General features: G+C 36.1%; 1 protein-coding gene and 2 long non-coding RNA genes across 3 annotated transcripts; 2 read left to right on the forward strand and 1 right to left on the reverse strand.

Annotated features, from left to right (window-relative positions):
- Positions 1 to 4,053: 4,053 nt before the first annotated feature.
- Positions 4,054 to 5,378, forward strand: LOC147475588 (uncharacterized). The gene is made up of 4 exons (XR_015209548.1): positions 4,054 to 4,132; positions 4,236 to 4,395; positions 5,106 to 5,154; positions 5,240 to 5,378. It is a non-coding gene; the product is annotated as an uncharacterized LOC147475588 (long non-coding RNA).
- Positions 5,379 to 16,258: 10,880 nt separating this feature from the next.
- On the forward strand, positions 16,259 to 16,658 carry LOC147475589 (uncharacterized). The gene is made up of 2 exons (XR_015207727.1): positions 16,259 to 16,397; positions 16,490 to 16,658. It is a non-coding gene; the product is annotated as an uncharacterized LOC147475589 (long non-coding RNA).
- Positions 16,659 to 17,193: 535 nt separating this feature from the next.
- Positions 17,194 to 34,212, reverse strand: LOC147475590 (uncharacterized). The gene is made up of 7 exons (XM_086582707.1): positions 33,906 to 34,212; positions 33,774 to 33,840; positions 21,619 to 21,665; positions 20,435 to 20,522; positions 18,840 to 18,973; positions 18,647 to 18,745; positions 17,194 to 17,548 (listed from the first exon to the last, which is right to left on the reverse strand). Exons 1-7 carry the CDS (start codon positions 34,137 to 34,139, stop codon positions 17,468 to 17,470), a joined length of 750 nt encoding a protein of 249 aa, XP_086438833.1. The 5' UTR covers positions 34,140 to 34,212; the 3' UTR covers positions 17,194 to 17,467.
- Between the last annotated feature and the right edge of the window lie 37,877 nt (positions 34,213 to 72,089).

The following is a 72,089-nucleotide window of genomic DNA, read 5'->3' on the forward strand; positions in this document are numbered from 1 at the left end:
TCTGGCCCAAAACATGGCTCCAAGCCCATGCACGATTTTTGGATCTGAAAGTATAAAAACAAGATCTTGACTCTTTGTTAATGGTAGATAGTTAGGTTAGGAAGCTAATGTTAATGGAGTTTAGGGTTAGAAAAAGATAGATCTAGATCTAGTTTTGAGTTTTATCCCATTAATTAATTAGTTTTCATACCTTGTTTTAATATAGATTATTGAATCATTGCTACTTTTCATTAGATCAATAAAGTTAGTTGTTTTTTATAATCTAGCTTCATTTTCCATTAAACATCTATTGCAATTCATTGATGTCATTATTAGTTTAATTAAATTATTGCATGATTAGTTTTCATTGAGTTTAAATAAGCAAAGTTCAAATCTTGATATCATGTCTTGTTTGAATTCCATTGGGAATAATAGCGTAATGATTCTCGGCTAACCCTCCATTTGAGGGGGTTGAGAAGCCTTGATGAAAGCTTGATTCCGATTATCGTAGAGTCGTCGTAATTTCCTTTCCACTCTAGAAATGATTAGTTCACCATGAGAATGGGTGTAATCGTTCACATGCTAGTTATGAATTGGTAGAAATGCCATATGTAATTAGGGATTAGGAGTAACCATATTGTTCTGCGAAGCAGTTCAATTCGGATTACGACGATTCGTCGTTAGTAGGATTAAGTCGAGTTAAGGTGGAATCAATCCCCCTCTAACTCCTTATCATAGAATCAACGTAGCATTCCCATAGTTGTTCTAATAGTCGACTAGTTGCATCTTGTTGGTAGTTGCATCGTAGTCTAGTTTCCATTTCGTAAATCTCTCATTAGACTTTTTAGTTAAGATTACTTATACGTAGAGAACACAGCATGCAGAAGGACTAGGAGTGGAACGAATCATCTACTCCACTATATCTCATAGGATTGAGAGTAGAATCTTTGATAAAATATAGGCACATAAGAAAGTTTTAGTTTACTTACGTTTTGAGTTTTATCGTTCATTTCGTAGGTAAACTATCAATTTTATGTTTTATCACAAATCATAGTAGGAGTGTGACGCTTAACTAAACTAATTAAGGTCCCGACTACCTACCGTCCTACCCTAGTACTCTCGTGCATTGTCGTAAGGCTTCTTTCCAGCTAAGAATTTGCCATGAAGATCATGCAAGTACAAAAGATTAAAAGTTTTTGACATTTTAGTTTATGTTGGACGTCCCAAACTAGCAAGAGAGACGCCAAAATTCATTAATGTGTATCGCCGACACTGTACTTGCCTCAAACTCAAGACCACATGGCTGCATTTAACTTGCATCTATGCCATATGCTCGAATCCAACTTAATAACTGATAGCAATTTTTCTATAATGCCTCCTGCTATATATATATGTGCAAAGTAGATGCATTCGACTCTACAGTTTTCTCTGACTTCTTGATCTTGATGTGCTATGTATACAACTGTGACTTTAATAGCTTCTACACTCAGTTCATATTCATTAGTTTTTGAGTTAGAGACTTAAGATCGAGTATCGACAGTTGTTCCCCTTTGATGTTGGTATTTCTTCGTTCCTCCACTCGTGAGATTATGGCCCTTTCATTTTCCCCATCGAGCTTCAGCTCTTATATTGTCTTTCTCTTATGCCGCGTCGACTATTTTCGTTTTACAAATGTGCTTCTTTTTTCGATGTTCATTATCTCCATGGCGGCTTTAAAGTTTTACATGAGTCGTTCTCGCAAAGTTTTCCTAGTCGATTTCACATGCTTGAAATAGATTGGGTTTTTTTTGTTAGTGTGTGGAGGGGGGATTTAATAGAGGAGTATAGTTTGCCTAGATAGCATGCACACCTTATATATAGATTGGCATGCACACCGCCTTATTTCGTTCTTTGTTTTTTCACGTTGGTATTGCAACAATTTGAATTAGTTGAATGTCTTATTTTTAACTCCTATTTATTTTGTAGCAATGCCTCGAACAAAGAATGTGAATGTGAAGAATGCAGCAAAAAGTGTTTTCACGGGTGCTAAGAAGTTGTTAGGTGGGGGGAGTAGTAGTTCGGGTCGCGATGAGGAGCCTGAGAAAAAGAGAGGAAGGAAAACAACCACTTCGGCATCAGTTCGTAGAGGGGATCGGAAAGCGGATGATCCCAGTAATGTTGTGAGTGGTGCAGAGTTAGAAAATCAAAAGAGAAGAAAGGGGACAGTTCTGAGTGATGTAGATGTAGATGTAGATGTAGATGTAGATGTAGATTTAGATTTAGATTTAGATGTAGATGACGATGACGATGACGTAAATATGGATCGTGGGAAGAGTGTAGTTCTAAGTCATGCTGATAGTGAAGAAGAGGGTGTTGATGATGCAGAAAAGGAGACTGACGAGGAGGAAGAGGACGGAGGAGGAGGAGGATGACGAGGATGACGAGGAAGTCCATGTACCTGTACCTCCAGTGAATATTGTGAGAAAGTCTAACAATGACTTGGAGTTCAAGAGAGGTGTTTATGGAGGTGGCCCTTGTGTGTCACATCTGTTGTATGACTATGCAGTGCACGTGGCTCGCGATGTTTGGGAGGGGTAGGTAATATTATCATATAGTGTCTATTAGTATTTAAATTTTATATTACGAAACTTGTGCATACATTAATACTAAGTTTTTGTTGTTTTAGGCGGAGAGAGGGGTGTTGAAGTGCCATGGGCACCTAAACAAGTTGGTACAGTGGGATATCATCGGAGAGTGCTTAGACTGTTCTACTTTTCATGTGGAGCTTCAAAGGACCGGCTTATGTGCTCTGGTCTTAAGTGTATACAGGCATCAGGATCCTGTGTTGGTCTCTGCGTTTGTGGAGAGGTGGCATCCAGAGACCAACACGTTTCATATGCCGTGGGGCGAGATGACAATCACGTTGGACGATGTTTCCCAACTCTTAGGAGTTCGATCGAGGCAAAGCAGTTGATCGGGGACACCGATTTGACCTTTGGAACGCACAAAAAGACTCATCCACAAAGATTTTGGCATACCCATGGATAAGATAGATAGCGGAGATGAAATCCAATAAGTTAACTTCCAAAGTTAGGATGGATTTCTTGATGAAGCAGTTTCTTTGGGAAGGTAACAAATGAAGATTTTACGTGATGAAAATGGGTTTGTTGTGAAGAAGGCGTCAACCCAAAAAGAGGTCTTGATTTCTTTGTGAGAGCTTATCTGTTATTTTTCTTTGGATGTACCGCCTTCACCGACATCGCCCCGAACTGCAGTTCCCGTTTGTTATCTGAGACTGCTTTTGAAATTTGCCGAGATCAGAGACTACGCGTGGGGTGTAGCCTTACTGGCTTACTTGTACAGGGGTCTTGGGACTGCCACAAGTGCCAAGGTGAAGGGTGTTTCAGGCTATTTCACTCTCCTACAGGTATTAGTTTTTTTTGTTTTTCTTTTCAATGTCAATTTTATCTATCTATTACAATATTAACTGGGTGTCTATATTAATGTAGGATTGGATTTATGAGTACTTCCCAGTGTTCAGGCCATACCCAAATGAGGACTATCATTTGAGCATGTCCCGTGCTCATAAGTACTCAGCTACTCAGTCTTTTTATGCTAGCACAACAGCTGCATTGAAGCATACCCGAGCCACCATTGATAATATGACTTGTACCGATGTAAGCATTTTTGTATGTAAATAGTTTTATTTATTAATTGATATTATTAGTATGTGGTTAATGATTAATTTCCTCGATCATATGCTATTTGACAGGTTGAATGGTATCCCTATGTTGAAGTCCGAGCTACACGGCCGGTGGATGAAATAGCATTTTTCGAGGGATTTATATGCTTTCTTGATAATGTCGAGCAGTACAATGTTTCGGGTCAGTTGGGTCATATGCAGTTTGTACCCTCAGATCCCCCAAGACCAAAGACCTCGACGCGAACTACTTCCGGATGCGGGTATGATGTGAAATTTAATATTGCGTCTTCCTACTGGAGTAAATGGTAGAATCACTTGATTCAACTTGAACAACAAGGACCCATTCCGTCTTATCCATGGGAGTGTGTTAGTAGATACATGAGTTGGTATGAAAACAATAGTCATATTCGAATGATAAACCCTGATCATCTTAGTCACTACTCCCTATAGAGTCTTCCATATCATAATCTGGTTAGTTAATATCTTACAACGTTAATTTTTGTTTTGTTTTGTTTTGGTATTTTATAAATGTAAATGTATATACTAATGTAGTTTTTCGATTTAATTTTGACAGCACCCCGTCGTCGATGAAATTTCTCGCTTGCTCAATCAAGGCCTGCAATTGGGTGGGACTGCGATTCCAGACGATGCACAGAACGAGTTCATGGAGGCATACAATTTGACCCGGTGCAAGTTCATTAGCGGACGATATCGTGAAGGAGCATAGGATTTAGGTATGTTGAGTTTGGTTAGTTTAGGGTTTAGTGGTTAGTTTACCTCCTTTTATCTTGTGTTGGGACGAGTGTTGGAAATGGAAATGGTTTGTTTGTCAGTTCTCAATGGTTTATCAGTTCTCAGTAGTGTTTATCAGTTCCCAATAGTGTTTATCAGTTCTTGTATTATTTTTTTAGAGTTTTAAGTGGGGAAGTGGGAAGTGAGGGTGGTTTTGTTTTTTGTCTGGTAGATAAAAATGCTCATGCATTGTGCATAGTGCTACAGAGTTCTTTTGCGCACTGAAAATGAGGGGTATTGATTTCAAGATTCTTTCTTTCTTAACTCGATTCTTTAGCGGTGATCGAGAGTTGTAAGTGTGTCTTGTGTGTCTTGGAGCTAAAGAAAGAGTTAGGAGATCATTTTAGTTGGAATTTGTGTTTGTTTTTTGGTGGGTTTTGCTTTACTTTTCAGTTTATGTTAGTTGAGATGATGCGGGGAATGTTTATTGGCATTTGAGATGATGCAGGTTTTGCTTTACTTTTCAGTTTGTGTTAGTTGAGATGATGCGGGGAGTGTTTATTGGCATTTGTCTTTCTTTGTTCTTTTGAGAGTTGATCATGACTTAAGTTCAAGAGTTTTCCAATCAATGAGGTTTCTAGATTTGGTGTTGGATTTGACATATGTGGTAGTATTTATACTAATTCATGTGTTTTTATTGGGGGGTAATTAGGCAAATGGTGGTGGCGGAAGATGGTGAACATGAGGAAGCAAGTGGAGAGGTTAGTTTTTCTGTCAGACCTTAATAAAGCAGTTTGATTTAACTTTGCTTGACTGATCTGTTTATTCAATTTTTTTGTTTTGCAGGAAGGAGATAAAGAACAAAGAGTTAGATATACAACTAAAGTCAGAAAGTTAGATTGGAAATCTCTTTGTAGTCAAAAAATGTTATGTTAGGACTCTTTTGTAAGTGCAAGTTGTTGATATGTAGCAACTTAGCTTTATGTTCAGTAATTGGACAATGTATTTCACATGGTGTCACATTGTTGAAATATGAAATGATAGTGATCTTGCTTTAGACTTGTCATTCTTTTTCATGTTCACCTAAGATCCTAGGGTTTTTTGGTGCAAGATCTAGTAAAACGGCATGCCAAAGAATGGCCTTTGGTTATGTTTCTGCTATTAGCAGGCATTGATTTTAATAGGACGTCTGCTGTCAGTGGAGTAAACAGTTATACTACTTACCAGGGCTGCGCGTATGTGCTTTGCTTAGATCTCAGTTTATATCCATTCAATGGCTCTTCTTGTGCTCTCCGACAACTTGCGCATTTTAATTTGTCACAGCGAAGTATCTCTATTAATAATCTAATGCAGAACACAAAAATCCCAATGTTATTTGCCTAAACACAAAAATCTAATGCAGTACACAATGTTTTTGCCAAAACACAAAAGATCTGTTTTTTTTGTCTCTTGAACGGTGTGGTCACACCATTTGGGACTAAGTCCAAACAGACACGTCATTTTTTTTATGCAAGTTCAAATCCAAACGGCATGGCCACACCGTTTGCCCCTTGTTCCAAACGGTGTGGCCATATAGGTTGGATTTGAACTTGCAAAAAAAATGGCGTGTCTGTTTGGACTTTGTCCCAAACGGCATGGCCACACCGTTTGGACTTAGTCCAAACAGACCGCCATTTTTGCAAGTTCAAATCCAAACGATATGGCGCACCGTTTGGACTTAGTCCCAACGGTGTGGCCATCTTTGATTGGGACTTAGTCCAACGGTGTGGCCATATCGTTTGGATTTGAACTTGGATAAAAAAAATGGCGTGTCTGTCATGCCGTTTGGGACTAAGTCCAAACAGACACGCCATTTTTTATGCAAGTTCAAATCCAAACGATATGGCCACACCATTTGGACTTAGTCCCAAACGGCATGGCCACACCATTTGGGACTAAGTCCTGTCAGAGTTTGGGACTTAGAGTTTAGTCCCAAAATGGTGTGTCTGATAGAGTTTACCGAACTCTGACAGAGTTCACTGAATATGCTACTTCACCGAACTCTGACAGAGTTCACTGAATATGCTATTTCACCGAACTCTGACAGAGTTCACCGAATATGCTACTTCACCGAACTCTGACAGAGTTCAAAACATTGAAAGAGTTCAAAACTCTGATAGAGTTCACCGAACTCTGACAGAGTTCACCGAATATGCTACTTCACCGAACTCTGACAGAGTTCAAAACTCTGACAGAATACGGCATGAAGAATACGACAGAGTTCAAAACTCTGACAAAATACGGCATGAAGAATACGACAGAGTTCAAAGCTCTGACAGAGTACACCGAACTCTGACAGAGTTAAAAACTCTGACAGAATACGGCATGAAGAATATGAAAGAGTTCAAAACTCTGATAGAATACGGCATGAAGAATACGACAGAGTTCAAAACTCTGACAGAATACGGCATGAAGAATACGACAGAGTTCACCGAACTCTGACAGAGTTCAAAACTCTGACAGAATACGGCATGAAGAATACGAAAGAGTTCAAAACTGTGACAAAGTTCACCGAACTCTGACAGAGTTCAAAACTCTGACAGAATACGACAGAGTTCAAAACTCTGACAGAGTTCAAAGCTTTGGCCGAGTTCAAAGCTCGATAGAGTTCAAAACTCGACTGAGAATCGACATGAAGAATAATGCGAGTTCAAAACTCGGCAGAGTTCAAAATCGGCGTAACACGACATGAAGAAGAACGATAGAGTTCACCGAACTCGGCGAGTTCAAAACTCGGCGAGAATACGGCATGAAGAATCGGCGAGTTCAAAACTCGGAGAATATGGCATGAAGAATACGACGAGTTCAAAACTCCGACGAATCACTGGCATAAAGAATACGGCAGAGTTCAAAACTCTGACAGAATACGGCATGAAAAATACGACAGAGTTCAAAACTCTGACAGTATACGGCATGAAGAATACGACAGAGTTCAAAGCTCTGACAGAGTTCAAAGCTCTAACAGAGTTCAAAACTCTAACAGAATACGACATGAAGAATACGACAGAGTTCAAAACTCTGACAGAGTTCAAAGCTCTGACAGAGTTCACCGAACTCTGATAGAGTTCAAAACTCTGACAGAATATGGCATGAAGAATACGACAGAGTTCAAAACTCTGACAAAGTTTACCGAACTCTGACAGAGTTCACAACTCTAACAGAGTTCAAAACTCTGACAGAGTTCAAAGCTTTGATAGAGTTCAAAACTCTGACAGAATACGGCATGAAGAATACGACAGAGTTCAAAACTCTGACAGAATACGGCATGAAGAATACGACAGAGTTCAAGCTAATTAAATACCATTCAAACTTCAATGAAAATACCATTAAAGTTAATTAAATACCATTAAAGCATGAAGAATATGGCATGAAGAATACGTCAATGAAAATACCATTAAAGCAAAGTTTACTTCCAATACAGAAACTTGTTTACTTCCTAGTTTCGCGTTTTAAACAACAATATAAACAATTTCATACCCAATTCATACTTGTTTACTTGTCTAAGTTCTTAAACAGTTGAACCAAGCATTTTAAACGTGTTTACTTGTCTAAGTTCATACCCAATTTCGCGTTTTAAACAACAATATAAACAACATCCAAGAATAAAGTTTACTAGGTTAGTTCATACTCAATTTCGCGTTTTAAACAACAATATAAACAACATCCAAGAATAAAGTTTACTAGGTTTATTTCAAACGAATCCAAGCTAATTAAATAACAAATCAAACGAATTAAAAGTGGAAAAATACCTTAATCCAGAAGCTTGGTTCAAACTAGAGAAGAAGAAGCCGAGAGAGAGAGAGAGAACCCAATTTCGTGTTTTTTGTTATTTTCGTTTTTTTTATTTTGAAATACCGCAAAATTTTGAAATATCAGTTTTATCAGTGAATTAGATCTTCAGATCTTGAGGGCGAGATCGGACGGCTGAGGAGAAGAGTGAGATAAGAGTGTCACTATAAGAGTGGCACTCTAGACAAACCGTATATATATATATATATATATATATATATATATATATATATATATATATATATATATATATATATTTATTTTTTTTTTTTTTTTTCTATTTATTGTTCTTTTGAAGAAACTAAATAATTTTTGTTTACACATGTTTTTCTCTTCTCTTTTCTTCACTCATCCTATTTTTCAGACTTATTCAGATTATTTTTTATTTTATTTTATTGGGTAAATGATTTGTGGTTTGTGAAAAGCCTAATGAAAGTCTTAGTGAAGCGACTGACAGAAAATATACTTAGGTCAAAATTTCTGGCTATATCGATCCAAAGAGGGCCTAAATTCTCGCTTAGGATATGGTATGGTGATCAAGCAAGTGGATTTGTGATTTCTCTACTCGGAATTTACTTATCCCTTGTGTCATCACTCAAATATTTCACTCATATGAGGCTTTTAGGCTAGATGCTCACAGGATATGTATTAAGTACTCTAACATAGGTCTAAGAAAAATACTGCCAAGTACAATCATAGATGCTCATACAAGATGTTCAAGAAAATATGCAATGACTATTACCTACATATTAATCTGTTTCAAAATTAAATCATAATTCAAGAACTACGTGAGATTTATAGACTAATATCATCATGGAGAAGAGAACAATACCATTATCACTAAGTGCATAGTATAAACTATATTTATTATTTTTATATTTTTCTAATTTTTATATGACAAATAATATGTAATATACAACTTAATATGTGTTTAAACATTTACAACATGTTTCTATCCCACCCCAAACAGAAACATGTTTTGTCCCCAAAGTATGGAATGAAAATAAAAGATAGAGAGTACCATAGAAACGTGTTTGTAAATGGGAGCACCTGAAAAAGAATGTTAATATATACTAATATAAAGAAATAAAAACATACGCAACTCCTATATGAGTTCCTCCCATTATGGGGATAACATGAAATAATAAATAGCGCTTGGGACATAAGCGAACTCTAACATAAATAAAATAATATCATACGTTCACAAATCAAGCAAGCGCATATCTTGGCTCCTATGGGATTAGCTTTCGAAATTCAGAAAAATAGTGAAATTTCACGAAATTAAAGTACCTAATTACATTATACATTAATATTTTGATATTTATACATTCAATTTTAATACGTGAACATACAATGTGCTAAAATTAAATATATCACCCCCAAACAATTTGGGAGAAGGGCGTTCATGAAATAATTCAATAACACAATTAAATTACATAATTAACTAACCTAGACTCTATTGGAGTAAACATGACAGGCAAAGGGTGTCAAAAAGTTTTGAAATGAAAAACCAAAATACGCCACCCCCAGACAAAATTTGAAAACCCTTTTTAAGTTTGAAAATTTTTGTGGCCTATACTCCATTAAGGTCGTATGTTACAAAAAATTATATGGGTATTTTAAAGTCAGATTCTTTAGACTTAATGTGGGGTGGTCGTTTTAAGTCAGATTCCCCAAGACTGTACACACCCCCAAACAAACAAGAAACTGGGGTGGCACAAGATGGATGTAGTGGTCAACTATAAACTAATAGTCAGAAGAGTTGGGAGCCATAAAAACATGATACTAAATGCACCCCCAAATAGAATGAAGTGGTATAATTGGAAGTAATCATGCAAAAGAATTAATTAAAACTTATGCAACTTATCAAAGAACATATGCAAACCATCATGTTGTACCTGTTTTAAAGAGTTAGAATGACCCAAAAGATGAACTAGTGATACTTTAGGTGAGAAAGGAATGAAGTATGGATCCTGATGTCTTTCATGAGACTCAGATGATGAAAAATAAGACAAACTAGATTTCTCACTACACTTAGTCAAATCTTGGCTCTCAACTATAGGAATGGTGTACTCATAGGATTGTATGATAAGCAAAATCTCTTCATCTTGAGGGTTGAAAAAATTATAGAGGATCTTTGAGGCAAAAGGCTCAAGTGCAAATTTGAGGTTCCTTTGAAATGGTGGAGGAATGGATGACTTAGTTATGGTAGATGGTTGGATTTCAGGAGGTTGTAACTCAGGTAGATGCTGGTTGGTTGGTGGTTCAGTAGGTTGAGCATTGGCTTCACAAAATAGGTTGAGAAATTCTTCCTCTATCATAGTTTCATCAAGTTCTCTCGTCTATTTCTTTGTTCTCTTCATCTAGAACTTCAAGAGTGTCCTCAATAGTATCATTCGAATTTATTGAGTGGTCATCCAAAACAAGTCCTAAAGAGTTGTCTTCAAGAATTTCCTCATCCAGGTTGGGTATGGAGTCAATACAATGGTCAATGGGAGGGTCATGGGAAGGTAATGGTTCATGAAATTCAGGATAGGTCTCAACTAGGTCGAATGGTTTGGTTATGGGAATAGGTTATTCTACTTATGTGTCGATCTCTGGCAAGGTTGAAAGTTCTGTGTTAGGTGAGGGGATCATGGAAATCATCTGGGCTAGATTCTGAAGCATAGTCTGGGTGATGACATTTTGTTCCCTAATTGAGTCGGCTATTTGTTCATTAAATGTTTGTTCTGAGTCAGTCTTTTGTTCCCTAAATATGTTTGTTGAGTCAGCTACTAGTTGGGAAATTTGGTCTGGGAAGGGTGGCAAACTAAATGGGTGGTTAATTTCTGGCATGGTGGAAAAGTCTGGCGTAGGTGAGGTTAACATCAATCTTGCCCATTCTAGGTTTTGAAGTATTATTTTGTTTTGGGTCATGATTTCCTCCAATGTTGTTAGCGGAGGGGAAGCTTGGTTGTGTGGTTCTGGTTGGTATGGTGTTTGATAGTCGTAGTTATTGGCGAAGGGATACGATATGAGTCCTTCTTGGTATATGGCGTTTGAGTGACTCTGGTTGATCTCGTACTGTGATGGGTTAGGTTGAGGCTGAATGGCTGGTTGATTGTTATTGGTGGAACTCTATGAATAGTTTGGATAACTAGAAAGCTCTTGATTGTATGGGTTACTATGAAAGTTTGAAAATTAAGGCTCATAATTATAATTATATCCTATAGTAGGCCCAAATTCTTAGTATGATGGGCACTGAGAAGCCCAATGATAAAGACTACCACAGTATGAACATAGTGAAGGGTTTGCATAATAACCACATGATTGTTGGTCTATATATTGATAAGCTATATTGTTTTTAATGATATATTCTATGTTAATTAATATACAAAAACTCTAACTATAAATTTTTAGATAGGCAATTATTTCTGCATCTACGAGAAACTAATACGGCAGGTTTATACGAACCAGATCTTAATCTCATGCAAGTTTTAAGTCTAATAGGCAATTCCTAATGAGCATGCAAAAATTAGCCTGATTATTACTAGAAATAGAATCCTCTGACAGTAGATTCGAGGATGTATAATAATGTAGTTAATATTAAAAAATTAATTTAATTTAATTAAGCTATAGCTAGCGTTAAACTTGAAAATAAAGTATATTCAGTGGTGACTATGACTATGGTGTATGGTGCGGGCTAACTGTGTAAAGGCAATTTCTTGTAGCTTGCAAGTTAAAACTAGGGTTTGATTTTTTTAGGGTCAGGTCACGAGAGGGCAGGGAGTTGGTTGCGGAACTTGTATGCACTCAGACATTAGCAAAAAAAATTGAAGAAATTACGAACAATGTTTTTAGTGTTTTGGTTAGTGAATAGTGAAAACAGTTTTTATAATCTAAACACGCAATACGTAACAAAGCAAGATGGCAAGCGGCGCCATTTGATAACTAAGTTTTAATAGTGTAAAAATAGTAGTTAAAACAGTACTAAAACATGCTAATCAATATATAATAATACTCTCAATATATGTTGATATATGGGAGCAATCGTTTTCGATCCACTCTTGCTTACACGTACTTGACACGAATTTAGACTAACTAAACTAATTCACTAATTAGAGAGTAATATTTTAAACTATGAAAACAGTAAATAAATATGCTAAAACAGTGATTTAAATTATAAGAAAGATAATAGAGATGAGTAATAAATCCACCTAATGATTAGTTTCATGCAAGAATCAAATTATTCATTGAAAAGATATCGTCTTTAGGTTTTCACGCAATTATCCAACCTAAAGCCTCAAACTTTATCATCCCTAGCAACAACCTACATCTCTATAGTCATTATTACTAGCATGTAGGATTATTACAACCAAATCTCTCGACTTAATCATAACAATCCATAGTTTAATTTACTATGTGCTTATTTTGGAAGTCATACAATAAACTAAACTCATTGGAACACATACACAATTAAATAATTCTACTTAACAATCTATTTCTCGTTAGGCTTCATAATCTCCCTCTAATGGGGGGATTAGCCTAATATCATTAGATTAATTAAACTAAGACAATAATGTAAAGACAAGAATTGAATATCTAAAGGCTTTTATTGAATAAGGTTTAATGGATGCTACACTACAAACTAATTAATTAACCCTAAACTAAACTAAAGAGGGAGGGAGAGACAGAACCCTAATTACAACTAAACTAAAGTGGGAGTAGCCTAATTTTGTTTAGCCTTAACCCTCTTTATATAGGAGAGAGTTAGGATTATATTTTCGTGCATGGGCCAAAAAGGGGGACTTTGGGCATATAATGTGAGCCCAAAGTCCATTAGATTAAGTCTATAGAGGCCATAACTGCTGAAAATTACTTCAGTGCTTTTTTCATCTACTTTTACATCTCTGATTGGGGAAATACCAGCTTCATTGGAAAGCTTATTTCGAGACGGTCGTTTTGACATAATGTAGGCCCAATTCCGAGGCTCGAGTCCAATGATACGTCCATTTGAAATTCTGTTGACTTTTCTGTTCTTTTTCTACCCGAATTGACTTTGACTGGGCTTGAAAAGTCTTTTTCTTCTCGATTCTTAGGCTTTAAACATAGAACTCTTCTAGCAATCATCTTGACTCGTTTTCCATACAAAATGACGTCTTTAAGCACATAAGCAACTTTAAGACCTGAAATACATGAAAATACGTAAACATTACTAACTCTTATTTATTATAAACATAATTAGTCTAAATGTAATACTATTAAGGAGTTTAAACTACACTTTTTTATGTTTATCACCATCCACCACTGAGAAAGAAATGTTATCCTTATAGAGAATAGCAAGGCATCCACTTCTTCCAACAGGATCAATTGCAAAAACTTGAGGATACTTAAGTTTTTTCTGTACATGCTTCAACTTCTTATATAATAATTTAGTCTCTACTAAAAATAAAACATCGGGATCAAACTTCTTAACTAAAGCTAAAGCACTACGAATGGCCTCTGAAGAGCCCATTCCCCGAAAGTTCCAGGATGTAATCATGGCTTCTTCAGGACAACTTACAGAACCGAACTAACTCACATTTATACAACTCCAAACCTTGAAGAAAACAAAGACTAAACCGGTTGAACTCCAACACTAACAGAAAGAATCAAATTGTAGTTCATAATCGACTTCACAAACCCAGAAGATAAAGACATTCAATCACTTTCTTACCACCCTCCAAAAGGCTCATCGATAAGTTATTCATAAAACTAAATATGGATCACTGTCTCTGAAAAGTACTTCAGCGAGATCATCATAAAGTGATATACTACCAACTCAGAAAACCCGGAATAGGACTAACACTCCACCACAAAGAAAGAGCCTAGCTATCAATGGAAAAATTCTCTTTTCAACAATTCATCCCTAACTAACACACAGGAAATCAGCAAATCAAGACCTAGTTTCCTTTTCAGAGAGCATTCTGTATCTCATTGGTATTAGCGTCACTTGTAACCCAATTCACCGCTGATATAAACACACCAAAAAGATGCACCTCCACTACAAATTTTATACAGAAGAACAAGACTTGAAATTCAGTAGAAATAGGCAATTTCGGAGAAGGTGGAAGAAAGTGATTGAGTTAATCAGCTACTAGGATTAGAATTCATCATCTTAATTAGACAACTAGGAAATGGCCTGAATCTGATCGGAGTTGGCCTGAAACTCACCGGAAATACTCTGGACGGCCGTAACTATAGGATACTCTACCACCTTAGGCAGGCACCGCCATCACACTGAGAATAAACGGAAATATAAAGTTGCAAAGTTGTTTTCTTCCTAAAGTTCATTCCTTTTTCACTTCAGATCTCAAACTGGATACCGCCGATCTCAAACCCCAACACAAACTAATCAAAGCACAAGAAACCCATGGTGTTTATTATATACACCTATAATACACTTACCCAAGCAAAATCGTGAAGAAAAAGGAGCCAAGTTAGTGTAACTTGGTCAGACTCGGTTCACAATCAGTGTAACTCGGTTTTCATTCAGTGTAACTCGGAAAAATTATTTTAGGTCTGATTCTTTTGCAAATAATAGATGCATATTTCTTTTTATTTTTAGAAAGATGCATCTATTATTTGCAAAAGAATCGGACCTATTAAAACATTAAATAATTAACATTAGGACCCTGCTGCCATTTGTTTATCCAGTGGGTTTTCCCTTATACGAAAATAACTCATTGGCATTTAGATTAGCTCCATACTTGGCTACAACATTTGCAGTAAAATTAACTTATCTGAGAGTGTGATTGTGAAGGCAGCAGTTAAGCTTTTGCTTGCATAAAGTTCACAGGCAATTTCTCATGGAACATGATAAATTGATAACTGAAAATTTTAATTGCTACTTGTGAATCAGACTCGACCCATATATCACTTCATTCTCTACTTATTGCAAACTCTATACTCTCCAAAATAGTAGAGGATTCTTCTATAAAGTTTGTATTAACGCCCAACCCTTTACTAGAAGTGAGCTTATACTCTATACTTATACTTCAGAGCCTCTTGGTTGTGATCTATTATTGGCAACAGTTACATCGAGTCATCGAGATATGCACTGAAACCTCAAAGTATGTGTACGGTATATCTTGATGCAAATGAATGCTGGATGAGAATGACTGCAAGGATATACATCAACCCGGTTTCAGAGGAGCTGAATTCATTTTAATTTTTTTTATTTATTATTTTATCATTTCTAAATCCTATACTGTATATTGGATTGAGATCGTTGGATGAATTTAGTACTGGCCTGGTGATTCTATGGGTGCTCCTTATACTCTATCTTTACTCCACACAAATTGGACTCCAAGAAATGCTCTATTTTCGTGAACAGTTACGAAGAAGACTAGTGTTTTATACAGCGCGTACCATAGCTTTTCAAATTATCTTATTTTAGATTATTTTATTTAAATACAAAACTACATTTCAATATTTCATTACTCAATAGTCGATAAAACTATACCTGATCTATCTCTGCATGATACAAAAGTTCATTAGGCCTTGCCTCAAATGCCCATTTAGCTAGTTTATAGGCCCATTAATTAGCAGTTTGATGGTGCATAGATGCTGGATGGGGAGCTACTTTCAGAGAACATGAAGGGACTCTTTTTATTGACTGCAAGCAAAGCCATAGTACAAAATATCGCGATATATCGCGATATTTTCCGATATATATCGAGTTTTTAGAAAAAGATATGAATATATCCAGGATATGAATTGGATACATTCAAATGTAAAATGTGCAATTATCGTCGATATATCCTCAAATATCACGATATTAGCACGATATATCGATATTTTGAAAATATCGTGATACATACTAACTGCTATATTGTAGTGTTGTTATTGCAAAGAGAAATGGCTCTTTCAAAGGATTGGTTTTTCTTGGTTCTAGTTTCGATGGTCGTTGCTTTCATAGGTGGTGCTGTTGAATCCAGACCACTGCCCCTCTTGGAGCAAACAAGTAAGTAGAATCAAGTTAACCTTCTTCCAACAAAATAATAAAGTTAACCTTCATTCCCAAATTCCAATACCCACCTCTCTTTTATGTTATATATACAAATATCTGTCTGTGCCTAGCGTTTGTCTTGGTTGTGGTGGATGTTTCTTGTTTCTAGATGCTTGCGAAATTGATGGCCTGAATGATTCCACACAGGTATGAGTTTTTGTATTGTTATCATCTCCTTCTCTCCTTCGTACCCTGGTTTATTATGTCTGTAATCCCTTTCTCACCACTTGATTTGCCAGGATTTGTTCATCATTGGGGCAAGCAACAGACCTGATCTTATTGATCCAGCACTTTTACGGCCTGGCCGATTTGATAAGCTTCTTTATGTTGGAGTAAACTCTGATGTATCTTGACACCAAAGAGGATATAACAAATATGAAGTTATTTATGGAATCTATTTCTTAGTTCCAGGTTGTTCTTCCAAATTTCTTTGAGGGGAAACATTAGTAATTGGTTTGATCGTCTGTCCTCCCTCTCTCACGGATTCAATTTTTTTTTTGTTCGAAACTTTGAATCCCTTTTTAATTATATATCGTAAAATATCGCCAAACTATCGACGATTATTTGATATTTGTTGATATATCGACGATATTATCAAATGTTTTTATGTAAAATATCCCCACACAAGAGGATATATCGACGAAATATATCGAAATTTCAAAAATCGATATATCCTCATATCCTGATATTTTGTACTATGAGCAAAGCTATGTTTGGATTTCTAGAGAGCACCTCTGTAGAAACCAACTACAGAATTGAATGTTTGGAATTCTACAGAGCCTGGAGATTGTTGCTATGTTAAAAGGGTGTTGTGTGTCTTGGTTCAGTCTGACTCTATGGATGTTACTATATTAGATTTGAATGAGGTGGGTGTGCTTTTGTTATCAATATTAATCCAATGCAGGTATTGCATTGGATCATTGTTGCATACTAGTCCTACACATTTGTAACAAACACAATAGTATAATCTTCAGTAACCGCTGTTATTTTACAAATTGATCTTACAGTGCAAACGAGGTTTGCCACAATTCCATTTTTGAATCATACAAATCAATGTCTGCTGGAAGAACTTCTGCAGTTATCTCAATCAATATATAATCCAGTTGCACAGCCACAGTTTTACTGGTACAACACGGTATCGGCTACTAATAATAATAATTAGGAATATACATTACTACAATAATACCATAATTGGGCATCCAAAAGACAACGACTTGCTAGTTTGCCTCTTTCTTTGGGTATTCCCTCGGTCCAAAAATGGTCGATCCAATTCTCACGTTGGTACTTCCCATTTCAATCTGCAATCCACCACAATTTTAATTTAGACATGTGGCTGCTGATGTTCATACTTTATCTACAAATACTGGTATATTTATCAGCCGCCAAAATTCCGTATACTTCCACATATCGCCGAACCCACTACTAATTATTTCTCATCCGCTGTGATGCTGAAAGTACCAGTGATAAATAAGAATGTTCCACAAACTACAACTTATTACGCAAAACGAACCTTATTTTTTTCCCTTGCAGTAAAGAATGTCTAACACACTAAGGAGATACGGTAAAGAAAAGATATGCGGCACCTCAGCCACATGTAACACAACTAGTATGATACTATGATGTTTTTTTCAATATGGTGTATGTGAATATTAGATCTAAGTGTAGTGGCCAAATATCGTTGGACAGATGTCACACAAAGAGAGGATGAGTGATGTCATAAGGGGAAAGTATTGGGCTATAAAAAGAAGGGTTAACTAGTATTACCCCCCACTAGATGAGCCAATTAGGATTTCCCCCTTACTAGATGAGCAAATTAGGGTCTCCCCCCTAAGTACACACAAAAAAAAAGTCAACTTGGGTGGACCGTGTTTTTTTTGTGTGTATTGGGGGGGGGGGAGACCCTAATTTCCCATCTAGTGGGGGGGATCCTAATTGGCTCATCTAGTGGGGGGGTAATATTCGTTCACCCTAAAAAGAAGGAGATATACAGTTAGAAGTTAGCTTTTTTCTTAGAAGAGAGAGAACGGAAGAGATTGAGGGAAATCCATCTCCACCATTAGAGGAAAGGAGGAGGAACACTACACTAAGTAGCCTGATTTCAGGAAGGCTAGCTTTCAAAAACAACATTGAACGTGATAATATTGGGAAAATCCTAAACTGAACATATACTTCTTCACCAGACGTCAACTTCTGATTTTTCATAACATTGGTACTGATGCAAATGCAGTTTTTTAATAAGAGAAGACTTAAGAAAATAAAAAATAAAAACAAAAATAAGAGAAAAGAATAAAAGAAGATGACTTTTGATTCGTGCTAATGATTTATAGCTTAGTGACGTTTATTTTTCAAACTGAAGCAGAACTAATTATTGAATCAGTTAAAAGTAAATTTCTTACTGCTAGCTCAAAATCAGCAGACATGCCCATGGACAGCTCACATTGCTCTTCAGTTATTCCGAGCGCCTGGCAAACTTCAGTTCTGCATCTTGACAATGTCTGTCACTCCAAAACACATGACATGATTAGAACAAGAAACAAACATGAACTTAGCACTTAAGCTAGTAATCAAAGTCACATTCAGAATGATCACCTTAAAGTTTTCTGGGGTTGAAGTGTAGTCCAACATTCCTATTGTCATTAGACCTGAAAACTCAAGATTTGGACATCCCAGCTTAACATGTTTTGCAAGCTCTACACAGCCGGAGGGATCAACACCAGATTTTGCTGTAACGAGATGACACAAATCAATTAATTAGTACCAGGGTGTAGACACTTGAAATCATCAATAGGCTATTGTTTTCACTGGAACAGATTTTCATCTTTTAGAATAAATTTCCTATTCCGCTGTTTCTCTCCAATGAATCTTCATTATTAGTATCATCCAGAAGAAACGATCAATTGATCGTTGTACATGGTGGGAAGTCAATTAATGTTGTAGTGTTAAATGGTTACATAGATACTTAATATACTCGTGGTGAGCTTCTCTGATTCTCCACAACTTTGATGTGGCTCAGCTGCAGAAACCAGACATCACTTGTTCACTTTTGAAGTAGTCCTCCTATTGCGAGTGTTTTGTCATCTCAACAGACCTCGAGAAGGTTTAGAGAAAAGGTGAGACATAGCTCACTGCTGTAGTTGCTATATGCTAAACAACGTTGCAAATTGGGATCTAAGTTTACATGTGCTATAGGACTGGGGTAACATGGCCATTTAAAATGATTAATTAAAAACAATAGAGTCCAAGGCCAAATGATGCTCACTACACCATACATTGTTGTTTCAGTTTATAACTTCATATATTCTGTCCGTGCATGAATTATTGGAATTTTTCTTTAGATCTGCTAATCGCTATGCATCTTGAAGAAGTAAAGTTAAATTTCTTAATTTATTGTAGAAATGTATTTACAAACGAAAAAATAGCCTAGAGCCTAGCCCACCAAGGTGCCCTCAGCCTAGAGCCAAGAAATGTCAAGAAAATGCCAAAATGCCAAGAAATGTTGCGTATGTAGGTATTTTGCAGATCAACAGCAATATATCGTGTCGGCATCAATGTCTTGCCCTTAAACCTTAAAGTTTGTAATCTGCCGACACAGCCATCTATATATTGGGGATATATGCAGACATTTCAGGGATTCGCATTTTGGTTGGCATTGAGATCATGAACTATGTGTAAATATACTTGTATAGGTGCTCCAGATGAGGGAGCTTCTCAAGTTACGCGTTCTCACGCTTATATTACCACGTCACAATATGACCAACATTTACAACAAAACCTCAAAATTTTGATCATCATATCTCACAAAGGGGGTGACCTGATCTGACCTAGTTCCTAAATAATTGTGCTTTTAGCAATTTTAATCTCCTAAATCATCAGTATCAAAAATACACTTCGTTATGGGTTTACTTATGTTGTATACTTATTTATGCAAATCATCTCTAAGGGTTTGATGCTAACAAAGGCTTGAGGAAAGTTGGTCCAAAAGCATCATTCTAACTCTAGCCATTAACAACTCTCAGTTGACACAACAAGTTTCCCATTCCTAGGAAAACCTAATCAAAACAAGAAAACAACTAATATAGAGTATATATAAGATCAATTAATGCTAGAATCAAATCGAGTAACATAAGCCAAGTAAGCATTTTCGTAAGTTGTTGAAATGGAGAAAATTCCTAGCCATCACTCACATTCTTCTCCACTCGTATTCACTTGAACCAAAACCCTTAAAGGTTTTCTTCCAATGCTCGCAACTACACGATCAAGACGATTTGCAATCTGTGAAGCACACATATAAGGCACAACAACAGTGCATCATATGAGAAATGAGTTTGAAGTACATTGAGAAAATGAAATCGGGATAATTTACAAAACCGATTCACTTTGACGTCAAAACAATTTGAATATCTTTGATGCGTCAAAGAATAAAACCTATAGCCACTTTCTTTTCTCGGACAAAGTGAATTGTGCCTTGTGGCTTTTTCTTGATCAATTATAGCTATTTATTCGCGGAAAAAGAAACAGAATAAAAGGCAACTTCTTGATCAATAAAAGTCTAAAAAGGAACCATATTTATGCAGTAAGATGGGAAAAAAAATGGAATGATAACACTTCTCAAAGATACTTCTTCTTTGAAAGCATCACGCTTAGTTAATTGTAGATTCAATCATCCCCGTAATCATAAGTATCTAATTACTCTATTCAAATGTAGAATAGCCACCAAGTAGTATGAACAAAGTCCAGTGTTTTCTATCTCCAATATCAATCTAACATAATATTCTAATGAGGCTGCAAGTCTTTGCTTGATCTCATTAAAATGAAACTATAGTCAAATATAAATTGTCCTTTACGATTTTTTCAAATTCTCATGTCAAGCCCGTACAATCTGTATATCAGAGGTATACTGAAGCAGAGAATAAATAGTCACTTTGAGTTACTGTTTCTAATGAAAAATTTAAATGGTGTCTAGTTGCCCTCTCTGCTCAGGGGAATGGGCACCATTCTTATTCATTTATTTATTTATTATTATTTTTTTCTTAAACAATTCCATTTCTTCTGTTTCTTCCTAAACTTTAATCTTGTGTTCAGGAATTTTGTCCTACAATAGTGGGTCATTGATACGGCTTTGCTAACTTTTTGGGCAAAAAAAATTGTTGTACCTTAAATACTTCCTGAGCAGAAGTTTACATAAGGGTCCTTTTACAAGATCTCGTCATGACTTAGGACCCTTTCTTATGAAAAAATAAAATAAAATGGACAGTTGGATCAAACCAAGAGCCAACTGAATCTTCCTAGACCGAAAAGAAAATAAACTTGAGCAGTTTGACATTTTAAAAGATTTCTAAAATTAAAAGTGATTGGCATAAAATGTTACCTTTTCATCATCAACACTTTCAACCATTGCAAGATTCGGGACAGCAGCTGCACAAAAATGAGCAAAGAGATCAATATCACTCAGACTCGTAGTTCTTCTCCCTTGACTAAAAGACAATCAAAGAGGTTGTAGGACAATGCAAATTATATGTACAAGACTAGCCAAAAGATACAGTCCAAGATAAAACCAAAGAATAGAACAAAGTCCCTAAAAGGGATAACCCGAGTCTCCTCAAACAGTGTTTAGAAAAAATAAAAATATTGATAACCTCCTTCAAAATGCCTTTTATTCCTTTTGAACCAAATGATGACCATAACAGCACATGAATAATAGCACAGTAAATGATATACCACCACTCTCTCTAGAGGAGTTACATCTCAATTACAGTGAAGGCCTGAAGCTACTAACTACTTCAGCGAAACCCAAATGATTGCAGAAATGGACGCCAAGGTTGCGACGTAAAGTAGCAAGGCAGGAGGATAAGACAGACAAACTCAGAATCGGCCAAATACAAGAGAAATGCTAGAATTCTTCCCCTCTAAAGAGGAAGATTGGTAGAACCATCGTACCTCATAAAACACAAAAATAAGTGACCAAAGAATGGCAGATCAGGTTACTTTAGAGACATTAAAATCTATTCTATGTAAAAAGAGGCATGAGTGAGTGAGCCGAATGCGCTGTCATGGTTGTTGTTCGACCATTTTTGTCTCTTTCTCATTTTTATGTCATGGCCCCACCAGAATGCAAAAAAAAATCAAACCGTAATGCAGAATCTGATGTAGATCGTTAGTTTGATGTTATCAGTGTCAAGGGCGTGCACCCTTGTTTCCTTCACATTTTAAGGGCGTGCGCCCCTTGTTCGAGTCCAAGCCCACAGGTCGCTTATGCGGCCCTTTTCTGTTTTGTTTTAGTTGGTTGTGACACGTGTCGTGTTACTATTGGTTTATGGTTTCTAGGTTTAGTATAAATATAAGGGCTTGTAATTAGGGTTCCTCAGTGTTGAAGTTTATGAGTTGTGAGATTCAATAAAAGAGTTGTCTTTTGTTTGATTATTTCAAGTGTAGATTGTTAAACTGAAACTTCCGCCAGTAAAATATACATTAGAATACAAAACCAATCATTTTTGTTTCTTTTATTTTCTTATCTATGGACCCCATGCATGTAATAAAAACGTGCGTAGCACATGCTCAATACTATTTTCAATTAAACCTTCCAGACCAATGTTCGCTTATCTTCTCCACAGTACCTGTTTTTCTCCAAGGTACGTAAGTTCAAGGCGGTCCACCATCTCCACCATTGGCGCTACCCACACACTTGATTCATATCTTTTTAAGGAGTTAGAATCCCAGAACTCAATTTACTTTAGGTTACTTTTATTACGATGTGTATCCTCTTTATCAATCTGCTTGATTGAAGTAACCTTAGCGATGGGGTTTCCAAATTGCCTATTTGTTGATATTCAGTTCAGAAATTCTGCTGAAAATTTCTCAAAAATAGAGAGCTTAATTTCTTTTTCAAATTTGCAGGTTAAAAATCAATTGTTTCTGCACGTGTATTATTTATGATTCTGTGAGATCCCTCAATACATTTGAATTCGTGCAAAATTTGTTGGGAATCTTAGTTGATGCTATGAATTTTGGATTCCTCTATAACCTCAATTACTTCCCTTTACGATACCATGACATTATTAGTTTAAGATAGTGAAATCACTCTCAGTCAACTCACTTAATATTGTCTTGTCTTCAATGAAAAGTTAAACCTCTAGAATAGGTCAGCAGTTAACTTCTTCTTGTCTCTACAGGGTTATGATGGTTCTTTCCCCATTATCGGGTAGGATGCTAGCATCCCTCCAAATACTAAGGGAAAAAGCTGATAAAATAAACTATATAAACATCTTTTCTCTCAGATTGTATAAGGCCCAGATAAGTCTGAGGGTAGCACACGAAAGTAAAATACAAACCTCTGAATGGTTCTAAAAACACAAATAACATAATTAGGAAATTAGGTTAAAAGTTAAAACTCGGATGCCGTGATGTAGGAATTTTAGACAAAAGAGTCAAACACCTTATCCTGGTCTACTCAAAAAACTTAAATAACCCCAGAATTTTCTTTCTCAATCAACTTGCCAATATCTCAAAAACAAGGAAGGAAAGAGGAGACGAAGGATCTCGCTCCCTAGCACCTAAGGAACTCCTAAAGAACCCCGCTAAGTAAGGATCCATTGGCGGCTGGACTCATGAAGGTTCCCCCCGGTTCTAGAACTAGAGGATCAGATACAATTAAGTCAATGTAATCTATAAAGAAACATGTTTCACTTTGTTTCTAACTTTTTCCACATTGAGAATCCTGCTCCAAATGAAATGAGATAATAATAAATTAATTAATAATAACTAATAACAAAAAATTATATGAAGTGAGGATTTCCCATATCTCTCACCAGAAAAGAATTGAAGCTAGGTAAGGTTGGGATCCTTGGTTCCAAGAGCTAATAGGGTAAAAACTCTTCTCAAATTGAACTTCCATAGTCATATCTTTTGGACTTCTCCCCTGTAATTTTATTTCTGTTCTTTTTTTCTTGATCAGTAAAAGTATAGATTTATTACATGATTGTCTAAGAAGTTGCAGGATGAGATATCCTACATGCACCAGTAAAGATTAGTGTCTCGACTTCCCAAATTTAATAAATCTGATGCTGGCTGAATTAGCACAGGGAGATTTGCCAAAGAAACATAAATAAAGATGCTTGGCATATTTTGTGGCCATTGCACACTTCAGAAGTCCTTCCTGCCATATAAATCAGCTTGAACGACATCTACTCTGTTGAAATACTAGACTCGCACATTTACATGATTTTCCTGATAGCCAAACATGGAAGCCAGATGGCATCTTTCCAAAGAGCTTGTTTGCTTAAGCCGAATCTCCAACTACATTTCCAAGTAACACATTCTTCAAATCCTTGACTTTCCTAAAGATGACGTTACATGTGAATTGAGGACAAAACTTTGTCCCTTGCAAACAATTGGATCCTAGGCCTCTTCAGTGAGACACCATAAGAAGACATGAGATATTTTCAAGCCAATTTGCCACAGGAATAATGAGCCAAAAAAGATAATACACAACAGAGTACTCTTCACCAGAGTCATTCTCATAAAAAGCTCCGTAATGAGATCTCAAACTTTATTCTTCTTAAATAATCCACTAGAAGATGGACGAGCAAGTGTGGCAGTGATCCAATCGAGCAATCACAAATCGAGGTATCGAGCCTCATCTTCTAGATTTGCGACAGAGTAATCTTACGAGTTACAAGTGTGCTATTTGTTTTAACTTTTTTTCTTCCTTTTCTTTTTTCCCCTTGACACAAGATATGGATTTCTGACATAGCATGCTTTCTAACCCATATATTCTTCATATTAAATGTTGATATAGATATCTTCCCTCTTCATATTGTCATATAAAAGTGACACAATAAAATGGGATTTTTTCTTGAGAGAAAACATATATATTGGGCATAGTGCGGAGATTCAAAGTTGGACCTTTCCTCAAATAGCTTTGTGAGGCAGGTGCCGACTAGCAAAGTCGGTAAAACCTTTGGGTGATGATACCAGAGGTCTGGGGCTCAAACCCCGCCAGCATCAAAGAGTTACTGATCTCATTTAAAACAGGCTTGCCAACCTAAAAAAAAAAAAAAGCTTTGTGAGAAGCTATACTTATTGGGTATTCAGTACTCTTTGACTCGACGCTGAGATTGTAAATACCCAGTATGTGAAAGGGGAACATCAAAACTGAATGAAAAGAAACACGAAAGGAAACATTTTAATAAAATGAATGGCAAAGCTATACTTAAGTAATGGGGGATTCTCATACTCAAAGAAGGCATACAATGGAACACCAAGTAAACAGTCCATCCTCAACTCAAAGATCTACCACAAAACGTTATCTAACCCCTCTCCCTACGGCATATTTCACATTTGACCTGAAAAAACCATTACCATTAGTGTTTCTGAATATGTTTCCTAAACCCAGAACTGCAATACCCGATCCACTCATCCATGTGACCTGTTGCCAAATCCGAATTTTAAAATTCTCTTCCACAGACTTGGCTTCTCCTCACTAAATTTCCAAAGCTATCACTTCAAGAATACGATAAACCCCAGGCTCACGTCTTACACTCAATCCTCCTTTCTTTGGTGAAAGATAAAATTCTCACTCAACCTACCAAATGATATCTCTAGCGCTTCTCCTTGTCATCCCAAGTAAATTTCTATTTAGCAAAAATATATGGCACATAAAAAGAGCGGGTAGTAGAAAGAGAACCTCAAAAGGTGCTCTTTAGTAAGATCACCTTGTCACCTGTACATAAGAAACCACCTCAACCCACAAGCTTCTGGCTAGATTTCTCCATAGCAGGGACCACGTGACTTTTTCTACAATACACCCAAAGGGCAGACCTACATAATTGTTAAGCTTGGCAACCATTTTTTTTTTATTAGTAAAAGTATATATATATATATATATATATCGAAAAGAAAAAAAGGTGAGATATCCTATAGTACAAGCTACAAAATACTAAGAAAAAAACATAGAAAATCCTATCAACAACCCATAATAGACTCCCATCTGCACACGAAAGCGTCGAAAGGAATGTCTCGAAACTCGTCGTGCATTTTCAACCAGAAAAACAAACGCGCTTTGATGACCAAAACCACCTTCCCCATAGACATCGTAGAAGCTTCAAAATGTCTATTATTCCTCTCCAACTATATACCCCATAGGATTGCAAAAGGAAGCATGCTCCAAAGACGGCAACCCTTCCAAGAATGGACCCTCAAATTCCATGAGGCTAAGACCTTCTTCACTGAACCAGAACACACCCAAGATACACCGGACTCAAACAAAAAGGAACACCAAATTCTCCAAGAGAAAAGACACAACAAGATAATATGATTCACAGACTCCCCATCTCTCAAACACAAGGGACAAAAATTAACAATCACCACTTTGATTTTGATGTGTCTTTTTCTAAGGTTATCTATAGTCAAGATCTTACCTAATGATGCACACCAAACAAAAAAAACAACTTTCAAAGGAACTTTGGAATCCCAAATAATCTGACTCGGAAAATTATGAAGGGTTTTCAGACCCCGATGAGGAACAATGGAATGAAGTTTAAAGTAAAAGGTTCTACAACAAAATACCCCTTTCTTGTCAATATGCCAAAGTCTTGTCGAGCTTGGCAACCATCAATCTATTGACAAAACTATTCAAATTTGACACATTTCGCTGAGTCCATGGATCTTAATTGTAACGACTGCTATTTTTCAATTTATCAAAAAGGTAATTAACCTCATACGTCTTAAACTTTTATGGATTGTTATATCAAAATTTTATAGCCTCATGTAAAACTTATTTATTAGAATTTATAAAATCAATTAGAATTATATTTGGACCTATTTAATATGTCAAAGTTACCCCATCGGTTTTTGGGAAGCCCAAATGTTGTCATAATAGGGCTTTCAAAATTATGGTTGAATTAAAATAAATCTTAAACAGTAAAACCTAAAATTCTTATTTAATTCAATCTTAATTTTGAAAACCCTATTATGATAATATTTGGGCTTCTAATGGGTCTCAAAAAGCCTCAATAACCTACTAACCCATGGGCTAAATTTGACATATTAAATAGGCCCAAATACCTCTAGCAAAATCGTAATTTATTATATAAATTCTAATGAATAAGTTTATAAATTCTAATGAATAAGTTTTACACAAGGTTATAAAATTTTGATATAACAATCCATAAAAGTTTAAGACTTATGAAGTTAATCACCTTTTTGATAAATTTTCATGCATATAGAAAAATAAGGGTCGTTACATTACTTTTATTGAGATTAACTGAAACCCAACATCATCTTGAAACAACTTAGAATCCCCCCGAGATTATACCTGAGTGCTCAACATCTTTTATGTTGATGGAACATTAGATTTTAAGTCATATCATAATAATTCAAGATTAATAAACATATGAACAATAATAAAGAGTCAACATCATTAACACCATAGGTATGAAGCACGGACATCAACACTGACACGAATGAGGAGGCAAACACCGCCGCCGCAAAACAAGCATATCCTAAAAAAGTAGGACGTAGATATTAAATAATACTTGAAAGTTTATTTTATAATGATGTAACATTAGATTTTATAATAATAATTATGGATGAAAATGGTGATCATCATCGAGAGAAAGAGATTCGAGACAGCATGGACAGGAGTCAGTGGACATAGTTTGATAGGAATAACTGAGAAGAGAGCAAGCTACAGGAGTAGAGGGTTTATTACAAAGGAGACAGCTCTATGGGTTGCAAACAAGAATACAGATGATGATCGTGCAAACTGGAAAATGGATGCTCAAGCTGTAGTGAATCTATACATTAGATCCAACAACTATGGAAGGTATGTACAAATTTCTATCAATCCCAGCTCCAATAAAGCCGCATAGTCTATCTTTGCATGCCAGAAGTCGAAAATGGTGAGGGATGGAAAAAATTTGCTACTTCGCTTAGAGACTTTGCGGAAGGGACTTCAATTATCTTTCAAAATAAACAAGGGTTTGGGGCTATGGATCTGGAGAACAATAGCAATGAGGAGCAGGTGCGATCAAAGAGGAATAGGTCATATCTACAAGCGTTGGTTTGTGGAGAAGGTGAGCAAGATAATGGATCAATAAGGGGTAGAGGATTTGCGAGAGGACACACAGAAAATCAGGTGGGTGAGGAAATATGTGGGGAGAATGAATGGATCTTGGTTAATATGCAAGTGAGGTTTGTTAATGACGAAATCTGTTGGGAAAACGTGAGAGAGAAGATCTTGTTCTGCAAAGGTTTGGCCTTGAAGGAGAAAGGAAGAGGGAGTGATCAGGAGGAAAATGTGGTGTTTAATGAAGATGGTGTTTGGGTGTCAATGACTTGGAGAAGATACCCCATCGAAGTGTTGAACCTGGGAAGCATGAAGGATTTGGAAGATGAGAGGGCATCTTCAGAAGGACAAGGTGGTCAAGATCTGGTGAACCAAAACATAGCAGAAGATGATATCGTCGCTGAAGAGTCCTCAAACTCTAATTTGATTTTGTCAAATAGGGAGCCAACACCTGTAATAGAGTGTAGATGAAGATAAAGAATTGGTGGTTGAAACAAAGATTGGTGGTAGAGAGAAGGAGGAACAAGACAGTTGTGACTTAAGATTAGAGGGGAGAGGACCAGCAAATCATATGAATTTGAATTTGAATTGTGTTGGGGGGACAGTTGTCACAGAAGAGTGGGCCCTTCTTAACGGTGGTATGGAATATTTAGAAACACGTGACAAGCAGAGATCTTTGGGTAAAGAGATCAGTCCTGGTCTTGTTAATGATATGGTTGGGCCTGGGCCGAACTTGGTGTCCCACAAAGTTGGACCTAACTTAACATTGACGTCATCTCTATCCAGTGGGGAACATAATTCGCTTGATGGACTCATCCCAGCAGCACATCTGCCTCCACAAGTTGTTAATTTAAGTGGGAATCCTTATCAAGGCCCAATTGCTGAATGCATCATAGACAAATTAGATCGTCTTCTCCAGAAAATTGACAAGTCTAACTCACAGAGAAAGCGGAAGTCTACAAAGTACGAATGGTTGTACCAATGCAGGAAGATCTACAAAGCTCTTCAAAGACTAAAGGATGAACACCGAGCCTTCGAATTTCAAATCCCAGCAGTGGATGCGCAAGTAACAACTCCAGAGGAAATTGGGTGTCTTGGCTCCTTGATTCTTAAAGGGAAGTCGGTTGTTGGGGGAGCTAGTAATTTGGGCATGCATGGTGTTGGCAATAACGGGGAGCAAATCACGTTTGCGGAGGTTGGGGTAGACGTTGCGAGGTTTGTTGCCAAATGCTCCAATAATTTGCTAGGGCATGACACAGAAATTGAAAGTAGGAAGACAGAAGCGACTAGAGTTGTTGACGAAGACGATGGGAATTGGGGATCTGCTTCTTCTTCATCTTCCGGTGAGGTGGAGGAAGATAATTCTGAAGATGAAGAGCTCCTCATCAATTCTTTGCAGGTTCATGACAATGTGAATGGCTCGGATAATATTTCTTGTGTTATCGAGACACAATTATCTGATAATTGGGTTACCGATAGTGTAGTTCCTTTGGGTAAAATGCTTGGAGTTTCTATGGATTGCAAAAGTGCAGGGGATTTGTTAAAAGCAATCAATAGCAGGTCTGTAAAAGAATTACAAGTTCTAAATAAGAAAACAGAGGTGATTGGGAATGACGAAGCGGGTTCTAATGTCAACTGAGAACATTGAAGTATGCACTGCTAATTGGGATTGAAGTGTGCATGCCTGGGGTTCTTATTCCTTCTCTTGGAAGACCTGGAAAAATGGGCGTCACTTAGTAATGGGTTACTGATACATATTCTGTAGAGGACTCTATAGTAGTTCAGCAGCATTGTGTTATCTGTAAATCACTTAGGTGGATTGGGGGTTTGGGGTTTTATATGCAGGTGGGATGGCTAGAGGCGAAATCTATGTATGGTTGCTTGTATCACTTGTAGAGTGAATCTCTCACACTACATCACAATTATTAAATATAATATAATCTATTGTTTTGCTGATAAAAAAAATATATATATATATTTTAAGTCATATCATAATAATTCAAGATTCATAAGCAAAGGAACAATAAAAAAGAGTCATAAAGATATCTCACATAACTATATAAGTCATGTCCACATCCATGCTGTGTCCAAACTACTCTAGCATGTGGGACACACACGTGCCACGTCGGACAAGTGTACAAGCCACATCGGACACTGAACACAGTAGGATTTTAGAGGTGTCCTTTCTTTGGAGCACCACAATGTCCTCAACAAACTGAAGATGAGACACTAAAACAGTAAAACCTATTTCAGGCCTACTGAAAAACCCTCAATAACCCCATACAGACTTTCTCTCACGACGATCTTTCCAGCATCTCAAAAACAAGGAGAGAAGAGGATACAAAGTATCTTCCTACCTCACACCTCATGGGCTCCAAAAGAATTTATGGCTAGACCCATCAAAGTTCCCCACCGATCTTGCGCAAATGGATAAGACACAATCAAGTGATAGAATCTTTTAAGAAACTGCTTCTATTTGTTTGTACTTCTCCCACATTGCAATTTCTGCCAGAATGAGCAGACTTGAAAAAAAATGAATTTGAATGAAGTGGGGAAATTCTAAATGTCTGGCCAGAACATACTTAACGCAAAATAAGGTAGGGATCTTTGGTTCAATCAGATGATACTATAAAAAAGTGTTCTCAAATTGACCTGCCATCTTCACATCTTTTGGGTGAGAACACTATATTTCTAATTATTCTTAAAAGCTCCGAAAAAAGTGACTTAGCTTGTACTCATTGCCTACTTCATAAGTCCTTCCCGGTATATAATCTGCATGACCACATCTACTCTTTCGTAATACTAGACCCACACTTTTAATTGATTTTCTTGAACATCTCTCCAAAGCTTGTTTGCTTGAAACGATTCTCCAATTCCATTTTCAAGTGAGGCATTCTTCACATCCTTAAGTTGCCTAAAGCTGATTTTACCTTTAGCTTGAGGACACCATTTTGTCCTTTGCAGACAATTGGATACTCTAGGCCGCTTCAATGGGACAACATAAGAAGACATGAGATATTTTGAAGCCACTTTGCCATGATATTAGGATTAATGAGCCTACAAAGATAATAGCACAACAGAGTCTCTTTACGAGAGTTATACTCTTCCCTTTTGCAAAGAAATTCCCCATATCATTCAACCAATTTCTAGTAAGAATCTCAATCTTTATTCTTCTCAAGATTTCCATTAGAGGATGCCAAGATGGCCTAGTATGTGAGTGGCAGCGATCCAATGGAGCATTCGTGGAATCAAGCCTCATCCTAGAGATTTGGGACAGAGCAATCTTACAAGTGTTATAAACCCTTTATAATATCTTGGGTTAATTGGAGAAAACCCCCATTTTTTATGACATACATTTGTGTTTACCCTCCAAATTTTGAATCATCACAAATGAACCCCCACTCCGTCCCGGTCCCATCCAAAAATCATCCATATTTGCTCTATTGCCTAAAGTACCCCTCAAAAAGTCGTTGGCAACTGTTGACTCTGGGGGGCAAACACAAATGTATGTCACCAAACTCTCAAGACCGCCCTCAAGCAGTGGGGATCAGAGTTGTCTGCAGATTGATGAACAATCTTGGAAAGGAGCACTCACTGATTTTTAGTGAGGTCCTTAGAGGCACTACAGATGCAGTGCTTTGTTACAGTGGTTTAGAAGACTCCAAACTCCTCATATGGGCTGGATTCTATCTTTCTCGCTAAGATCTGATTGTCTAACATTCTTGTATCTAAATATAGAAATAATAAGAAGCGATGCTTGCTGGCTAGCGCGCTACTTCTTTATTTAAGTGTGAACTTGACTCGGCCCCTGCCTTGCAGCTTGCGGACCGTTAAATAGGCACCGTTTAGTGGCTTTAGTTGGGAAAGTGCTTCTTCCTCGAAAGAAGAGTCAGAGATGAGCCTACGTAGTTTTCACTGTCACTTAGTTTTCGGGATTGGATATACATTAACGACGCTCTTCCATTTTGCTCGAAATCCTGAATATAATGGCGTAGAGTCCCCTCCAAAATGCTTTTTTAAAAGGCATGGCGCAGTGAACTTACAGGTTCGATTTTATGTTTGATAAATCTTCCTTCCCACTGATAACATCAGACTAACAAGCGTTGCCGCCACTGAATTGTAGGCAATTACAAAACATAAAGAGATCAACTAAGGGAGCCCCAACAAAATCTGGTAAGAACTAATTAAGAAGGCCACCAACACTCCATGCATTTAGTTCGAATGGGTAGTTAATTTAGTTTGAATGGGTTTAGGAATGAGTGAATGACACTAAAATTGGGGTTGTTCAAGACAGATTCGAAACGGAAAAGAGAGCCGAAAATACAGCATCAGAAAGAGAACTAGCTGAGAAGAAGTTAGATGGGTGGTTTAATTTCATAGACTAGGCTTTTCTTGCATTTTAGGCTGAGAAAGCCATTAGTGGTGGTTGAGTTTACCGGACTTCCATAGACAAATGAGTTACTATGGGTTTACATATGAGATTTGATTGGGTAGGGAAGAAGATGAAATTGGGTATTACTTTGAATGTTAATTGATGAAGTTTGTTGAACAAGGAAGAAGAAGAAGAAATTTGTGTATCAATATGTTTGTTAATTGAAGGGTAAAGTAGGCATTAGGCTAAATATGGATGATTTCTATATGGGACCAGGACGGAGTGGGGGTTCATTTGTGATGATTCAAAATTTGGGGGGTAAACACAAATGTATGTCATAAAATGGGGGGTTTTGGCCAATTAACCCTAATATCTCCTCTCCTGACAAAGATATACCTAAGGTTACAATACATAGCTAGTATAAGAACAAGAGAAAGAAGCAGCAGCTTAACAAATTAGATAGATAGTAACTCAACCAAGAGAGGGCCAACAATTGAGGCACAACATGCAACACATTAGACCCTGTCCAGGAGTGAACGAAAATTGCACATAGCTAAAGGTGAAAACTTTGTCTTAATTTATCCAAATATTTTCCATCCTTCAAATAAACCTCACCTGACCTTAAATAACTCCGTCAAATCCGTGTTAGATGAACTCTTCTTATAGGGTCCATGTCAAATACATGAACAACTCAAATATGTGATAAACTCTTGCGTGCCAGTCCTTCTCAATTTTCCTTCCTTAACGCAAGATATCAATTAGCCTCTCCCCACCCATCCCCATCTCCCCACTATTCATGATATAAATCTCATCGATACAAAACATAATACATAATAAAATAGGATTTTCTGGAAAGAAACATAATTACTGGGTGTTGGGACATAGAGTTGGATGTATCCTTAAACAGTTTTGGGCAAATTTATACTCAACTAAAGACTATCTCATCTCAGATACCAACTGTGTTCAATTTTGAATACATAGAATCTAAGGGGACTAAATGTCAATCAAACAGGCATTGGAACATACTGACAAGTCTCTAAGTACAAATAAAAAAAAAACATTAAAAGACAACAAATTTAAAACATACCCAACAACGGTTTCACTTTGTTACTCTGTAAGTTGCCAATAAAATGCCATTCCATATCATCTGGAAGCTGCATTCCAAAATACAGACTCAATCATTCATTCTCAAAACAAACAAATACACATTCTTTATTACCTGGGGTGCTTTTTCAATGATTTCTTGAACGTAATTCTCGCCAAAGCAACGATGGCCAATTTGGTAAACTTGGTTGATTATAGAAACTGGTTTGGTCTTGCTGACAGCTACAACTCTGACTTGGTTAGAGGCTCGACCTGATTTCTCAGCTGATTGTTTGACTCTTTGCATTACTGAACGTAGTGATGTTATTGCTGTAGACTCCATTTTTGGTATTGAAGAAGAAGCGGACATTTTTAAGACTGTGTCTCAATAACGAAGGGGTGATTTTATGGAATTATTGGACGAAAAGACCCGCACTCCCCATATGTGGCATTGTCGCATTGATAACTTGTTTGGCTAATAATAGGGGTATCATGGTCATTTTCTTTGACCAGTATGCCAAAAAGTGGTTTCATTAGAAAAAGTAAAATATCACCGGTTTATAAGGACTAAAAAAAGATCTGTGCCGTTTATATTTTGAGAGTCCGAATTTGTTCACAAGCAGGTGAAATCTACCATTGCTACTTAAAGCCTATGTGTATTACCAAACCTCTCCTATTTTCTTTTCTTATTATTTTTTTTCTTTTTTAGAGAAATTAATTAAAAAAAGTAAGTATATAAAAAAAAAACCAAAAAGAAAATAACAATTTTTCCCACAATTTTCTCCTCAAATCATTGGCGTACTCTCTCTCTCCCACTTCCCTCCAACTTCCATCCTCTCTTCCGCCCTTCCTTCATTCTTCATCTTCTCCACTCCTATACCTTTCTATATTTTTCCTCTTTTAGTAATTAAAGATGAAACCTGATGAAAGCGAAACCGGAGAAAAATCATGGGATGCCAAAAAAATTCGACAAGCTTATTTAAAATTCTTCATCTTTTAGTAATTAAAATGCTATAATTGCTTTTTGTGTTTGAACCAAAGCAAGTTTATGTGAAGCAGGTATATGCAAGTGACAGCTTCATGAAAATTGATACGGGAAGAGCTTTAGAAAGGGATTAAGCTCTTAAAATAATTGTTGCACTTGCACCAACTGCTACAATTGGTTTGTTGGGTAGTAACCTCTTTTTATCTGAATTTTTTAGAATTCATTTATAAATTGATTCAATGAACACAGAAAAGTGGGGAAGAAGAGGAATGGATGGAGAGGGAAGTGGAAAGAGAGTACGTAATGTTTGGGGAGAAAATCTTGGAGGAAATTGTTATTTCCTTTTTGGTTTTTTTTTATATACTTATTTTTTTTAACAAGAAATAAGCCAAAAGGCCCAATTACGAATTTTAACCATAGTCTAGGACAGCTGGGTTTTGAAACCATTGATAAGGACATTTTTTGGCTTATAACTACTAGAAAAACCAGATTTCACATTTTAATTATTAATAAGGACAGATTTGACTTTTTTATTTTTTACTCTTTCCAATTTACCATTATATGTTTGGTATGCACTGACGTCTGTGCATACTTCGCATACCAAGAAGTAGTATGCACTAACACTTGTGCATACAATTTTCTTTGTGATGTTTGGTTTGCACTGACGTCTGTGCATACCTTGCATACCAAGAGGTAGTATGCACTGACACTCGTGCATACCATTTTCTTTGTGATGTTTGGTATGCACTGACGTTTGTGCATACCTCACATACCAAGAGATAGTATGCACTGACACTTGTGCATAACATTTTCTTTGTGATGTTTGGTATGCATTGATGTCTGTGCACACTAAAGTAGCATACTAAGGTAGTATGCACCGACACCTGTGCATACTAGGGTACTATTGTTTTTTTCGGACAAAAGTCAACTATTGTCCTTGAGAGTGTTTTTGAAAAGCGGGTGGGTTTTTTGGTTCATTATTTTGGAATTTTGTCCTTTTTAGTTTTGTCCCCTTTTTTTAATTCATTTTTTAAAAAAAGAAAAAAGAAAAAAGAAAATAGGAGAGGTTTGATAATACACGTGGGCTCTAAGTAGCGATGGTAGATTTCACTAACAAATGTGCTGGTGAACAAATTTGAACTCCAATTTTGACCAATTCAACAAAATTTTGACACTTTTGCTCTTTGTACTTGGGAGACAAATGTAGGAACCGTTATTTCAGAATGACTATTTCTACAAACCGCGAACACCACGCGCTAGCGGAATTAATGGGTGTCCACGATTTGTGATTGGAAAACATACCTTTGATAATCGGTTTAGATAACTCTGAGAATCCAAGCTTTATGAAATCCGAAATCAACCTCTTGATCTTCTGTTGTATTCCTTTAGAATAGATTGGACGTTGTATGGACAACGATCTACCAACCCCCTTCTTTCTCTCAAGATCAGAAACGAATTCAGATCTACTTTTCTTGCCTCTTTTTCAGAATTAGTGAATAGTGAAAAATGGCCAGAGAGAAAGAGTATTCTATTTATAGGCTACAACAGGGACCATGAGGAGAAATTAGGGTTGGGCCTCCTAACGGGTTTGGGCTTCCCATGTTCGCCCCGAACACACGGTCCAAGTCCGTCAACAAATGGCTTATTCCACTAAAGGTGATTGTTGCACTACCGCCCTAATCCCAAATTACGTGTCAGCGTTTATGGGCTCCATATTATATGCTCGTTGATCTCCCCGTGTTTAAGATATCGAATGTCCGTTGATTAAGTCAAGTTACTAACAACTACATTAATCAACTTCTTATGTCCTTGAGTAGTACCACTCAACCTCATTGTCATGTCGGAATAAATCCACTGCAGGGTTTACATGACAATCTTTTTGAACTCCTCAAGGGGACATCATCAACCCGACTTCTTGCGGGACACAGATTCCTTCTATAATCAACAGCACACCTTGCATATAATGTCATTATCCAATCCATCGAGTTTGTTGATTCACCAATGAATCTCACTCATTGATGATTTAAAGTAATGTACAATGTACGTAAGTGCCCGTTATTATATCTGGATTAGGAGGACAAACATCCATAATAACAGAGGCGTTTGTTCTCTTATATAGTCAGTATAAGGAGAAACAACCTCACTTGGTCATGTTCAATACACACAAAGTGTACTAGTGTAATCCTATAGTCAAGATAGACTAATACCAGATTATACTACAACCGTACTAATGATTTGTCCAAATCTATCTAGGTTGTGAATGATTACTTATACTTTATAAAGTACTGATGATATGATCTTCTGTGTGTCCACACCATATCATCTACAACATAAAGTATTAGACACATGCATATAACTAATAACATATATAATATGCATAACATTTGCCCATATGATTCTCATTCAAAATATAAAGAATTAGAGTTAATACAAAAGTAATGCTTTTAGTATATAACCCTATCAACAAACTCTCTCTCTCTCTTCTTACATAACAACACACTCTCTCATATGATGTGATGTGACCTTACATTCAACATACACCACAAGATGATCTTAAATATTCACACTAAAAAATATGGATAGTTAGATTAAGGTTGACTTAGAGGAAATAAGTGGTAGTCTTTTGTTCAGTGTAGAGAAGTAGCTATCACATATTGAAGGTAATGACTTGCCTCTTTTTGTGTGTATGAGATGGTATAAGGATGATGAAAATAGATGATGGTCGTTGAACAAAATAGAAATGTATCAAAACCTAATTATCCCTAAATAAGTAAAGGATGAGTAGGGCATCGTTCTACTTTTTAGTGTATATTTATATGAAGGACATGACTGAAAAGGGGGTTTGAGGGATTAAAAACTATTATTATATATTTTAGATTCTAATGCTAAACTAAACTAAACTATTGAGAATTTATAAGAGAGGGAATTCAAGATATTAGAATCCACCAATACTTTTGATTCAATGACCTTTTGCTTTATGGTTGTTCTCACAAGTAGACTACAATTAGGCAATCGAGCGAGTGCCGATGCCTTCTTGGACAAAACATCGTTAACGAATAACTCTACTTAAGATTGTTCCTATGTTCATGCTACTAGTATTTTCTTTCCTTTTATGTGAGCTTGTGCAGCTATTCAATAAATCACCATCTAAAGCAAACACAAGGAATACTTCCCTTACTCTAAAACACTACACAACTAGAAGAAAAGTAGAGAATAATAGTATAACATTCAATTACAATAAATAAAATCCTATTCTAGCATTATATTCAATTGCAATAAATAAAAACATGTCACTAGCAAATATTCAATTGCAATAAATAAAACCCTAAACTAGCATGATATTCGATTGCAATAAATAAAAACCTTCATTTATACTTCCATCCCCTGGTGTGGGCAATGCAACTAATAACTAAAAACATAAAGAACTAACCTGATTGGAGAATACTATGAACCATAAGAATAAAAAAACCCTAAGCACCGGCTTCATCTTCTCTCTTGAAGGAGAAGATTAGCCTTTCATAAAGAAGGAAGAACACGAAGAACGAGAAGAAGAAGAGTTGAAGAACATAAAACTAGAAAGACTAATTTATTAAGACTCAGTTAGTTAAAACCTATCTTTTATTATTAATCTCTCTCTGCCTCAAGTTCTGGAGACAAGAGTATAAGTGAATTGGCCAATTACATGAGGCACTTAGGTCCTCTATTTATAGAGGTTACAATGAGCTCTAGAAGTATTCCAAACCGCCATTTGTTTCCTAATACAAATAGACTTCTTTCAGAGTCCAACTTCATCTCCAAAACTGAGAAGAAATTGGCTACAGTGTCGATCCATGCGTCTGGACGCACTATTCATACGTCTCAGACGTGATCAATGCGTCTGGACGCTCGATCCATGTGTCCCAGACACGTAAGCCTATTTTGTCTCTTCTACTCTATCCGTCTATCCTCTTTTGCAGGCTTTGGTCCAAGCAACAAATCTTTTGGCCTTGGGCTTCCAAATAGGTTTTAAAATAGGTCCAAGTCGCATCTTTAATAGCTCCAATTCCTTGGCCTTCTCCATGATTTTCCACGGGCTTCCTATGTAATCCTTAATGCTCCGAATTGCTCCGTTTTACCCATTTTTCTCTAATATTCCACAAAACTTACTTTTTCACCTGTAGAATCTTAAAACACAACTTATAAACATTATTAGTCCACTAAGATGGCTAAACAAGAGGCATAATCAAGGGTTAAATAGCACTTTTTGAGCACTTACCAGGTAACAATAAATTAAATAACTATCAGCAACTTTAATGTTATTATTACACAGACAACTTATGTTATAACCGGTGTTTGGAAACAGAAAGAAGACGAGGACAGAAGAAACAACAGCTACTAAGGCGTGTTAGACACTGTCCTTAAGGAAAGATTTCGCCACCTTTGATCGGTGTAGAAATGCTATAACAGGAGTCTCCCTCACAGTATACAATGGTATACAGTAGACTGATATGCACTTAAACATGCTACTCTAAAAAATGGCAGTACAACTCTCTAGTGGCTTAAGTGAGAATAGAAAGAATAAGCTTTAGGGTTTGATAATCGAGTGATTAATTAGATTTGGACGTGAGTCCTGGTTTTATATAGATCCAGAGACGGTTCCGTTTCTAATACAGTGTTAGAATCCTATTGTAATTAGAAAACAGAAACGTAGTGGAGAAGCAAAACCACTTTAGGGAATTGGCTAAGCCAACTACCCACTAACCTGTCACACACAAGAAGCCCAAGTCCAAGTCCGAACCTGACACGACCCGACACGAAACGTCGCATCACCCACTAACCTGTCACACATAAGAAGCCCAAGTCCAAGCTCGAACCTGACACGACCCAGCACAACACGTCACGATGCGACGTGACTAGACTCAGTTCAGTGCAGGTGGGCACATGCGTGTGTGGCTTTGTGTGCATCCTCCCTCCTAACACAAAAGCATTTGTATCCTAAGGGCATACCCTTATGTTATAGAAAGTCTAGATATACTTTTAAGGTCAGTGGTGGCTTACTAATATGGGACTATCATCACCAAATCACAAAATGAATGACCACTTTGCACACTCACAAGTAGTTTGAAAAACCTAAAGAGAATTCCAACAATCCCCCACTATTTCAAAATACTTATAGTCCCCCACTATTTTGGAATAGGATATTACAAAAGAAAGGGTTTACGAAATGCCAGAAAGAAACAAAATTGCAATGAAACTGGTGCTTTACGGGCTTAAACCAGTCATAGGGTAACATGTCTTATCTCACTTGAAAGTGGTAGATTTAAAATCTTTGAACCAATATTCATTTGTAGTGAAATAGATAACATGCACCCACATTGTTTTTTCATTGTATGCATGTTCTGCAGTGTTGTGCTTTTTGGCCCTGCGCTACGTATGTGTTTATGAATGCTCTAGGATCCATGCCCAAAAATCCATAAGAACCGACCCAGTTCTACATTCATATAGGTGGATTTTCCATCAAGTATACATTACAATTTAAATACACTATCTCATAATAAAATGGACTATGGAATAACTCATCCTTACTCACTGCAATTCTTGTTATACAATATATACAAAAATACTATCTTGCCATAGGGTGGGACGTCTCAAAATTAAAAAAACGATAGTATATCAGGACGATGAGGTGATTTGTTTTTCCTTTTGAACCTACTTCATGGAATTACCAATCACACAGGTCGGGTTTCCATCAATGTCACCCTATATCTTAATCAAAAGTCTCATCCCCCTTGATGTTTCAACCACTTGCCTCCTGCTAATATAAACGATTTTGTCAGAGGATCGGCCAAATTTAACTCTGACCTTACATAATCTAGAGCCACTATTCCATATTCTAATAGTTGCTTTATAGACTTGTGTCTCAAACGTATATGTCTATTTTTCCCATTGTATAGTTTTAATCTTTGCATTTGCTATTGCGGCCTGACAGTCACAATGCATAGGTACAGCTGGAGGTGGTTTTGAACCAATAGGACGATCTGCCAAGAGGTTTCTAAGCCACTCAGCCTCATCACATGTTTTATCTAAAGTAATAATAAACTTGGACTCCATGGTTGAATGAGCTATCAAAGTTTTCTTAGAAGATTTAGAAGCGATTGCACTTCCACCAAGAGTGAAAATATAACCACTAGTGGACTTGATATCATGAGAATCAGATATCCAGTTTGCATCACAATAACCCTCTATCACAGGTGGAGTTCATCTAAAACATATGCCATAATTCATTGTTCCTCTCAAGTACTTGGCTAGTCTCTCGAAGGCACCCTAATGTTCTTTACTAGGACAATGAGTGTATTAGCTTAACCTGCTAACTGCATAAGCATTGTCAGGTTGGTCTATTACAATTCATCAAGTACATAAGACTACCAATAATTTAGGCATATTTAGACTGAGAGACACTATGTTGATTATTTTTCTTTCACTATTTGCCTCAGAAGGTGTCAACACATGCTTACTATCATAATAGTTAAACTTTTTCAAAAATATCTCAACATAATGCTCTTGTGAAAGCGCATAGCCATCATTGTTTATGATGATTTTGATTCCAAGAATCGCATAAACTTCTCCCAAATCCTTTATCTCAAATTGGGAGGATAAGAACTTATGGATCTTTCTCACAATGTCAAGGCTAGGACTTATGATGAGCATGTCATCCACATATAGACATATAATCATATGTGTATTCACATCAAAAGATTTAAAGTAAATACATTTATCAACATCATTAATTTGATATCCATTAGACATTATTACACTGTCAAATTTTTCATGCCATTGTTTTTGCGCTTATTTCAACCCATTTAAGGACTTAACCAATTTGCATACCTTATACTCATTCCCTGGTACTATAGTACCCCCAGGTTGAATCATATATATTTTTTCATCAAGATTACCATTCAAAAATGTAGTTTTCACATTCATTTGATGAATAAATAAATTATGAATAGCAGCTAGACCCATTAGAACTCTTATAGAAGAAATTCTAGTTACATGAGCATAAGTATCAAAATAGTCAATGCCCTTTTTCTGGGAGAATCCCTTGACTACTAATCTAGCCTTGTATTTATCAATGGAACCATATGTTTTTAGTTTCTTTTTGAAGATCCACTTGTAAAGTATAAGTTTCGCCCCAAGAGGTAGATAAACTATAGGGCTGTCAATGGGTCGGGCTAGGCCCGAATCCGATTGGATCCGTATTGATAATATAGGGACTTAGACTTAAAATTAGGCCCGATAGTCTTAATAGGCAACTTCGACACAACTATGTCCGGTCCGTTAGTGGCCCGACCCGACATTTTGATACTTGTAGTTGTATTTTTTATTTATTTTTAAGCTTTACGAGTATAGTTTAGGTTAAACAAAGTTAGAACAAATAGAATGTGTAGTCTGTTTGATAACTTTCTAGTTGCCAGACATGAGACCGAGGTTTGATTCCCATGACCAACAAAGAATTTTTTAGAAATCTATTAGTATATTTCGGACATGGGCTAGGCCCGATCAGTCTTAGGTCCGAAAAGAATTAGGCCGGGCCGGGCTTGGACTTAACAAAACTGTAATCGGACTAGGCCTGGACATACCTAGGTCCGGCTCGAATCCGACCCGTTGACAGCCCTAATAAACTATCTCACATGTATGATTAGATATAATCAAATCTAGTTATGAGTTAATTGCATTTTTCCAGAAATGTGCATCTCTAGAACGGATTGTCTCATTATACGTTACAAGATCATCATCAACGAGAAATGTGTAAAAGTTATCACCAAAATTGGCAGATTTTCTATCTCTTTTACTCTTCCAAATTTCTTGTTCAGAAATTTCAGGATTTGTTGATTGCGGTTCACTAGGAGCAACCAACCTCTCAATGTCAATTTTCAAAAGAAAACACATTCTCAAAGAAATCGGCATTTTTACTCTCTATAATAGTGTTAGCATTTACAAGGTTATTATCAGATCTTACTAGTAAAAATCTATATGCAGCACTATTATGAGCATAACCAATGAACACACAATCAATAGTTTTAGGTCCTAATTTTCTCTTTTTAGGTTCGTTTACTAGAACCTTTGCAAGACATCCCCACATTTTGAAGTATTTCAGGTTAGGTGCATGACCGTTCTATACTTCATATGGTGTCGTATCCCCTGTTTTCTTGTTGGGTATTCTATTATGTATATGGCAAGCAAATAGAATTGCCCCCCAAGGGAGCCCCAGAACTAACAAACATAACATTCATCATTTATTTTAGTGCTATGTTTTTCCTTTCTCCTACTCCATTAGACTCAGGAGAGTATTGATAAACACAAAAAGTGTAAACTAAATATCAATTAAAAAAAAAACACCAATACCTAATCTATCAAAACTTGTGTTTAGATCAATTTCCTACTTTCAAAAGATATTAATGCAATATATGAGTACGGATTTCGTTCCACACCTAAACAATAAGACGATAACTAATTCAACAAGTTCAAATCAAGAAGAAACAAATATGAGAGTAATATTTAAGATGCGAATTTACTACTACGATTATACTATGAATTTAAACTGATACTAACTTAAACTAAGCAATAGAAATATGAATTTGATTAATGGAAAAAATATAGAAGAAGTTTAATCCATCTATGTGATTGTTATAATTATTTTCCTTAGTTATCGTATTAAAGTTTTAGCCTTTACAATGTCACGTAATGTTCTAAAGTAAAGATTCAAACTTGTAAATCCCTAATCAATCCTAGTTATCTCTAAGCAATGAATTAATTAGCATGAGAGATTAGCACCTCCACAAATCTCTTTGATGAAGTTTCTAATCTCTAGTTCGATTTTTATGATTTCTATCTCTAAATTTCATAGGAACCAAACTTATAACACATATAACACCATAAATTAAACTAAATAATCATAACCTTCACATAGGCTTCTTAAAACTCCATCTATTTGGGGGTTTTAGCCTAGTTTCATTGGATTCAATGAGGCAAAACAATATAAAAATGACACAATTAACATAATACTAAAGAATTGAATTGAAACTTAAGGTATTTTTAATGGAGTTTGATGCTATAATATAAACCCTAATTAATTAAACTAATGGAGGAGAAGAGAGATCAGATTTTGCCTTCATCGTCTTCATAAACTAGAGGTTTAGGTTACAATTTTCGTGTATAAGCTTGGGAGCTTCATTTTGGGCCACTAAATCAAGTCCAAAGCTTAACGAATTAAATCTAAAAGGATCTAAATTGCTGGAATTTAGTGCACTGCCATTTTTGTCTACTTTTACTATTCTGATTGGGTCAAGGCGTAGCCAATTAGAAAGCTCTCTCTGAGTCGGTCATTTTGATATGAAATAGACCCTATTATAAGTTCTGAGTCCAAAGATACGGTCTGTTGAGGTTCTGTTGACTTTCTATCATTTTTCTACTTTAGTTGACTTTGACTTTCCAACTTTGATTATGCTTTATAAGACTTTAAACCATATAACTTCTTTAGTAATCATCTTAACTTATTTTTCTATATAAAAGTGATATCTCTATATGCATATTCAGCTCTAAGACCTAAAATACACAAAAACAAGTAAATAATGTACTCACATTATTATAAACATAATTGGCCTAAATGAAATACTATTAAGGGGTTTAAACTACAGTTTTGGGTACTTAGTTATCACACTACCCCCAAACAACATTTTGCTTATCCTCAAGCAAAGATGAGAAATTAAAACAGATAAGTAGCCAAAAATGTAATCTTAACAAATCTCGTTTTGCGGAGTGCGATTGCATTAATCATATGCAATAAGGTTTTAAACCACTAGGAATTCCATAGTGGATGAGTTATAGCCTCGTGAGAGTTTTCCAGAGAAGATACTTGATAAATGCTCAAAAAATATATTTTAACGCTAAATTATTCCTCTTGTTTAGCCATATTATTGGACTAATAGTACTTGTAAGTTGTGTTTTATGACTTTACATGTGAAAAAGAGAGTTTTGCCAAATATTAGAGTTAAAAGGGCAAAAATGAGCAATTTGGAACATTAAGGATCACATGGAAGCTCACGGATAATTATGAATAAGGCCCTAGGATTTGAAGCTATGAAAAGATATGACTTGGACATGTTTTAGAGCTTACTTGGAAGCCCAAGGCAAAATGATCCATTACTTGGACCAAAGCCTACAAAAGAGTAATGAAAGATGGAGCAAAAGAGGAAAATAGACTCATGCATCTGGGATGCATTGATTTATACTGTCTCGTGCATCTAGACGCATGGAACTGACACGACAGACTCCACCTCTTAACAATTTTGGAAACGAAGTTGGAATTGAAAGGAGGTCGATATGCAATAGGAAATTAGGTCCAAAAGCCCATGTTTTAAGATATTTCTAGAGCTCATTCTAACCCTTAGATAAGGAGCATTTCAGTGCTAGTTGTAAGAGGTAATTCACATTATTCTTGTCTCAAGAACTTGAGGCAAAAATTTTTAATAATAAAAGATTCAGTTTTCACTAGCCAGTCTTAATAAATTAATCTCCCTAGTCTTATGTTCTTCTTTTCTTCTTCTTCGTGTTCTTCCTTTTTGATGGAAGGTTAATCTCCTCCTTCAAGGGAGGAGATGAAGACGGTGCTTAGGGTTCGGTGATTCTTCTGGTTCATGATATTCTCCAATCAAGTTAGTTCTTTATATTTTTAGTTATTAGTCTTATTGCCCACACCAGGGGATGGAAGTATAAATAGGGTTTATGTTTTACAATATTAATATTATGTTAGTGTTCTTTACTTTTCTTCTAGTAGTATAGTTCTTTAGAGTTAGCGAAATATTCTTTGTGTTGCCCTAGAAGGGGTAACTCAAGGAGTGGCTGCCTTGGGGAAATATTCTTTGTGTTTGCCTTCAGTGGTGATTCAATGAATATCTGACTAATTAGAAAGTGCTCCTTGATGTTGCTCTCAAAAATGCATTGAATGGCTGCCTGAGCTTACAAAAAAAGAAAGAAGATATTGATAAGTACTAAAAACTGTGTTTTAAACCCCGTAGAGACATTATATTTAGGTCAATTATGTGTTTAATAAATGTAAATTAATTGTATTTTCATGTTTTCGCAGGTTTCAATAGACAACGATAAAATACGTACAAAACCCGCATTTTAGCAAAAAATACAACTGAATAAAGCTTGAACTTGAAATATTCAGTATAGCTCATTTAAAGCTCCAAACTGCCAGCAAAGCTCATGGACTCAGAGAACCATGAAACAAGTTAAAGGATCCAAACTTGAGTCCCTAAGCCAGCTAAAGAAGAGATTTTCGGATAAAAAACTTGGTCAAACTGACCTAAATTAGTCCAAAAGTAAGGAGAAAACTTCAAACGTCAATATCTTCCGTCTCCTAACTCTGATTCAAGTATTTGACCAACTAAAATGATCAACATAGAAAACTCTACGTAACGGTATCTAGCTTCCAAAAAATGGTCGTAATATTTGGAATATGAAGATAAAGCCAAAGCCTGCTACTATTTAGTCCAAGCCCATTGCTATTATAGAGAATAATTTCTAGAATATTCCATAGAATATTTCTAGAATATTTCTAGAATATTTCCTAGGATATTATATTTTATTTGTAACTGTTAGATTTAGATTAGATGGATTGAATCTAGACCGTCTAAAAAACTATAAATAAAATGGTCTAGTTTCAGTTTTTCGGATGGAATGGTTAGCATTCCATTAGTAGGAGTAGAGTAGTTCACTGCTTTCCTAGTGTAATGAAAAATTTAATTTTTCAGTTTTTAATTAAAATGTTTTTAATTCAGTTTTATTTTTTGTTAATTAGAATAACACTTTAGTTATGTGATCTCGGAGCAGAAACTCTGCTCGAGCGAGGATTATATCCTTTAGGGAGGGTGTTCCGATAATTATAACGATTAGGAACTGAGTAACTTCACCCAGAGATGGGGTTCTGAATCGATTCCACGCGCTAATAACGCTCGTTCAGAGATGAAGAGTCGTTATTAGGGATAAAAAATTGAGACTAACTATTTTATTGGAGATATGATTCGCTCAAATAGATTTTCTATCTACGAGATCAAAGTATATTTTATTTAATTTTCATCAATTTCTCACCTAAATCCATTTTCACAAACATCACGTGATCGAATTAGTTTTTGTTTATAAATAAACATTTGCAATTTTATTGAAATGTGAACGAAATGACAAACCCGACCGCTGTTTTACAGACTGATCAGATATTAATAACATAAACATATGAACAACCTTAAGTAGAAATAATTGTTAATGATGTTTCGTCCAAAAGGCCATCAACACTTGCTTGATTGCCTAATTGTAGTATACTTGTGAGAACAACCATAAAGCAGAATGTCACGGATCAAAGATATCAGAGGATTCAAATCTCTTGAATTCCCTCTCATATATATAATCAATCACTAGTTTAGTTTAGTTTAACTTAACATTAGTAATTTACAATATCTACAACCATTGTTTTTAATCCCTCAAACCCCCTTTCCAATCCTTTCCTTATTCACAATAAAACTTAAAAGTGGAACGATGTCCTACTCATATTTTACTCATTGAGGGATAATTAGGTTTTGATTTTGTGTAGTTTTGGTCAACAACATCCATCATCCATCATCATCCATAATCTCATCCCACATACCATTCTTAACCATAAAAACAATGTGTGTCAAATGGCGTCGTTGCCATTTTAAGTTTGTTTTTGTTTAGGTTTTCTTTAAAGATCAGAACTTTGGATCTCGAGGTAATTTTAGCTGCATCATCCATATTTTTGAGAAAGAGAGAAGCTTGAAGGACATCATGAAGACGAGATCTACTTTCCAGGTTAGTCAAATCCTCATTCTTTTCCATTTATTTAGTTAGCAACATTGCATATTAGTTTATTTTACTTTCATTCCATATTAGTTTAAATTGCATTTAGGAACCTTTTTACCAATTAAAGTTGCAAGCCAATATAGTATGTGAAACATCAAACTCTAGTGTTTCTCGCCTGAATCTTGACAAACAAATTATCTTATGTGGGACGTGGTATTTAAGCAATCCCAATGATTCACCATAACCCTAGAAGAGACAACTTTAGACATTCGAGCAAGATAATAGCTGCGAAGCCCAACCTAGTTGACGAAAAATAGTTTTATAAAAAAAAGAAAAGAAAATCCAAAAAAATTTATTAATAAAAAAAAAAAAAAAAAAAAAACCAATAGAATAGTTGCATATTAGTTTAATTACATTCATATATAGTAGGATAGTTGTACGTCATTTTTCACGTAACATTTCCTAGTGTATGCCTCGTTGTTCCATTCGTCATCTGGTAAGAATACAATAACGGACAAGGTCCAACAACCGACTCACAAGAATACTAGACGTGGTTGATATAATGGCCGCACATGAAGATGGAGGTGTTTTGAATCTGAACAATGGTGAAGTTATCCCACCCATGCAAGCAAATCAGAAGAAGAAGCTGAGCGATTTCTATTCACCAATCATTGGAGACCCACCTAGCAGTATTGTTTTTCCAGAAACAGAAGCTAACCAGTTTGAACTTAAAGCATCAGTAATCTCTATGCTTCCTAAGTTCAATGGTTCAGACAATATTCAGCCGTATGTTCACATGAATAAATTTCTATCAGTCTTGAGAACCTTCAAGAACCAGAATATCAAAGATGAGAGTATCAAGTTGATTATTTTTCCACTCTCACTTGAAGGTAAAACATCTGAATGGTTAACTGTACAACTGATCAATTCAATTAACAACTGGGAGAAGTTGAGAACAAAGTTTATGAACAAGTTCTACCCACCCCAGAAGATAGATACCATGCAGCAGGCCATCAATAATTTCAAAGGGAAAACAATATCAACTCTTTTGGAACACCACTGAAGAGTGTTCGTACTATCTTGATACCAGTGTAGAGGCATGCAATATCAACTATTTTGGAAGAAATAACTAGTTCAATCAGAGACAAAATTATTGGAAGCCACATAACACAAATTAGAGGAACTTTCCTCCTGGTTTCCAGAATCAGTTTAATCAGTTCTAGAATAACCAGTATCAATTCCAAGACTGCCAGCAACCATACAGAAATCAACAGTCTTACTAGAGCTAGCAATACCAAGTTAACACAAACAGAGAGTTAATACCAGATCTTATGAGTGGATACACTGCTCTTACGCCTCAATCGAGCAAAGCAATTCTCCCACTTATTGAAGAATCTATCACCACCATTGTCAATGAGTTGAAACAGACAAATCAAAGAACCCAGAAGTTGGTGAATAACTTTAGTGTCATTTAGGGCCAGATAGGGCAAATCGCTGCCGTTTTGACAGAGAGATCGAAAGGAGCATTACCAAGCCGGCCGAGCCAAATTCGAAAGGAAGAAGTCTTGCCTTGAAAGTAAACAACCTGGAGATTACTCAGTCGAATGACCAAATTAATGTTGTCATCACTCTGAGGTAAGGCAAGAAGGTTGATAACAAGATTGTCTATGAATCAGGAAAAGATTCTGTGGAGCCTAAGGTAACTTGTGTTCCCACCATCCCACCCAGTTCTGACATACCAAATATCTCTAATGTTACGCCACCTATTGAAGAAACTGTCGAAATTGAAGAAGTTGAAAGAACTACTGTGGAAGTTAGTAAGAAGAAGCTATCACGAGTGACTCCACCTATCATTCCACTATCTATTACCAAGCCAACTGAAGCTGAAAGAAGAGAATCTATATTGAAGAATCCACCTGCACCATTTCCTTTGAAGATATTGAATAACAAAAAGGAAGACCAATACAAAGAGATTTGTAATGTCTTTTAGAATTTACAGATTAATATTCCATTTCTGACCGCCATCAATCAAGTTACCTCGTCTGCCATATTCGTGAAAGATCTAATGAAGAAGAAGACCAACATTTTGAAAGAAGCTTTTATCGCTCAAAGATGTTCATCGTACCTACAGAATCTAGCGGTTGTGAAACTGAAAGATCTTGTAAGTCCCACTGTTACATGCAGAATTGGAGATTCTTTAGAAGAGCAAGCTTTATTAGATTTAGGTGCAAAATCTTCTACCATATTTCGTATACGAGAAGTTAGGCTTGAAGGATCTTAAACCGACTGATGTTACTTTATAGTTGGCAGATCGATCAGTTAAGATACCTAGAGGAATCATTAAAGATGTCATAGTCAAGATTGAAAATTTCTATTATCCGGTTGATTTCATAGTACTTGACATAAAACCTACATCTGGTAGGCAGATACCAATCATTCTAGGCAGACCATTCTTGGCCACGGCCAATGAGCTCATCAACAGTCGAAACGGTAATATGACTTTATCCTTTCGTAATATGAGAGTCGAGACCAATGTTTTCCACATGTTACAGCAACCATATAAGGTTTGTGCTGTGAACGAGGTATGCATGATTGAATCATTAGCACAGGATCACCTGATTCTTTTGTATCCTGCTGACAAATTATTGAAAGCTCTGATAGACTCAGACTGTGAGGAACTTAGAGTCCAAGCAATCAATGAGATTTTGGATTCATCACCTATTGTTCATGAGAGTACGTTCAAAGCAAAGTTTAAATCACTTATGCCAGATGGACCATCCAAATAGCTTAAGAAAAAGTCGCTTAAACGAGAATTGAAGCTTTTATCGTCTACACTCAATTATATTTTCTTGGGAGATTTGGGAACATATCTAGTAGTCATTGCATCAGATTTGACTGAGGGGCAGGAATCCAGGTTAGTGAACATACCCCAAATGTGCGTTTTTATTCTCTTACATTACTGCATTACAACCATTCTTACGCATAATAAATAGATAACTCATAGCTTTTACTATCATTTGCAGGTTATAGGCCATTTCAGACTACTTATCGTAAAAGATGCACTTTAGCGCCAAAATGAACTTTATTAACGCCGCTTAGGAAGACTCAAGTTTATATGAGAAAGTGCTAAAAAGTCAAGGTCAAAGTCAACGATCAAAGACTCAAACCCAAAAGTCTGAAGATTTGTCCTTAGCTCAAAAGACTGAAGATGATGTCCTTATCACAAAAGTAGTCTTAGCTTGCTCAAGAAGAAAAGATAAAGCATAAAGCAAAAATTAAAAGTAAAAAAGCAAACACCATGAATTGTCCTACATCTAGAGGAAGAGGCCAAATCAGTAATTTGTACAAGGGGAACTATATAACCAAAAAGTGTAGAGAGAGAGAAGACACCTAGAGCTAGTCTAGTGTCATTAGGAGTATAGTAATTTTCATTCAAGTCCTTTTATTTTAAGTCTTTTTATTTGCTTTATTTTATTTTCCATTGTTGTTCTTCAAGTTCTTCTTCAATTAAGTTTTTTCAATCAAGTTAATTTATCTTACAAGTCTTCATCAAGTTACTCTTATCTACATATTATTTCAATCAAGTTCATCCTACTCTTCAAGTTATTTCAATCATCAAACAAGGCCCTTTTTCATTTACAACTTAGGAAATTAGAAAATGAACTCAAAACTCAAGAACTACATACCTTTTCTTCTTCCTCTAAACTCCTCCATTCAACCTTCTTATCATTCCAAGCCAAACTTCAACTTTACTCACACTAACACAACTTCAAATGGCGCCGCCGTCATGGATTGATCAAGTTTGGATCAATGGTTAAGCACTCTAAGGAAGGAAGCATCCTTCTCCCACTTTCATTTTCTTTTTTCAATTTCTCGTCATTTTATTTTTGTGTTCTTCCCAACTGATATACTCTATTTAAAATCCAGGGCCATAGTCGAAGAGTTGGAAAGGAGCTGGACATGTTGATGAAAGCTAGAGTACTTTCGCCGAGATCCACCGAAGGATCCAGCGCCACATTAACACTAGCGATAAAAGCTTCTCCCGGGTTGTGTCCACTTGGTTGTTCCGATTACATACTCCTATTTTGTAATAGAGTAGTATAAATCAGTAGAGTTTAGTTTGAAATATAAAAATTGTAACGCCCGTATTTTTAAATACGTATTTTTCTATTTATTAATTAAATTATTTAATTATTTATTTTCAAAATTCGTCGGACCGGACTCGGGATACGTGGGCCTGGTTTTGGGCCCGAGTCGGTGTTGGGCTTGGGTTTCGGACCCAAGTATATAAACACTTTTTCTAGAAAATAGGGTTCATAAAATAATAAAATATATTAAAAATGGAGGAGAGCATGAAATTTGGCGGAGGGTGGAGCGCGACGGTTCGGACGACGAGGGATTCATAGGAGCTGTTCAGACAGGTGAGTAGCTCTCCTGCTATATCACCGGAATACGAAAACCGTTTTACTGTCCTATGTTTTCACTAATTTTACTGTTCATTATCCGTTGTATTGGACTCCGTGTCTTTGTAATATTTAACTTTGTTAAATTTCGTTTTTTATTTAAAGCGTACCTTAAAGCTGTCGAAGTTTAGAGGTTGTCAAAATAAAAAAGCAGAGATCGTCTCTGTTGCCTTTAAAACTTGTCTTGGATTTGGTTAGAGGTCGGGGGCGTTTTCTCAATCTTTGGAATGCTAGTTTTGGGCTTCGGAGCGAAGTCGCTAATGGCGATTCAAAATCGATATCGTTTTTCTTGTGTTTATTGTTTTGTTTGGGAGGCAGATGGAATTATGGGTGGATTAAAAGTGTAGGGTGTGTGGGGGTTTGTCGGTAGTGGTAGCGTTTTGGCTGTTTAGCGATGGGCCGGTGTTGCTGTTTTTGTTTGTTTAGTTTGGTTGATTGGTTTTGTTGATTGTAAAGAGTGAGGGGCAGCTGTTGGAAATATGGCCATTAAAAACTCTCGAGATCTAGTTTTGGGGTCGATATGTGAAGTGAAGAATTAGAGTTTTTGGTTTTATTAAAAGTGTTGGGTTTTCAATAGGATTCAAACCCGATATGAGGGAGAAGGGAGAATTACTTGGTTGATTGGAGAAGATTTGTTCACCGATTTTGGGCTTGGGCCAAATCGGTTGGGCCTAGTTTGTTTAGTTGGTTTGGGCCGGATTCTAATTTAAGTTGAGTGGGCGGACCACACCCGTTTTAATGTTGGACCAATTCTTTTTAGCCTTTGTTTTGTGGGCGCTTTTATATTAACGTTTTTGGGCGAAACCACTTAACCTGTTTGGGCGATTCGATTATAAGTTTTGGGCCCGTTTCTAATATTATACCGAAGTCCATAGGACTTAAAATAGATCAATTGGGTCGGGTAGAATAAATAAGTGGACTTTTAGACTTTGGGTTCTAAGGTTTGGGCTTGGCGGTTAGGTTCAACAGGACCCGTGGTCATCAAAGCCCATGAGCCATGTACCTTTGACCTTAGCCATGAACCATAGCTATGACCTTTAGTCGAAACTAAAACGGTTTGACAGAACATTGACTTTGAGTTGTTGACTTTGACCAGGATATTGACTTTGACCAGGGAAGTTTGACTTTGACTAGGACGGTTTGACTTTGACCATCGACCGTTGACTTTGATGGTTGACTTTGACCTTTTGACCATGGGCGGTTGACTTTCACCTTTGACTTTGTGATGCCAGTTTGGCTACCATGACATGTTGAGTTTGACCTTGACCATGAGGTGTTGACCTTTGACCGTTTGATTGACTTTGACCGTTATTTGTGAATGTTGACTTTTCCAATTTTCATATGTTTGTTTATATGGATATATATAGTAATAAAATCTTGTCGGATATTGTATAACTTGGTTGGTAAATTATCTAATTTAGATTTGGCGTGAGTAGTGTGTAAAGCATATTGGGCTTTGATTGTGGAATCGTGGATTGTTTAATTGTACTCACGTTTTATGTTGTATATTATATGGACATATGTAGTAATAAAATGCTGTGGAAGCTTGTACAACTTTGGTTGTCATTATCTAATAAGGATTTGACATTGATGTTGTGTATTTTGACACGTGACGATATTGAGATGTTAAGAGATATTATATTCCTAATATATTATAATAAAATGTATCACGATCGTTGAAGCATTGTGACATGATATAATATCTTTGGGATAGTTATATTAATGCCATATCTTGGAGAAATGTATATACACTCCATTATTTTTATATGTGAGATGCTAATAAAGTATTGGTGAATATTTTTACGGGGAGTGTGGTGTAGTGCAATAAGATATTGGCATGTTATGAAATATGGTTATGAGATATATTGAGATATTTCTAGAGATTGTGGCTTAGTGCAATAAGGTAATTGACCTGCACATTGATATAATGGAATGTTTATGAGTCATTAATGTATGACACTGAATAAGGCTAAACGAAAATCCTAGAACGACTACCACAAAATAGATTTGCCTTGTGTGGGCTTATGTGATATGATTGACCCATGTGTTGGGTGTATATATAAGATGTGATTGATCCATGTGTTGGGCAACATTAGCGAATAGTGGCTTGATATATTCCGTTTAGCAAAATAGAAACGATGATCACTTATAATATTTTATGCGAATAGTGGCGATGCTTACATAGATTTGGCTTCGTGTGAGGATTTACGGTGTGCGGCATCCTTTCGGGGTGGTTACGCGCGGAGTGGCTCATTATGTAAGGGGAGGCATGTGGATGTACATGTTGGCGTTGGGTTCGATTGTGGTAGCCGGGGAAACTAGGTAAGACAGATACTGGCGTGAATTTTAGGGACAAAAGAAAACCTGAAATAATCTAATTATGGTAATATGTTTAGTTGGTTATTTGTTTAGTTAAAACCTAAAGGCCTCGATGGAGGAACTACATCGTTATTTATGATGCATTATAGTTTGTTGTGTGGTTAGTGAGAAGTTAAAACCTCGATTGGAGGAACTACCTGCCTAAATTATTATTCTTAAGGTTGTTGTACTAGTTGTTGGAAGTTAAGGCGCTTCGGTGGAGGAACTAACTGCCTTATGGATTGTGTATATATGTGTAATATTATATGTTGTTTTTAAGGCTACTCACAAGGCATTGTTTATAATCTTGACCCGATTGCATGTTTGCTTATCGGGTGTGTTCGATTAAATGAACATAGTTGATAAAGGTTTAGTGTTGAAGAAGATCGGTTGCTGCTTATGGTTTGCGTTAGCATTTCATCTCAGGTTGTGTTTTGTTTTCCCTTGAGGTGATATAGATTTTCAGTTGAGATAATATTATTTGCATTTTCATTTGTAAATTGTTTTATAATGAAGAGGACTTTGTTTAAGTTAAAATTTTTATTGGTTTTAATTATCCGCATATTTTAAACCTGTTTATGGGCTTTTGGGAAAGTCGTCACACCTCGGAGATCGAAGAGTCGGGGACAAATAATGTTTTTCCGAATTCTGTCGAAATTCGGGGTGTGACAAAAATATTGAAAAAAATGAAAATATGAAAAAAAATATATAATAATAATAATAATAATAATAATAATAATATATTAGGATAGGGAAATTACTTGGTTGAAATTGTGCAACTTACCAAGAATTAGAGTTTTAATTGCCTTGGGCTGTTTGAGTGCACGATGCGAGTCATGAATCATATGCTCGCGCACTAGGAATCAACTTGGTAATCAAAACTCTAATTAGGATTTTCTTTAGTTAATCAAATTAGTTATATTAGTAGTCGATTTACATTTTTGTACTTGGGCCCTTGAAGGCAAACTTGTATAATTATTTAGGCCCGGTTTGTGGGTTTTCAAGTAGGTTTTTGTAACCGAAAACGAAACGCTTGAATGATTGGGCCTGATTCTCATATCACACGCCAACCAACGTCGACTCCACCCTAAGCGACGTGCGTGTACGCACAGCTTGAGAGGTAACCCTTTAATCTCCTTGAAGCCCCTGAAAGAGGATACCTTGAATGTTACAAGGCATGCCTACTTGATTCCTTGATTTAAATTCTGCATTATCTTCTAAATTTCCCGCATAAGGCTAAACCCAATCCAAAATAACAACCATTGGGAGTCATGAACCAATGTAGTAAATGGACATTGCTTACTACTTGAGGCCTTGACAAAATAAAAATTAAAATCAATCAACTAAAGCCTAACGTAGTCACGCTCCTCCAGAAAAGGACAAAAACATAGCCATAAGAATTTAGAGTAGATAATTACCAGATTCTGGTAGACCAAACTACCTTCCTCACTCCCCTTCCCCAGATTCACCATGAGTGAGTTTCTTGGTACCACACCACTTGGTGAAGTGATTATTTTACTCTTCTGAGCAGTGTAGTAGATCCTACTTAGTTTCGCGCCCAACTGTTCATTTCAAATGGGGCATAGTATCAAATCTACAGACTTTAAAAGTTTTTATACACAAATTCAAAAAATTGAATTTCTACTATTTGTGCATCATCCTTTTTTGAACATCCATGGCTTATCAATATGCATCGCAACCGTCATGGAATTACAATGCAAACCCAAAACCTTGTTCTTGTTGTGGTAGTCTTTATCATTAGCCATCTCAATGCCCATCATATACCGAGTTCGAGCCTACAATGGGAAATTCTTACAATTACGAACCTCAATTTTCAAACTTCCTTAGTATCCAATGCACTTAAGAGTTTTCTAATCATGCAAACATATCATGGAGTTCCACCACAAATAGTCAACGACCATTCATATATCTACCTGGTCAATCAGAGTGCGGTTCCACCCAAAGTCCATTACCATTCATATCACCATCCATGTCCAATTCATATTTAACTCCACCATCTATCACAGACCAAGTTTACCAGGTAATGGCTGACCAGACAAAAATAATTCAGCAAATGGCAAATACCTTGTGTTCTCTCCAATCCACTTCAATTAATACCACATCTGAGACTAATATTCTTCCCACCAGTCCATAACCCAACCAATAAGTGAAACAAGGTGTTACTATAAAAAAGAAAATTGCTAAAGCCCATCTTGATATTTATGAACAATTAAAACCCCATCACCATCCACCTGACTATCGTGTGAATTACAGATCTTATGATGATGACTATATGCATGAGCAAACTCCGACAGAAAAATTCTAGAGCATGTGTTGGACTCAACACACTTGGACAATGGCAAAGAGGACAAAAAAAATGAAATGCCCAAGAAGGAGGAAATAAAATCTATGGTGGAAAGTGGATCTCAATTTAGTTTGGCCGTTAAAGACTTATCGATAGAACAAATTTGTGACATCCTTACTATTGCAGATATGAACCACAATTTTGTGGATACGCCAAAACTAGATGAAGAATTCTCTGAGTTCTCGAGATCATGTGAAGAATCACCACAAAACCATCACCATCCCAATTTAACACCTTTTGAAAACCAACCTCCATTCATAAAAAATCCACCAATTTCTGAGGACTACACCACTAAACCATTTCAAAGAAAACTCCAATTCGCACTTAAGCCAAGCCTTTGAGATCCTTCTTAATTTTTTCAACCTTCTCACTAAAGAGACTTTGCCCAACATATAAACTCAAGAGTCTATCATTCCAGTAGTGGAGAACCCTAGTATGTCATATTTCATATCATCATATCCGAGCTTCATAAAGGACAATTACTACTACACTCACACTCTATTGGACAATTCAAACATGACAGATTATTACATACATTCCATGATTGGTTACATAAACTTTCTCTTATCATTATGCATCTTACATTCAACTACATCATTATTTCATTATGTTTGGAGGTTTATGCTTTAATATGTTTTTCTATATTGATCCCTAACTGTTTAAACTATTAGTTTATAGCTAACAACATATCATCCATCTTATACACAGTCTAGGGGAATCTGACTTAAAATGATCCTACATATAGTCTTGACTATAAATGATCTATCGTGTTTTCTCACTGCATTCCTTTCCATTCTTATATCATGGGAATGCATCCTTAAGGTAACCGGGCCCTCCTCTTGGAGTGTGTAGTTGTAAGTGTCGGAGCCTTAGTCCATATATATCGTGCTCATTCTAGTATATCTAGCATATTTTAGTTATAGTTTGAGTAGTGTTACTCTATGAAGCGAGTAGGAGTGTAAAATAAAACCGTTGATCCATCATCCGGTAGGGTACCCGGTCTTCACCCGCCACCCAAACCCGTACTGACCCGAAAATAGACCCGCCCCGCCCCGCCACCATTTTTACGCGGTCAGGCTATGGGTGTAGGTTCTATGCTCAAACCCAACCCGTCAAGCAGCCCGACCCACACCGTGTCAAAAGTCGTTGACCCAACCACGTTGACCCGCACAATTTCAAGACTCTAACTCTAATATTTTTGTATTTTGTTTATATTTTGTTTTAACTTTTGTAGGAATTTGAGAGATATGAATACAAACTTATCAGTTCTACATCAATTTCACATATTCAAGTTTGAACATTGGTAAAATATCAAAAGTTCAAATTCAACTTTCAAATTTTAGAGAAGATGAATCATTCATCCTTGTATTAATTTCGAATTCTTTTAGTTTATATTTTATTGTTTTGTACCATAGATCCTTGCTCCCATCTTCATTTTATCATGCTATGGAAAATAATTAATTTACAAATGGTAAATCACGTGAAAAAAGTTTCAAATTTAAAGATATGGTTTTGGAATAAAGTTCAAGTTTTTTTTTATTGATTGATTCAATTTTTTTTCTCTATGTTGTGAATTGGAAATATATTACTTGTTGAATTAGAAAGTTTTTTTTTTGGTGAAATTGGGTTAAAATAATAATTTCCACCCGACCCGAATGACCCGCCTAAAACTCGCCCCGTAAGCTGACCCAACAGGCCGGGTGATGGTACTAAGACATGACAATTCAACCCGCCCTACCCAGCCCTGTCGGGGACCACTGGATTTGTATCCCCTAGACCTGCCCCGACCCGACCCATCACTATTTGACCCACAGTTGACCCGGCCCACTCCGTATTACACTCCTAGAAGCGAGTATACTATTTTTCATTTCTTTATTTTACACTTCTTTTTAAAAAATGATTGTTTTTCTCCATTCTCATAATGAAAGATTCTCTATACAACAATAGTTATATGATTTTCTATAAAACAAAAACACGGGCAATGGATTCTACCTAGACCAACCCTTAGAAGTACGCAATCTCCATTCTTCTAAGGGCGGTTTGAGGATTAGTTATGTGTTACTATGGGTAGCCCATATCACCATGCTATTCGTAAGAGACATCTGACGTCTTGCATAATAAATCCCCAACACATATAACTGAAGCCACAGTCTGACTGAATTGGGTTCAATAAAGACCTGACATGAAAGTTGCCTAAGATCACCTGTTATGGGTTGTTTTCAAACTTAGCTTTAAAAATCACAGCTTTTGTATGAGTTATCTTTATAACATCTCTAAATAGTTTTTCAAAAACTTGAGGATATAAAAAATGAAAATCTTACATCCCAGAGTAACCAAAATGATACTAGATAAAAGTATGATTTTATTTTCTTGTAGAAACCCTCTATATGGATAGAGATACTGAAGTTGTAGTAGTGATTTGATTTCAAAAGAGCTTTGATTGAGGTTCACCATAAATTGTTTAGAGCTTAAATGGTTGGGAGTTTTAGAAGGAAAAAAGGTAGATTCTTTTAGTTTTAGAACTTGTATTGGTTAACTTTATTGTATTGAATAAGCTTGAAAAGACTAAGTTGTTTAAATGGTTGGAAACACAAACTTGAAAGAAATGAAATGATTGATTGAAAGAAAAAACAACAAAGAAAGAAATGATTGATTGAATGAAGAACAAAAAGTAAATAAGTTGATTGAAAATGAAGAACAAAAAGTAAATGACTTCAATGAAATATGACTAGAAAATAAATCCTACTTGACACTAGAATAAGTCTAGGTGCCTTATCTCTTCCTAACTTTTGGTTCTTATACCCCTACTTTTACAAAAGATTGATTTGCCCCCTTCCTTTATAATTAAGACACCTCTCATGTTGTTTTATGCTTTTGCTTTTCTTCTTGATCAAACTAGGTTTAGAGAAAGCCTTCTTTTGTATCAATGACATCTATCTCTGGTCTTCTGAGTTAAGGACTTGACTTTAAGCTATTTGGTTATGAGTCCTTGACTCTTGACCTTTGACTTTGATTTTTTCAGCACTTTTTTATAGCCGCTTTGAGTTTTCATAAGAAGCGTAAATAAGGTTCCTTTTGGTGCCAAGACGCAGTTTTTATGATAAGTGGTCTGAATTGCTCTGTAACCTGAAAAAGACAATAAAAGTTATGAGTTGTCTTTTCATTATGCGTAAGAAGGGGTGTAATACAGGAATATAAGGGTAATAAAATGCACATTTGGGAGCTGATCACCACTCCCAAATAACATTTTGCTTGTTCTCAAGCAAAGATGAGAGAAAAACTAAGATCTCAAATGAGTGATTTATTATTAATATACTAATCTTATTTCGCGGAGTGCGATTGCATTGATCATATTAGGAGTGTAAAATAAAACCGTTGACCCATCATTCGGTAGGGTACCCGGTCTTCACCCGCCACCCAAACCCGCACTGACCCGAAAATAAACCCGCCCCGCCCCGCCACCATTTTTACGCGGTCGGGCTATGGGCGTAGGTTCTATGCTCAAACCCGACCCATCAAGTCGCCCGACCCATACCGTGTCAATAGCCGTTGACCCAACCCCATTGACCCGTACAATTTCAAGACTCTAACTCTAATATCTTTGTATTTTGTTTATATTTTGTTTTAACTTTTGTAGGAATTTGAGAGATATGAATACAAACTTATCAGTTCAACATCAATTTCACATATTCAAGTTTGAATATTGGGCAAATATCAAAAGTTCAAATTCAACTTTCGAATTTTAGAGAAGATGAATCATTCATCCTTGTATTAATTTCGAATTCTTTTAGTTTATATTTTATTGTTTTGTACCATAGATCCTTGCTCCCATCTTCATTTTATCATGCTATGGAAAATAATTAATTTACAAATGGTAAATCACGTGAAAAACGTTTCAAATTTACAGATATGGTTTTGGGTTCAAGTTCAAGTTTTTTTTTTATTGATTGATTCAATTTTGTACTCTATGTTGTGAATTGGAAATGTTGTGAATTGGAAATATATTACTTGCTGAATTAGAAAGTTTTTTTTTGGTGAAATTGGGCTAAAATGATAATTTCCACCCGACCCGAATGACCCGCCTAAAACCCGCCCCGTAAGCTGACCTAACAGGCCGAGTGATGGTACTAAGACATGACACTTCAACCCGCCCTATCGGGGACTAGTGGATTTGTATCTCCTAGACCCGCCCCGACCCGACCCATTACTATTTGACCCGTAGTTGACTCGGCCCACCCCGTATTACACTCCTAGATCATATGCAACAAGACCTTAAACCACTAGGAATTCCCTAGTGGATGATCTTTAAGCCTCGTGAGAGTTTTCTAGTGAAGGTACTCACAAACTTCTTCTATCTAGTACAAATGGTCTTGTTTCCTTATTTATTTTTAGAAGTCTATACATCTCATTAGCGGGGAATAAGGACAAGATCCTTTGAACTTAGAATAACATATGTACAGTAATTTAATCATCTAAAGATAAATATGCAAAACATGAGCAATGAAATACAAAAGCAGAGTCATTTCTAAAACTTTTGGAAAGCATCCTTAAGGTGGGTTCTCACAGGGGTGTGTTGCAATCACAACTCTCTCTGATAGACTCACTCAAGTTTCGTTCTCTCAAGTGTAGTGGGCACTTATATTCCTCACATACTTAAATGACGTCCAAAGAAATTGGGGTTGATTGATCATGCTTCCACTTACTATCACACCATCCTTATCCTAATTGAGCTAGAGGTATTTTATTATGAGTTACAGGGCTAGGGTGATGGTTTAGAAAGAAAAAGGAAGGGAAAAACAAAAATATGATAAGTTGAGAAATTGGGTCTTCAAAATACTTGTAACTAGAGAAGAACTTCGTTTTGTTTTTTGCTTCCGAATTGCAATTCTTTAGCCCTTTGGCTTTGTGACTCTATATGATTTTGAATTTTAGGAGTTCTAAATTTGTTTTTTGTTTATTTTTTCTTTTGTTTATGATATCGTATCCTTTTTTATTTTGAACTTTTGGGAGATTCAATTTTTGACTCCTTTGATTTTTTTGGAGTTTTGGTTTTTGGTGGGTTTTTCTTTTATTCTGTTTCTTTTCTTTTCAAAGCAACTAAATGATCTATTTTTGTACAAGGTATTCTCTTCTCTTTTACTGATATCCATCCAATTCTTAACTTGTCAGCTGGGTAAGCTTTTTATTGTGTGTTGTAACGAGTCAAGAATTTATGGCGAAGAATAAAAAGGCTTTTAGAAAATAGTGAAGGCTCAAAAGGGGTAACTAGAGGAAAAACTTTCTTTTTGGGGTTTTAACGTTTATTTGGTTATATCGATCCAAAAAGGGCCTAAATTCTTTCTTAGGATATGACGTGGTGATCAAGCAAGTGGACGTGTGGTCTTTCTATCCGGACATCCTTTGTGTCATCACTCAATAATCATTCAGATGCAGCTTTAGGCTAGATTCTCACAGGATATGGAACTTAATTGTTCTAATTTTGGTATCAGAAGGTCACTGCTATATACAATCAAATGCTTATGCAGGCCATTCATGAAAAGATGCATAAACTATTGTACGTATATTAGTCTAAGTTTGAAGAACGAATCCTTACTCTATTGCTATAATGAGACTTCTAAACTTCTTATTCATCCTAGAAAAAGGAAACAAGACTTTTAATACTAAACAGAAAAATATTTTTGGTCTTTTTCGATTTTTTTTTTTAGAAAGGAAGAAATATACTATTATATCTACTATAGAAAATGCCTAGTTTTTGCAAAATATTACTATACTACCCCTAAATAGAAATATACTTTGTCCTCAAAGTATGAAGAGATAAGGAAATAGATTACCATAGAAACATGAGCAAAAATGGTGATACACCTGTATTATGTTCTTCATGATGAAAATATACCATCCCCAAATAAGTTTGGGGCGTGGGTTGTTTGATAGAGAATGAGAAATACATGGTTTATTGTATTACAGATAATTATTCTACTATGAATTTTTTGGGTTTTTGTATTTTTGAAAACATATGAAATGCATGAAAGAAAAATAGAAAATTTTGGCATGATGTGTTTGTATTACCTTCTACTCATATACCAAATTCCAAAAAAAAACAACTAAAACAAGCAGACAATATTAAAATTTCACTACTAGTTATAATTATACATAAATGCTGAAAAGAAAACAAACATCAAACTAAAGATAAAGCATAAACTATAAACTATCTACACAGACACTAGGGAGCTGCCTAATAAGAATCCGTGCATAACTCGTCACGACGTTGAGAAGATCCTTCTCCTTGGTAACGTCGGGTCCTAGTGTGTATATCACTATTATACGCGGGAGCACATCTCTAATGCTCTGTAGTGTTCTAGTGACACTGTGCTGGAAACGTCGCTGCTCCTGCTGGAAAGTCTGCTGCTCCTCTCTGAGGGTCTGCTGTGCCGCTATAATGACTCCCTGTATTTGCCTGAGCTGGTGGATGTGCTGGCTGGTGCAAATCCTTTGGCCTCCATGGAAAAAGTGAGTTTCCGTCCATGGGCTTAGTGAACTGTCGAGTGTCACCTTCAACAAAGTAGTCCACTTGCTCGGTAGGGCGTGCTTGCTCGGTGGCTCTGACGGCGGGTGGATGCCAGAATTTCTAGACGCAGTGGGCATATATAGGACCTGTGGTTGTGTCCTTGACCTCCACTAGAGTGTCTGTAGCTTGAAACCCCCAGTGCTGCATGGTCCTAGTGACCAACACTAGTAAAGGGGCGGTGGACCTCCTGGGTTTGCAGAGTTGCTCCCAAATAAAGGTGACAATGCAGAAGTTGTTCTTCTGCTCCTGAAGAATACATAGGATGTGGAGCATCGCCTTACCGATGTCAGAAGGCTTGGCTAAGCCTAACAAGTTGGAGGCTGTTCATTGAGATACCAACTGATTCGTTCGCAGCGAACTCTAAAACGTGCAATGTGATTTGGGGTTTTTCACCCCCTCGAGAAGCATTTCTGCCATCATCACATCGATAGCCTTGTTGTTTGGGGACTATTCCGTCTGAACATAAACCTTCAGAGGAATCCCCATAACCTCACTTACTACCTCCTTACTGAGCTCGAACATGCGTCCATCCTTGACAACCATGATGCGGTCATCCTCCCCTCTAAGCATATGATTATAAAGCGAAAGAGTGAGAGGGATAATAACTCGCACTTTCCAACAAAAAAAAAACTCCCATCCTTTTATTCTAATCTCAGCCTTGAAGTGCACTTCAAATAGATTGGAATTGAAGATGGGTTCAAAATTTTGCTTTGGCACGATTTTTAGCACTCGAGCCATTTGGGGTAGAATAGATAAAATTAGGGTTTTTAGTTGGAATGGGGGTTGAAAATGGAGGAGGCTGTGAAAAATTGGAGTGGTGGTGTTTGGGGTGAGCGGGCGGTCGCAAGCTTAAGAGGGGCGGCTAGGGTTGGGAATGTTTGGAGATGATGATGTGGGTTGGGCGGTCATGATCTATAAATAGGATTGACGTGCCTCGCACGTGCCTTTTTAAGTTAAAATGAATTTTTGGCCCAAACCTAAATGAAACCAGGTAATTCCGATCATGTCCTCAGTGCCTTGCCAACTTCAAAAGCCGATCCGCACTTCGTTACTTGTCCGATCTTGAACTGTGAGGTACCAAAACGATCATAATCGAAAATGTTGCGCAACGGTATAGGGTATACTCACATCCAATAGTGGATAAAATCAAATGAGGGAAAGAAATGAAAAGGAACTATAGGAAAATATGTACAAACAAAATAAGGGAAATTTTAATTAATTTTTTTGGGTTTTGAATAAGTTTGACTAAAATTTTTAAAAGGTAGGTCATTTTAAGTCAGATTCCCAAGACTTTAAAGTTTTTGAAAACTTGAGTCAATCCCAACCAGATGGTTGGATTACTCTTCTCAGCTGTGCTCAATGAGCAGGTGGCTGGCACATAAAAACTTTGAAAATTGAATTTTCACTATGAGGTTGAAGGCCGGGGCAAGTTGGTGTTTGATAGTTCTAGCACCAGCCTTTTCTTATAGCTCGTCTCTTACATGCGTATGAACTCTTACCTAAACCAGGAATGATTTTCGATATATGTGTCCATATCTTCAGCTGCAGTTCTCTAGGAAGTGCTTGCACACGATTATTGAAACTTATCTATCTAGTCTTGCTAGGTTGAGGGTTTTCGTTCGTAACAGAAGACATTTTTGATAGTTTTTGAAAGTTTTTAGAAAGAGACAGATTGAGAAGGGGAATGATTTTGAGAAGAAAGGAAGAATTTTTGAAAATTTGTACAAGTTTAAGTCTTTTAACGTAAGATTCTCGAGACAAATAGAGAGGTGGATGCAAAAGATAGAATTAAATATAAAATAATATCACTTTGGGTTACTCTATTTATTTAATTCTTGTTTGGAGAAACCTCATTTTTTTTAGTTGGTTTTCTCAAGCAAAATATATCTCTAACCATATAGAGGTTTTGACAAGAAGATAAAATTATACGTGAATCCGGTATCATTTTGGTTACTACGGGGCATATAATTTTCATTTTTATATCCTCTAGTTTTGAAAACTATGGAGAGATATTTTAAGATACTCGTACTCAAAAGCTGTGATTATATACGCTAATTTTTGAAAAACAAACCATAACAGGAAATCTCAGGTAGCTTTTGTGTCGGTTCTGGGAATCTAGACAGACAGAGCTTCAGCTATGTGAGTTGGGGGATTTACTGCGCAAGACATGGAATGTCCTGACTCGTGCAAATAGCGCGGTGATATAGGCAACCCTTAGTAAGCAAAACTGATCTCAAACCGCCCCTAGATTATGTTGTTCTAGGGGTTGGTATGTGTAGAATCCATTGCCCATTTTGTTTTTGGAAAATCACATGACTATTGATGTATCGAGAATCTATCATTAATAGAACGGAGAAAATAACTATTTTGAAAAAGAAATGTAAAATAAAGAAAAGGAAAATTGTATACACGCTCCACAGGTTCACACTTACTCAAACGATGAGTAAAAAGTGTTTTACAAAGAATATACGAGATATACATGGACTAAGGCTCCGACACTTACAACACCCTCTAAGTGGAGTGGTCCGGTTATCTTATTGATGTATTTCCTTTAAAGCAGAAGATGGAATGGAATGAGAAAGGAATACATCGTGGAAAAGAGGATTTAATCCTCATGGATAGGATGATTATGAAAGAGTTTTTAGTGCTCTAGCTTCGTTCACCTCACTTATTGCTTCAAAGGCTGTGTTTGTTGTTTTAGGGTTTGGAATAGCTTGACCTGGGAACATACCTTTTTAGGTTTTGTCGTGGGCTATCAAGTTCAGAGATTGTTGCATGGATGCTAGGATTTGAGTTTGTTGTTGCATGATAGATAGCATTATCTCAGTGGGCTTATATGTTTGGACACTAGTTGATGGTACAATAGTAGAAAAAAGGGTTTTTGTGACTATTTTAAAAAGTTATTTGTGACTATTTTGTTCTTAACGGTCACAAATGGTAGAAAGGGGCTTTTGTGACTGTTTTGAATTTTTTTTTTGTGACTGTCGGATTTAGAACCGTGACAAATTCTTTTTTCTAGGAAAGGTTCATGTATTGTGTACTAATTGAGGATTATTTGTGACTATTCTCCCAAAACAATTAGATACTCCCCACTTTATGTCACAGTCTCATATGACCCATTTAGTTTTCGGTCCAGTGCACCACAACTTCACTAAAAAAATAACTGCTTAGATACACAAAGTCACAAACACACCCTAGTGATGAGCCCATGTTCAGACTCATGCTTCCTTCAAACACTTCCAGCCCGTACCGTACGTGCTCTCCTTTACACAAACAGAAAAACAAGAAAAAAAGGTTCGAACACCCACGACTCTCTCTTCACTCCAATTTCATAAAGAAAATTTTGGTTGGTTGGGAACTTCAAAAATAGTCTCACTAGGGTTTTCGCTCCCTAGTTTCTGCTCGATCTATCTCCCCGATTTCTCTACACACCCGTGGATAAAATGGCAAGGTTACTCTCTTTATGCTAGTTTGTTCTTGTTTTGGTTAATTAAACTTCTCAAACTTTACTGAGTAGATGCAAAGTCACCATTTTCTTGTAAGAAAGTTCTTATTATTGAAATTGAAGAAACTGTTCTTCGTAATTTTTCTCTTCAAAATTTAGAGTCTTAAATTTTTGGGTATTTTGTTGTAAAAAATCGGACTTTGTAATTCATTGTATAGTTTTCCCTAGCCATTGTTCGTTTGTTTAGTAAGGTAGCCTACGACTTTGAATACGAAAGTAGCAAGGATCAGGATGCATAATCTCCTAGATACTTCCATCCTTTCCATTGTTTTTATGCTAGATAGCTTTAACTTAACTTAGTTCATGCTAAAAATTGGAATCCACAACTGCCCATGGTCTGTACTCATCCGTATGTCTCCTCGTTATGCCCGGTAATGGCTTGGTGTTTGCCTGTATAGTGGCCTGGTGTAATGTTTTGAATTTTAGCCTAGGTTAGTTTGATAATTTTGATTTAATGTTGTAGGTTTTTGCTAGTGGAGTTAGTGTTATTGTGAGTTTGGTTATTAAAATGACTCATTTTGAGTACTAGGTAAGTGATATTTTATTGAATTCGTTATTCGATTGTTTTCCTTGCTTAGTTTAGTTAATTAAGCTTTATTGTTGGGAAATTCAAGATTTTAATGTTATATAGGACTTGTTTATGCCAATTGAATGCTGATTTTAGAACACGTGAATTAAATAGGAGATGTTGGGTGTGTACGTGGAGAAATGATTAGGATAGCTATATAGTTAATTAAGTAATTGAAATGTATGTGTTGAAGATTTGGATGGTTTTTAAATGGTGGAATTTTGTTTCAGATAAGGAGGAAAACGATAGTAACTGGCCAATTCCTGACCATATTGGGAGGCAAGAGCTTGAGATTGTGATATGGAATGAGCACAACTCATTTACTACTTCAAAGATCGGGTCACTTGTAGATGTGCAGAGTTGCCATGATCTAGAAGGCTTCATATCTTCTATTATCTTGTTCAGGTCAGTGAAACACATAACTAACGGTTTAGTAGTAGTTATGGTTTTTATGGCTTTATATTGCATCGTTACAAGAACACAAGGTGTGAGTAAGGGCCATGTACATCTGTGTAGAACTCAAAAGGATTTTGGCCATGGCATTATAGGAAATTAAGAAGCATGTTCTTATCTTTGCACATCTAACATTTTATAATTTGTATTTATTGAATGTTAATCTTTAGTAGTTCTAAAGATAGTTGCAGTTGCACACTTAGCTTGTACTCTACATTAGAGCTCTATTTCATTAATACTTAGTTTTTCATTTATGGTAGTATTTATCTCAATCCTTTGCTTGCCATTATTTTCAGCTCATGTACACTTGTACGGATTTAGGACCTTGACAGGTAATCATAAACCAATTGATGCTTCTGAATCCAATATAATTTTTTTTCTTATGTATTTGAATATTAAAAAAAAAATCCTCTGATATGTGAAAATGTGCAACCATGGATATTAATGGATTGCCATCCAATTAATCAGTTTTAGCATTTTTTTTGGTTAATTATATATTATAACTTGGGTTCTTAAATTTGTGGCACATGCCTGTTGGGCAGTCAGGGTCTGGAAGTCCGTGGTCTTTGTTTAAAGATCAGGTTTAGGTTTCTTTCATTAATTTCCTTTTTGGCTTGTCATGATGTGTGAAAGGATGTCCTAAATTTATTTTTCTCAGGCACTTGTTGTCCTTCTACATGATATGGGTCCAAACTGGGAGCTTGTCAGTGATGTCATCAGTAGTACCCTGCAATTCAAGGTATACTAGATTTGGATTTCATATTTCTTATCCCAAATCGTTAATATCTACCTCACTTTTCTTATATCTGTTCGAAGTCATTGTTATTAAACTTTCCAAGATTCTTCTAATTTCATCTCTTCGTGAAAAATAAGAAATGCTAGTTTGATTTTATTATCCGACTCTCACAATGTATACATAGAAACCATAAAGAATGCAAAGAACGCCACCAAATTTTAATGGACAGGAACGCTGGTGATGGGGCTGATAGTGCGGAAGATTCAGGGTCTTCCCAACCTTATCCATCCATTTTACCAGGCATTCTGAAGGTATGAATGTTTGAAATTTAACAAAATTTGAATTGTGTTTTGGATTTGGACCAATAGTTTCCATTTTTTTTTATTGGCACCTGTTACTTTCACTAATCTTATCTTTTTGGATACCATGCCATTCATCAGGGCAGTGCTAGACAATTGTTTCAATGTTTGCAAGGACCTATGGAAGAGGATACTCTGAAGTTTCATTTTGAGTGTGCAGGAACAACATCCTCACTAGACTCAGGTTTGTTTATAAATATTTCATACCACCACATGATTATTTTTGGGATTAGTGTCGTTTCCACTCCTCTTTTTGCAATTGTTGTTAAGTTGGGACTTTAATTTAGGTTATTAGGCATTGGGGCTTTTGTTTTCCAATTGGCACGAGAGTTACTTCTTGTTAGAACACAAATATGGATTCTCTTGTAAATGCCTTTAGGTGCTACCACTTGTTTGCATGTTGATATCTTTCATTTTTCCTCGATGCATGGTGTTCATGTCATGCTAATCTAAGTTGTACGCTTTTTTTTGGCAAGTCAGCGTGGTTTTGACATCTTAATGTGTTGTTGGATGGTTATCCGTCATCTGAATATGTTATCCATGGTTTGATTAAATATTTTCTTGTTTGAGTTCTTATGCTAGTTTATAATTTTGATTTATTGATTTATCTATTTACTAATTTTTGTTTTGTTTTGTTTCCTTCTATTTCTTCTGAAGAGTGATAAATAGGGGACTAAACTTGTATCAATTCACAATTCTCATATTGTTGCTCTTTCCCAAATCCTGGCCAAATAACTTGATCTGAGTAATTTTAATGCAAGTCATTGTGTTTGTGTACTATTCCATGAATTTGGAATCAAGATGCTAGAATTTGTCTACTTATTTATCTTTTATCAATATTTACTAAATCTCGTTAGGGTATTGTTTTGTATGTTGATTGAAGTCTCTTTGGACTATATATATATAAAGATGCCCGATCTTAGAAATACATACTTATTTTAAAGTTAAAATAAGTACGTAAGTAAAACATCACCTAGAAAATGAATTCAACTCTAATGTTTTGTGGGAATTACTATATCTACATACCATAAAGATCATCTCCACAAAATTTGAGCTCATTTGGAAACCTCTAACCTAGCTAAAAATTGTTGTCATCTTTAAAAAGAAATCTAACGGTTTAGAAAATAATATTTTTGCAATCATCCTTTGCCTAAGTTAGAGATTTCCAAATGAGTTGAAATTTTGTAGAGATGATTTTTATAGTGAGTAGATAATATCCACAAAAAATTAGGTTTGAATTAATTTTCTAAGTGAAATTTTACTTACGTTTTTAAGTATGTACTTCTAAGATCTCTATTATATATATATATATATATATATATATATATATATATATATATATATATATATATATATATATATATATTGAGTCTTTTATTTGATTTAATGAAGCCCTCTTGATCTTTGTATCAAATAATGAAAATCAAAAGATGCAACCATACAATCAAATAATGCTTCCTAGTAAAAACATTCAACATTCCAGTGTGGCTACTCCTGGGTCTTGCAAAAAATTGTGGCTTTCGCATGCTACCTGGTGCAAATAGTATGGGTATGATGTCCGGGATAAGAGGAATGGTGATGCCTCGGCCTGGATTTTAGGGAATTGGCTCACCGGCTATGTTAAATATGATCTCATTGGTTATCCAAGTCTATCTTGGTTTGTAAAGTTTTAACGGAATAAGTGTTTGCGAATACTATTTTCAAACTTAATGGATTATGTTTGTTTAGAAAAAAAATTATCAGTGCAGGTCCAATTCAATGTGGAATATGATGCAGTTTTTGTTTCGTATGTATTCACTATTTTTTTTTTGAAAAAAATAGTATATTTATCACAGTTTTAAGAAAACCGTCATGACTAGGTTTCTTTTATGTGATGGTTACAGGATGATTACATTACTGTTTTGTCAAAAGCATCACAAATGATTTGATTTTTGTGACTGTTTTTAAGTTTTTGTTACTGTTTTATGTAGTGGATATAGACTTATTTGGAACAAATATTTGTGACGGTTTTGGGAAAAAAATAAATGACCCCCACTCCGTCACGGTTTTTGGGAAAAAAAAAAAAAACAGTGACAAAAGACTTTTTGTCACTGTTTTTAATAGTGATATAAAACATTTTTTTCTTATAGTGCGTATAATGGGAACTAGGTCTCTTTGGTTGTTGACAGGTGGGTTTTGGTAGTTCTGGTTAAAATGGGATGGAACCAATGCTCTGTTCTGATTGTTTTAGGTACATTGTCCTTGTCTGAATGCATTTGGTGGTTTATTAAAACCTGGAGGTGGATGGGTTTGCAGATTATTAGTACATATAAAGTTTGGGTGTTGTCTCCATAGTGCATTTAGTACATTGAAAACACATACTTCTTCTGGTTGAAACGATGATAGGTTTGTGATCAAAAGACAGGTGGCATCTATATGATTTAAGCTTAAACAGAAATTGCATGGTGAGGTGTTTATGCTCATGAAAGGATGATGGGTTTGGTCTTTTTGTTTGGTTGTGAGAGTATCTATCTTTCTTGTGAGGGTTTCTATTAAAGTTTTGATTTCTAGATCGGATTTCACCTCAAAAATACCACTAACCTTATATGTACAGGGTCGGGCTGTTCTGAAATTGTTTATGTCGCCCTAATGGGGACTGATAAGCACCTAACATTGTAGTTTAAATCCCTTAATAGTATTACATTTAGGCCAATTATGTTTATATCTACAAGAAAAAATGCTTTATATCACTGTTAAAAACAGTGACAAAAAGTCTTTTGTCATTGTTTTTTTTTTCCAAAACCATGACGGAGTGAGAGTCATTTATTTTTTTCCCAAAACCGTCCCAAATATTTATTCCAGATTAGCCTCTCTCTACCATAAAAAATGGTAACAACTGCTCAAAAACCATCACAACAAATCATATAATTTGTGACGGTTTTAAATAAATCGTTATGCATTCATCCTTTTTAATGGTCATAAAACAATAAAAAAACAGTAACAACTGCTCAAAAACCGTCACAACAAATCATATCATTTGTGACGGTTTTAAATAAACTGTTATGCATTCATAGTTTGATGGTCATAAAAAGTACCATTAGTCATGACGGTTTCGCTAAAACCGTGATA

The sequence above is a fragment of the Coptis chinensis genome, chromosome 9 (assembly GCF_015680905.1).
Source record: "Coptis chinensis isolate HL-2020 chromosome 9, ASM1568090v1, whole genome shotgun sequence".
Lineage (NCBI taxonomy): Eukaryota > Viridiplantae > Streptophyta > Magnoliopsida > Ranunculales > Ranunculaceae > Coptis > Coptis chinensis.

Excerpts from the sequence above, each read along its gene's own strand:
- LOC147475590 (XM_086582707.1), bottom strand. The coding sequence starts at position 34,139 with ATGTCCGCTTCTTCTTCAATACCAAAAATGGAGTCTACAGCAATAACA. Across the intron at positions 18,974-20,434 it reads GAATACGAGTGGAGAAGAAT|CAAAATCTGGTGTTGATCCC; the intron begins GTGAGTGATGGC and ends ATCTCGTTACAG. Across the intron at positions 18,746-18,839 it reads CAACCCCAGAAAACTTTAAG|ACATTGTCAAGATGCAGAAC; the intron begins GTGATCATTCTG and ends TTGGAGTGACAG.